Genomic DNA, 72,089 nt, shown 5'->3' on the forward strand with positions numbered 1-72,089 from the left:
CTTCAACATGAATGTATACAATTGCTTGGTAGATCCCGGTGCCTCATCCATTGTTATGCCTTACGTTGTTGCTAAAAGACTGCATGCAATACCCGAGAGAACTGGAACCCGAATTATGCAATTGGACAGAACAAATGTGAAAGTACTTGGGGAGTTAAAAGATGTGTTGATTCGGATGGCTGCTAAACCACAATACACACAAGTCATTGATATAGTGGTAGTCGACATACCTGAGGCTTATGGAATGTTGCTCAATAGGGATTGGTCATCAAATCTGAATGGATATTTCTCAACTGATTGGTCCCATCTCTTGTTGTCTCAGAGGGGAAAAGGTGATATTCTGAGAGTTGATTGAGAAAGATACATGAAGTATGTGGTAACAGAACTAAACAACCCCAATGAACCTGTAATGTTTACTAACTCCATCCTTGGGAATTATAGTTTCGACCTTTATACCACCGAAACCTGTTTCAGAGAATTCCAGGTAGAAACAGTTGAAGAAACTGTGACAAACACACAGTTGGAAGCTCTCCCCCGTGATCCAACTGATGAATCATCTTGTATTATAGTAGATGGTAGGACTATTTTCATAAGGCGCAGTTCATTGAATGTAACATTAGATTCTATTTTTTGGACGCTCTATTTTGATGGCTCTAACTGCCTTGGAGGCGCAGGCACTGGAAACATTCTCATTGACTTGCAAGGGAACCAACATCTGATGGCCAGCCGGTTGGAGTTCACGTGCACCAAAAATACGGCAGAATACGAAGCCGTGCTGCAAGGCCTCAAAAGGGCCATTGATATGAAAGTGAAAAATCTTAAAGTTTTTGGTGACTCGCAGATAATTGTGGACCAGGTAAGGAAAAGGATGCGCTACAATTTGCCACACCTGGTAAGGTACCAACATGAGATATGGAGCTTAATTGATAGTTTTGATGCTTTTAATATTTCATACATACATCGAGGGCAAAACCAAGATGTCGATCGGGTGGTTGGTATGGCTGCAAAACTTTTGCCTAATCTTACATTGAACAAGAATAAATTTTATGTTGAATTAATTTTCAGACCATCCGTACCTGATAACATCTCAAATTGGCAGGTGTTCGAAGGTGATAATCAAATCCCTGAATTCCTGCATTACAAAAAGGAATTCACAAATACATTCATTGGTGAAAAGGAGCATAAGTATATACTCACGGTAACCAACCACCTCACCAGATGGACCAAAGCCATCTCACTTCAGAAGGTTAATGAGGATGAGGTAATATCTTTTATGGAGAAATCTATTATCAACAGGTTCGGCATCCTTTACACTCTCATATTTGATAATGCTTCTTCCCTTTCATCTCTAAAATCGACTGGATTTGCTATCAATAAACCAATCCACATAAGGCATGCATCAGACTATTATCCCTAAGGAAACAGAGAGCTAGTCCTAAACTGGGGCAAGCTGAGTAAGCCGAAAGGTGAACACACGAAGTTTCAGCACTTATGGTTGGGCCCATTCCAAATTAAAGAAAAAATTGTTCAGGGAACTTATAGACTGAAAAGTTTACAGGGAGAAACTGAAAAACTCCCTGTTAATGGCCAACACCTCAAAAGATACTTCCAGTAGCCATGTAGGGTGGTTACCTCTTGAGTAGGTTAGGACTCCTTTTATTTTGTTGTTAGCTTAGTTGCATTTTCATCCTGTCCATTCCCGTTTTGTGCAAAGTTTATTTCTCTGATATTTGCAATTTTAGTCTTTTGCAGCCATCTGATTTCTGTCTTCCAGCCTTGTTTTCACCTTCTCAAACCTCTTCAGATTGCCTTCATTCACTACCTTCGGCTTTTTCATCCCTCATTAACTTGCTGATGGATCTGCTGATCCTAAATCCATCGTTACCTTGCAAATCAAACAAATTTTCAATGAGCCCATGAGAACTTAAAAAAAAATCAGTAGTGGAATTCAAAACCGAAGTCACTCAGTGGCATCTGTTGGGAACTAGGTGAGATCTGTTGATAACTTGGATATCTGGAGCATGTAGGGGCATCTTTATAAAACAAAAATGTGTAACTACAACTGGACTGGCATGGAGGAATGCTGCATTTTTAAATAAATCCCACTCAGACCTAGCCTATTCTTGTCCATAAGGTTTGCAGTCATTCTCCATTGGTTTCGTCCACTACACTAAGTTTTCCAATGCCTGCCATATACAAGTAAACCTCCTTTCATGGGCTAAGCCCACTGTCATATATCCTGTGGCATATCCAATTGTGCTCTAGTCCTTGTGCCTGAAACTGGAAGGACTTATTTAAAATAAAATGAAATGTTGAGTCCTTGTGCCAATCTGGAAGGACAAGTTAATTGGGAAGCTGGTTGGAGTAAGGACTGTTACTGGGCTCAGAGTACCGGTTGACACAGCAAGCCCCAACCTTGCTTCAATAGTTTAAAAATATGGCATGATCCATGACTATGCCCCATTCAATCATATGAAAGTATAGCACTAAAATTTCTATATAAAGTGCAGATAAACATATCTTCATCGAGTTTGATGGGAAATGAAGAGCTGAGGTACACACCTGAATAGGTATTGACAGGCTAGTGAAGGCCCCGAAAGGATCTTGAAAGTAGAAAACAGGTAAAGGAAGGTCAATAAACCCCATAATATGACCATTGGAGAATGCCTGTCAAAGCCTTATCAGTAAGTAGAAGCTATTTGTCTTTAACCCACCTAAAGCAACTAATGTTGAAGTGGAATCAATGCCTGTCCATCTATGCAGTTTGCATTTCAAGTTTATCTTTAACGCCTTGATCTTCTATTGATCTGAGGGTCATTTGGAAATAGAGATAATTGGTTCTCCCAACGGTTCGCCATTTATTCTGACCACAACCACCACCCTATTAAAATTTTATCTGATAAGCAATTTTGAATGGGTCCCCTAGAAGTTGATCTTGCACCCCTCCGAATGATCTGTTTTATCCCAGGGATTTTGACTCTTGGCCAAGTCAAATCTTCAATTTTTAAATGGTTAAGGCCCCCTTTATAAATCCCTGCTGCATGATTCATCTATAATCCTTTCTTAGCCCTTCATTCATATCCTCATCAGGACTTTTCCAACCCCTCAAAACCTCCCATCACATCTTTATTCCCATTATAACTCATTATAATGAAAATACCTCGAAACCATGCCCAATTTCCCCTTTTCGCTTATCGCATGAAAATTAAACACATAATGCTTACCATAATACACTGGACCTGACAACTTTATTGACTGGAATACATATATTTTCGGGTCCGGAGCATTTCTCATATCGCAATCGGCGGGGTCCCAAGGCTTGAACATAAAGTTTGCAGTGATATGGTGGACCTGCCGATCCCATTAAACATAACACATTCATTTCGGATTCGAAGCCCCATCGCATATCGCATATCGGCGGAGCCTGGGATCATTTGTAAAACACAATGTGATATGGCGGACCCATTGCATTATTAAATACAACATATATATATATATATATATATATATATATATATATATATATATATATATATATATATATATATATATATATATATATATATATATATATATTGGGTCTGTCCGAGTCGCATATCGCAATCAGCGGAGTCCTGGGCCTGCACACATTGTGATATGTGATTTGGTGGACTCACCAATCTTATCAAGCAGAATATATATGTTATCAAGTCCGCCTTCCCCATCGCTAAATCGCTATCGGCGGAGTCTAGTGCTTATGCCTAAGGCCCGAAGCGATGAAGCGAACTCGTTGATAACTATGCGTCCAAGCATATTAATTTTCAAATCCAGCCTTGTGGTCAAATGCAGTCTTTTTTGTGTATTCCTCTGTTTTCGGTAAGATTTCATAGTCTGGGTTTTCAAAAGAAATCCGATAGGGTCAGTGTTGCATATGATGTCCCATTGGGATGTGCGATTGTGACTCGTCACAACACAACTTCAGCTGAGCCAAGGGCTGTTTCTTTCACACTCGCTCTTTTAATTTCATTACGCCTTATCATTTTTCAATGATGGCGAGAGATGTTCTTGGGTGATTTTATCATTTGTTCATAATCATAAGGCTAATATGAATTATTTCTGCAAGTGAGTTCGAGTGCATCCAGTAGCAGATAAAGGTGTTGTATGTCTAGATGACACCTCTGCACCCCTAGTGTCGATACTACAAAAGCGAAACCTACAGAAAGGGGTATGAACCACCATAATGCATAATGAAGGCATGTTCTGTGTCAAAAGGGAAGCACAACGCTGATCCATCAAGATGTCACTCCCACTAGAAACACCTCAAAGCATGCCAGATGTGGGATGATGGGCACGACATCTTCAGTTTCCTCCAAGAAATGACAGGGAATAATAGCCACTCCACACAGGTGCAACGAAATGATACGCAACCATTCTCTTTTTCATCGACACCCGTTCATTTCCCTAGGAAGAAGGACACTCCAGCAAAGGTGGCTTCGACGTGTCAACAATCTCATCGATTGTTCTCCTCTGTATTTTTTTGATCCATGTAGTGAAAAGAGAGGAGAGTGGCAAAGTCAGGGGAGATAGGAGGGTTAGTTCCTGAAGGCATAAATATTACCTCCATAGATGAGAGCAGGGCTTTTTCGTTTGGCAGAACAACTTTTGTTTATTGTGAGCAAGGAAGATTGTTTGGGTCAGAGAAGAAGCCTTTTCTCATATTGATTTTCCTCTTCTTTATATGTTAAGAATCAAGATGTTGTTGTGAGCATAAATATGAATGTGATTTTTGTTTGTGCCCATTGATGACTTACAATTTATGATTAGCTTTGGATGTTTGAATGTGATTCTTCATCATAGTTAATTCATGAGCAGTCCCTGATTTGAAACTATGTTAAACATCAATTGCAAGCTTTAATTCCATAAAAGGAATGTGTATTCCTGTATGAGTGATTGGATTGCAATTTAGAATTGATGCAACCTTGTTCTTATGTGAACCAGTAATTGATTCATTTAGACTTGGGATTCATATATGATGTTTAACCTCTCTTTCGTCATGCTCTTGCAGGATAGATTAGGGTATCTAGAACTAGATTAGAGTAGTTAAAAGTAGTGTAGATAGGATTTAATACACAGAGGTTAGCTATTTTATTTTGTTGATTTAATTGAAGTCTTCCTCCCAGAAGCAATCTATCAACGCATTTAACAGTTTACGGGGTCCCTTAAAACCCGTTGGAACTAGCCATTCCAAACGAAAGTAGGTCTAATTGGGGCTTGCAATCTTGTTAGTTCCCCTTGTTGGTATAGCGAACATTTGCCATGTCAACACTATCAAATACTTATAATTTTAAAGTTTACATATCATTATTGATATTTACATAAATTTTAAATTCCAGCTTTATGGCTCGATTAAGCTCCTAACCTAGGGGTTACACATGATATCGATAGAGAGTTAGTTTTAATGCTTAGTCGAGCTACTTTTTAAGTGCTTGAGGAGCTAGATTGAGCCTTTAAAAAAGTTTCGATCAAGCACTTAAATGGCTCAATCAAGCCATCATTTTTTCCACCCAAACGCTCCCTCTCCTGCCAAAAGTGTAACTCATCTCCATGCTTTCACCCTCCTACCTAATTTTAAGAATGAGACATTAATGGAGACAATTACTATCAGAAGTGATCATAATGGCCTACTTAAACCACCATAGGTAAGTAGACAGGTAAGTGGTGTGTTTGTTATTTTATATTCCATTTCAAGTTATGTGTGTTGTTTTTAATGTTTTTTAGTTATCACTTAATCTATAAATGACTCGTTATTGTTCCTAATGAATGTCTAAGTCTGTTGTCCTTTGTTGTGCCCAATTTATCCAAAAAACCATAGGCAGATCAAGGCTCATCAGCGAAGACAACAATGTTTTTCAACATCACTCTAACGATTTTGGGAATGATGGAATTGGGATGGATCTAAGATGTGTATGTAGTTACTTTTCTCTATATTCATGACTTACATGCATATATTTTGATAATGCAATAACTTCATGTCTCCTCCTCTTTAAAACCTTTATTATTTAATTATTAGAATGGTAATTTATTCTTCCTCATTTCTGAAGCTTCCTTCCTCCCTCTTCCTCTTCCACAAATATTTCTCTCTCCCTCTCTCTCGCCTCCATTGTCTCCCAAAAATATCTTTATCTCTCTCCTACTTGTCCTCTCTTTTCCTACCCCATTAAACCCACCCTTTCTCTCACTCTTCTCCCCTATCTCTCTCACAACCTTTCACTCACTCACTGTCCTTATCTCCCTTTCTCACCCTTCCCCACCCATCATTGTTTCTTTGTCTCTCTCACTCATTCCCTCTATCCCTCCCTCTTCCCCCCACCCCTATCCTTGTCTTCCTCTCTCTTTATCACTCCACTCCTTCCCCCAACCTCAACCTTTCCTCCATTTCCCCTTTGCAAGACTTGCTAGGGACTTCCTAGATCTACGTAGTTGCATGCACTCCTAACTATAGGAATACACATATTCTTTTTCAAATTCAAAAATTTTCACATGGGAAGCTTACATGCATGACAAGTCATTTTCTTCATATATAGGTTTAAAATGAAAAACTTGGTTGTTTGGGCTAAAAATACATGAAACACTCATTTTTTAAGAAAACCCCTCTATATCTCTATTTTTAACGTTAGTTTTCTATATGATAGCTACATTATTTATCCATGAAATAAAGATACATATATAGGTTACTTTACAATATATATATATATATATATATATATATATATATATGGAAATATAATTCATTTTCCCACATTTCATTTTTTACACTATATTCAAATTCATTATGGAAGTATCTTCAATCATCCATCCAAGTTAACATATTTTTATTTTTCCAGGATTGCATTACCACTAACATGTCATGAGATATTGTCATTAGATTGCACACACCCTCATTGTGTTCAAGAAAAACCTTATTTTATTTTCAAAGTTCTCGAGATTCACCTTCCCTTCAAGTATCTATCTTTTCTTGGTGGGAAAACACTATAATAGAGGAGACCCTATTAACTCATCTTTGTTCCCCTTTGTTGAGAGGCTAATGGTCACTTAGGAATAGAGTTATCACCTTATTATGTGTCCTTTGGCTAATTATCATTAGGGACCACATCTATGGAATACTTTCACAACGACATGTAACCTCAAAGAAAATGCATCGATCATAGATTTTTAACTTGGGAAGCATGGAGCGGTAGTAGGTGCAAATAGGAACACTACAACTACTCTCCTAATGGCACTAAATACACTTCCATATATCCCCACTATTGATATGTGAATTGATTTTGGAAGCCTCCTCCATACAATGATGCATACATGTACTGCCCCTATGAATGCACTCTTGGTAATAGACGATGCCCCTATGAACTTGAGCTCACTGATGAGGCATGGACGACGGATCATAGAATAGGAAAGGCCACAAAAACAAATGGAAATTTGAGGAACGGTTTCAAATAATCAGGAAGAGTGTCATATATCCCTCTCTTGCATAACGAGGATGGGAAACATGGAAAAAGGGACAACCAATTAGTGCCACTGGCTATCTCAATGAGAAGGGCGAGGGGAAATTGAAGGTGTGTTCCTATAAAGGATAAACAAGAGTAACCCAAAGCAACAACCCACATCAAAAATCCCCCACTAAAGGATCATGAAATGTGATGGAGAAGATAGAAGATTGAATGTGTGGAAGCACAAAGGGAGCATAAAGAGCCCTGAGAATGGGGGAGAGGAGGGTATGGGGATTTAGATTAGACCAGAAAGAGACTGAAGAAAATATGTGAGAAGGATTATACCAAGAGAAAGGAGGGAGGTACTAAAAAATATAAGGCCCAAGCACAAGAAAATATGAAGAGTTTACCAACCTGTAATTTGATAGTGAGTGTTAAATGAGAAAAATGATGCAAAAGATACAAATATTAGAAATTTGATTTTGATGCCACAAACTAGAGAGTGAAGAAACTCCCTTGAATTTATAAGTACCCAATTGAGAATGTATTATTTTATCAGTCATGTGCATGAAAGGGAAAGGATGTGTATAGCAACATGAAAAGCTATTCCTAGTCACTTTTGGTACACTGATCAAGTTTCCTTGCTCTCCAATTTCATCAATACTGAGCTTGGAATGAGATTATAGTCTTAGATCATGATGACAATGTTGGATACCAACAACATATAGGGGGTCTCCCTGATGTAAAGTCCCAATTAGACCTCAAATTGTTTGGAGTAGGAGCCCCATATATAGTATCGTTCTAACCACCATAATTATATATTTTGCGTTGGCTGCAATGAATAAAATAAGAGATCACACACATATCCTTTGAAATCAACAAGTAATTTTAGACTATGAAACTCCAATTATAGTGTGAAAATGGATACTTTCATGAGAGGGTTGACAACTGTGAGTTTCTAGGAGGAAAGTAATAGTACTTTCCTAGGAGAGGCAAACAAGAGCAAGGAAAGATTCATTAGTTATCTAGAGAGAGAGAGAGAGAGAGAGAGAGAGAGAGAGTAGGAGGAGGGAGTGACAGGTATATAGATAGATTGGAGAAAGAGAGTGTATGTTGTAGGGATGATATAGAGATACAAAGGGAGATATAGATATATATGTAAGGTGAATAGAGGGAAGAAGAGAGAGATGGAGAGAGGGAGGGAGGGATAGAGAGATTGATAGATATGGAGAGAGAGAGTGTGTGTGTTTGGGGGGGTGAGATAGAAAGATAAATAAGGAAATATGGAGGGATATATATATATATATATATATATATATATATGGATGGGGGATGTTGAGGGAAGAATATTTCTTGCACTAGATGCATTGATTTCAGTTTAGATGTTGGTTTCTAATCCTATTTACTTGCACTAGATGCATTGATTTGAGTGTAGATGTTGATTTATAATCCTATTTGATTACTTGCATTAGATGCGTTGATTTCAGTGTAGATGTTATTTTATAATATTATTTGATTTCTGGCATTAGATGCATTTATTTAAGTGTAGATGTTGATTTCTGATTTGATGTAATTGGATGTATGATGGCACATTAATTTTAAAGTGATTGGATTAACAGTGTGCATTGATTTCAGTGTAATCACAAACATCTATTGACAATGTACATTGATTTTTGTGTTATAGTAATTCAACCTATTAATATTGGAGAGCAAGAGAGACAAGGTATGATGTTTACTACAACAACTTGAGCTAAATGTTTAAATGGTTTACAATTTCAACTGCCCTTTTCATATAATCGATATGAAAAGATGACAAAACTAATAAGGGTGACAATAATAATAGTAGAAAAGAATAGTTTGAGATTGATCACAATGAATACTATTTGTAATTGATTACATTCTTATTATTCATATTTTATATCAGTCAAAATTATTACCTTGTCACTTTGAATTCCAAGTTTTTATTTCATCATTTTTCATCATCAAAGTTATTAACAATATTTATCATCTCAACAAACTGAGGTAACTACGAAAATTTAAAATTAAAATGACTAGATCAATCTCAAACATATTTAGCATATTTAAAATGATTATATTAATATTAGATGTATTTAAATATTATTGATAAAATTAATCATATGTTCTATTGTCTCTCCCAGAGATAGGCTTGGATTGCTTACAAGACCAGTGCTTGGACACATCTAAATTCTATGTAGCTCATATGATCCTCAAGAAACCGAAGGCATCATATGCATCTTCTACACATAATAATTACAAATATACAAATACACATATAACAACATGGTTTGTTTCCTTCATCCAAGGATATAAGCCATGTATTTCTGGTATCCTTTCACATATACTACTCACAAGAATAAGGCAAAAACAAGTGGAGGCTGAGTAATCAAGGACTTACAGTTTAATCAGATTTTACAAAATAATGAAAGAAGAGAAAGAGAATAATAACTCATCACATACAACTTGAAACATCAAGAGTTCTATACTTATCTGAGCTAAAGATAGACAGGTGGATGTAAGAAGAGTGAATGCTATGATTTCAGGAAGCGCACATTTAAAGATATAATCTCAGACTTGCATATAGGAATATGTATTAACTATTTAACACCAATGAATCTGTAAGAATATAAGAGATATTTCTGGCAGCCACAATTGCTTGAAATTAGAGAGGAAGTGCAAACATAATGGAAGTTTAACAGAGACACAACATACTATAATACTCGAACATGGGAATCACCATTGTTTCATTCATATTAAGAAAGATGTGGATCTGGAATCCATACAAATTCAGAAGCATATAATGTTTTTTCCTAGAATTCATAACCTTTCTTCAATGTTTCTTCCTCCATTTTATAATGAGAGGGAGGGTAACAAAATCAGTTACAAAAATATCTTCAAGTGGAAATTTACATCTGTCTGTATGAATGGTTGTCTTAGCATAACTCCTCTAAATATTACAACAGGGAGTTTCCTTTCTTGAAAGAAAAATAGGATAACAATACAATGATCAAAACAACAAAATGAAATTAATCCATCACAACTGAAATGATGGTTTCTGGAAATATCTTCATGCCACTCTTCTTTGTTGGCCTTTAGTCTTCCTCGACTTCTTGCAACAACTTAGCTGCTGGCATTGCTAGTTGAGAGTCCCAGTTCCTTTGTTTTTGAATCGTGGTCTTCTTTAGAACTCTCACCATAATTTTATTAGAAGACACAACCAAGCCATTCCCTTAAGGGTAGTATGTAGTGGAGTGTCAACAAATGATGTTGAATTTGTGGTAGAAGTTGGTGAACTTGGCAGATTTGAAGACGGTGCATTATCAATGATGATTTTAAAAGGACACCCAAAGCGGGATCGTATGTTCTCCTCCATGAATTTAATTACCACTGAATATGTAGCATTCCTAGCTGGGATAGACTCTACCCACTTGGTGAAATAGTCAGTGGCTGTTAAAATCCATTTATGTTGGCCGCTAGAAGGTGGGTTGATTTCTCTGATGAAGTCCAATCCCCACTCTCTAAAGGGCTCCTCTACATGCACAGGAATCAGGGGAGAAGATAAAACTTTTGTCTTTCAACAAACAACTGGAATCTTTGGCATGAACTGACCTTAGAATAAACATCTCCAAATAGCATGTGCCGGTAAATATTTCCTTGAGGGTTTTGTGTGATGTTTCCTTCCAACTGTAGTGTCCTCCATAGACTCCCCCATAGAAATATTCTATCACTTCATGGGTTTTCCCCTCAACCAAACACAATAGTAATAACTCCACCGGGTCCTTCCAGTAGAGCAGTCCGTTGGATATAATGTATTTCTGTACCTGCAATCTCATACTCTAGTATTTTTATCTATCCAATCCCAACGAGCACCTTAGAAATAAGAGGTAATTAACAATGTTCTTATACCTGGGTGATCCCTCATACTTGGCATAGATCTTTTGTTCAGTCGTTTTAATTTTGCTGTGTTCATCCTCTAGACTGCCCTCCTCTGTGATCAGGCTTATCCTAGAGGTTGGCATATGGATTCAGACAAAATCTTGGCCAACCCCTAGCCTTTGATGAGCTTGGTAGGCTTGATTTCCAGCTCATATTCCTGTATTTAAGCTATCCATCTACCCCTCTTTCCTTCGTTGTCTCCCTACACCAGAATTTCTTTGACTATAGTCGTTGGGACAAACACTGTGTTTTTGGATTACAATACATACATATGGAATGCCTTCAGTGCCTTGAATAGTGCATACTATTTGTAATTTATTACATTCTTATTATTCATATTTTCTTTCAGTCAACATTATTACCTTGTCACTTTAAATTCCAAATTTTTATTTCATCATTTTTCATCATTAAAGTTATTAACAATATTTATCATCTCAACAAACTGAGGTAACTAAGAAAAATGACCAAATCAATCTCAAACATATTTAGCATATTTAAAATGATTATATTAATATTATATGTATTTACATATTATTGATAAAATTAATCAGATGTCTTGTTGTCTCTCCCAGAGACAGGCTTGGATTGCTTACAAGACTAGTGCCTGGGCACATCTAAATTTTATGTACCTCATATGATCCTCAGGAAACCGAAGGCATCATATGCATCTTCTACACATAGTAATTAGAGATATACAAGTATACGCATAACAACATGGGTTGGCTCCTTCATCCAAGGATATAAGCCATGTATTTCTGGTATCCTTTCACATATACAACTCACAAGAATAAGGAAAAAACAAGTGGAGGCCGAGTAATCAAGGACTTACGGTTTAATCAGATTTTACAGAATAATGAAAGAAGAGAAAGAGAATAATAAATCATAACATAGAGCTTGAAACATCAAGATTTTTATACTTATTTGAGCTAAAGATAGACATGTGGATGTAAGAAGAGTGAATGTTATGATTTCAGGAAGCACACATTTAAATATATAATCTCGGACTTGCATACATGCATATGTATTAACTAGTTAACACCAATAAATCTATAGGAATATAAGAGATATTTTTGGCAGCTAGAATTGCTTGAAATCAGAGAGGAAGTGCGAACATAATGGAAGTTTAATAGAGAAACAACATACTATAATACTCGAACATGGGAATCACCACTGTTTCATTAATATTAAGAAAGATGTAGATCTGGAATCCATACAACTTCAAAAGCACATACAATTTTTTCCTAGAATTCAAAGCCTTTCTTCAATATTTCTTCCTCCCTTTTATAATGAGAGGGAGGGTAACAAAATCAGTTACATAAATATCTTTAGGTGGAAATTTACAACTATCTGTATGAATGGATGTCTCAGCATAAATGCTCTAACTATTACAGCAGGGAGATTCCTTTCTTGAAAGAAAAATAGAATAACAATACAGTGATCAAAACAAAAAAACAGAATTAATCCATCGCAACTGAAATGATGGTTTCTGGAAATATCTTCATGCCACTCTTTTTTGCTGGCCTTTGGTCCTGGCATGTTCCTACTAAGTCATGGCTAATCCTCTCTCAGTAGGTTCCAGGTCACTCTCAGTCTTTAACAGCCTCTGAAATAGCTGCCAACTCATACGCCTTTTTAACTTTATGCTAGATAATATCGGTGGCCTGAAAATTTTGGTGTCGTATTTCATGGAGTACCCAGGAGCGTTTTGAACATTGGCCTTTTAACACAGGAACACCATGAAACAGGTGAGCCCGACTTACCTTTACATCGTTGGGAATACAACCCCCTTTCACTTCTTCTTTTATGTGATCGAAGGCTTGAACTGAGCGCTTAGTCCTTTGGGTGCTAAGGCTTTCAATTGTCTCGCGGGGGCCTTTTCCTTTGTTACCTAGAAAACCTTTAATAACCCCTTACACTGCATCAGCTGATATCCCAAATGCAAGAACCTTATGAAATACAGCCTATGGAAGATTGTATCTTGTCTTAAACTATTTTAGTCCTTCCCCGGAGATACAACATTATATCGCAGATCGACCCCCCTGAGTTCTTGGAGTATGCAGTGACTGCATGCCTGCGATGACAACCAATTTGTGGGATTGTGATATCGACCCTCGGCGTCAAGAACCGCTGATAATATTTAAGTGTGAGCCCCGAGAATCTGTCGATAGCCGATTGCGATTTTCCCTCCATACTTAGCCATTTTTTGGTTTGTTGGGATTTTCCAAGGTAGACCTTCAAAATGCTTTATCTTCTGCTCCAGGAGTCCATTTTTGGACTTCCATATACAGCCGGAAATCTCTTTCTGATTACTACCCAATGGGGAGGGTATGATTCAGCTCTAATATCTTTTGTGGACTGGGGAAGGGCTCCAAACTTCATTGCTCTTGGGAAACTTTGACCATTTAAAACCCGCAATGCAGTCAATGACAACATGTTACATATATTTTCCTTGACCGCACACGATTAAACCCAACCTAAATCCATCTTAACTCTGGATCTATCAAGCACTGAGAGGGATCAAATCTCTAGAGGTGCAAATCTTTCCTCAAGTTTTGCACTCAAAAACGACGTTTGCACATCAAGATATTTGGTCCCTCTCTCTCCACTTATAGAGCCTAAGGAAAGTATTATAGAGAAATAAATCCTTGTGATTAGGTGATTTCATTCAGAACAAAATTGTTTACTATCTTGGGGAGTCTACCCTAGTATTATTGACATCTCTTATTATCCTAAATATTTTTGTTTTTGTTTGCTTCCTTCATGTTCTTTGTTGTTGTGCAAGCACATTTGGGTTTGATTTACTCCCCTTGGCTTGAAACCTGGTTAGGTTTCATTTGATTTTGTGTTTCAAAGTATATTGCTAGATAGATGTTGATTCAAAGCTAATTACAGAGTGTTTGGCCTTAGGGATGCTTATTAACTATTATTAATGTACATCAAAGACTTTGTTTAGCCACTATTTAGTCAACATTTGTACCTATAATTTGATTTTTGTAGGGTTGTTCTCTTAGGACTTGTTTTGAGCTTTTATGTTTGTGTTTCCTCTATATGTTTCAGTTAAGATCTATCTCAGACCATATTGAGAACTATTTCTTTGATTAGATCAAGTTTCTTTCTTATTTAAGGGCTTCTTTTCAAGTTGTTTTGCTTTGTTTTTCGAGGGATTTTCCCTCAGATCTTGTTTTCATATTTTAGATCTGTGCTCCCTATGATTACATTAGTTCATATTTGTTTTAAATGTACATTAGAGAAGTTTTCTTGAAGTGGATCTTATTTATTCTCTAATTTTGGTGTTTCCATTGTAGGGTTTTGCTTGAGTTTGTTTGTTTTTAGTGGCATTCTTATGTTTGGTTCTATGTGGTTGTGCAAATTTGGACCTGAGAGGTCTAGTTTAGTGTTTCAGATATGTTCATCTTATTATATTCAGAGAAATCTCTTTTGTTTCCATTACTTTCTTGTCTTCACCTTGACTTAGCGTTAGGTTTTTTAGCCATTGTAGATCATTGTTTATGCTTGATTTTTCTATCCACTAAACTATAACCATAGAGTTTCTTTGCACTTCCTCTTGTTGTTTATCAATTTTCCTTGATTGCTTTTGAGTGGTCTTTTATTTGCAAAGCCAAGTTTGGGATTTTGAGTGCTTGGTGTACTTCCATTGCAGATAGCTCTAATGCTATGCCAAACTTTTGATACCTAGAAGGTGTTACGAACTTATTTAATTATTCTGATTACGTATACATGTCAAAATTAATTTATCAACTAGAATTACTCAATAAAAACATGAACAAAACCATTCATAAAATAAAACTTTTAGTGGAGTACACAAGAAACCAATCACATAAGTAACACACCTATTTTTGACAAATGACCCCAGAAAAGCCCCGATGGAGGACGTGTGGGGGGTATTCCCCAAACTAGTGCCACTAGGGGGGTCCAACGGGGGGTGGAAACAATTATTTAGAGTCCCACCTCTAGATGGTGTTCGGGGACAATGCCTTTGAAGCAAAAAATCAGATAAAAATTTCCTTGTAAAATACTATAATTTTGTAGTTAATATAGTCATTCATTAGGCAAAAGGTATGAAGGTAGAATTTATGTTAATCTAGGGTTTTTTCCCTTAGAAGGAAACCCTTGGTTTATATGAGGTTATTTTATTGTATATGACCATGATTTTGTGTGAGAAAAAGGGAGGAGACTGTTACATTGCTCTGTTATTTGATTTATAATATTGTATTGTCATGAGGACTAGTTGTCTTGTAACTGTAATGTATTGTGTCATGCCATGCATAGTTGAGTCAAGGTCTAAGCATTGAAGTGTCTATGTTTTAATCTTCCTTATGAGGACTTTACATTGAGGATTGCTACATGTGTAGGTTGATGCTGATTTTGTATCAAGAGAGTGTGGATGGGGTTTGTATTGTAAATCATTCACCAATCCTGATGGTTACACAAGATGAAGTTGTCAATAATTTTATGCCTAGAGGTTGTGTTTTAAAAGTATGGTTGAATGGTTGCACCTATTGTTAATGATGCTATGTTGTGTTTCTTTCTCTTCACAACTGAGTTGCATGTGGACGCTACATCTGAGTATGAATGAAGATGTAAGAAGGAAGGCTTCATGTAAATACTAAACGAGAAGATCAACCTCTATCATTATTACACTAATAATTGTCCTAACTATTATATGAATATTATTATTTAATACATAGTGATTACTACATTATATCCTTAGTTGTAATATACTATTGGTTTTAGTTTTGTAAAGTTACTTGTTGAAAGCCAATTCTTAATGAAAATAAATTTGAACACACAAATTTACATGGATACTTTCCCTAGGAACCAAAAATGGGAATTCTAGAAGATTTTTAATTATATTGTTCATTACAATATTCCAATATAATATGTATAGATCATCACATCCATAAATCCAAATCCATTAACCTTATATTAGAATACAAGGACAATTCCAGAACCAAAACTAAAAAACCATGAGTTGAACCAGTAGACCATTAAAAACTAAAATCATGTGTGGAAAATTGCTAAAACCAATGTGCATGATTAGCTCTAGGAACACACATGTAATTGTTACACAAGCAAGAAGTCAAAATTGGAACCCACTCATCCCCAAAGCATGTAAACATGTAATGCAAGACTAAAGAAAAAAATTTAACAAAAAAATCGCTGCTAAAAAATCTTCACTTTAATTGTTAAGAGTCTTTATTTTAACTCAAAGAAATAAACCCAAGGGCCAACTTAATATAATGTATAAATATCAATTTCTAAGACTAAAATGCATAATTAATGAGACCAAACATATATATATTACAATCAAAATATAATTAAACACTAAAGAGTAGTAATGTAACTATGATGGAGGTGGTGGTCGGCCATGTCCATAACTTCCACGATTGGACATGGGGACATCAAACATTGGTTGGTTTAGTCCATAACTTCTTCCATGAGAAAAAGTAGGTGGTATCATGTCAATTGGGTGAGATAATATAGGACGTTCAGGAGGTGGTACCATCCCCATCCCAATTGGATGATATAATATAGGAGGTTGAGGAGCTGGTACCATGCCAATTGGATGAGATAATGTATGACCTTTGGGAGCTGGTACTATACCAATTGGATGATATGATATAGGACCTTTGGGATTGCACATGGGGACATGGGTACTCGCTGTTGGTTCCATGTCAATTAGATTAGGCAACTCGAAGAAATGAGACTGTAGCTTTTCTCTTCTCTCCTCTTTTTGTTGGGAGAAATGAGATTGTAGCTTTGCTCCTCTCTTGTCTTTTTGTTGAGCCGAAGTAACATAAAGAGATAATATAGGACATTTGGGATTGCACATGGGGACATGGGCAAAAGCTGTTGGTTCCATTCCAATTGGATTAGGCAACTCGGAGAAATGAGACTGTAGCTTTTCTCTTCTCTCCTCTTTTTGTTGGGAGAAGTGAGACAGTAGCTTTGCTCTTCTCTCGTCTTTTTGTTGAGCCAAAGCAACATAAAGAGGCCTGCCCAGGACAACCTTCTTATTCATTTCTACCAAAGCTTGGGATGCATGATCAGGTGATGAAAATGAGACAAATCCGGAACCTTTACTATGTCCATGAAAATCCCTCATTATCTTGCATGAAGTGATTGTGCCATAAATAGAAAACAGTTCTCTCAACTTGTTATCATCTATACTATCATCCAAATGTTTTAAATAAAGATTTGTTCCAGATTGTTGTCTCAATTCAGATTTCTTCAGTGATTTTCCGACGTACCATTCTTTGCCATCAATTTTCTTGCCATTTAAACTCTCAACGGACTTTGCTGCATCATCGATATTCTCAAAATTGACAAATCCAAAACACTTTGACTTCCCTACTGCATCTCTCATCACTACCGCACTGATAATTGTTCCATACTCATCAAAGTATTTCCTTAAATCTTCATCATTCATGGACTTTGATAAATTGTTCACAAAAACATTTTTAAACTTGCCTTTTCCATTTTTTTGTTCCTCTGGCTCTGGCTCCTTTTTCATTTGTTCTCTATCCTTCTTTTTCACCAGCTTCATTTGTTCTCTCTCTTCCTTTTTCATAAATGGGCGAACATAAATGTGACTGTCATTTATCAAAGTACCATTCATACATTTAATTGCATCTCGCGCTGCTTCGTCTTTCTCAAAATGAACAAATCCATATCCTTTAGATTGCCTTGATGCATCTGTTGCAATTTTGGAAGAAAGAATGGGTCCGAACACAGAGAATTTGTGATAGAGGGTTTGATTGTCTACTGCTTTGTGAAGATTTTTAATAAATATGTTTGCCGACCCACACTTGCGGATACTGGGGTCACGGTGTGAGTACATTATCCGAATAGGCTTTCCATTAAGGGGTGTAAAATTCAAGCTGCGTAAAGCCTCTGTGGCATCTTCAGCAGTGTTGTAATTGACATAGCCATATCCCAGAGAAGTCTTGGTCATGGCATCTCTACAGATGCGAACACTGACCACCGGGCCAACCTGCTCGAAAAGTTCCTGAATCTGGGCGTCGCTAACATTGGGCTCCAGATCCCGCACATACAGAGATTTGGGCCGTACTGATTCATTCGCTTTCTCGCTGCCCAAAAGATCAAAAAGACAAATTCCAAGAAAGTGTCAAACAACAAATTTCGTGAAACAAAGAAGTGGATGGTCACAAAAACCCATTTTTGTCAAGCAAACAAAAAGTCACCAAAAGCAAGGTTAACACAAAGATTGAGATCAATATTCCTACCCTGATGAATCAGAGCAGCCAAGATTCCTAGCAAGACCAATACTCCTTATAGTCAGAGAGAATTCGGAACAAGATTCTCGCTGTAAAAACAAAGACTGATACTGGAAAGTGACTGTTTCAGACTGACTCAAACTACCAAACAAACCTTCAGAGACATAAAGATTTACAAATCTTGAAAATTGAAAGATATACGCGACTGTACTTATGTACAGAATGCATGTATATGCTACTGTAACTAAGGAAACCTGTGTATACGCGGGTTCATTTAAAGAAACATGCGTACATACGCCTCTGTAACTAAGAAAAATAGCGTATATGAAAAGATTCAAGAAAAATAAAAAACAAACTGAAGAAACTGGCAAAGCTTAAAGTTCAAGAACAGACCAGACAGTAATAGCAAGCAAACAAGGCAGCTGAGCCCTGATTGGCTTGAAAAACACCCAAACTAGGAACAACAAGAGTGTTGTCCCCAGTGGAGTCACCAATTCTGTTGGAGGGAATTGCTCCCCTGGGGCTTTTTGGGTTGAAACCCTAGCAGATTGAAAGTTGTCTATTCAAAGAAACATGCATTCACACAGCCATTATGCTATTATAAGCAAATTCTATGATAAGGGTATGTACCTTTGGTCCTACATTTGAGAAGGCCCTTAGGGTCCAAACCCTTCTTGGAGTTCCCTTCTTCTATTTTGTCCTGCAAAACAACAAATTCAAAGAACACAACAGTACATGGACAAAAACTTATAAAGAAACCATCTTCATGTTATAAAGAAAGGTAGTTAGTTATGAAATCCAAACAACCGTTTACATATGAATTCTAAACATGAATATAATTAACATAAAGAAGATTCATTTTGGGAACCAAGACATGTGTTTCTTTTATTATAGACAAATAAAGTACATAAAAAGGGAATATTTTCACCTGAGTCACCTTCAGCGGGCTCCAAGAAAAGCTTCCTTCTGGATCCGTTCCAGCCTCAAGCCTCTAATAAACTCCTTCCATGACTCTCTCCATGATGTCATAAATGGTGGATGAACATCAACACACAAGGAAACAAAGGTTTCCTGCACAAAATGGGGGAAGTGCAGAAGGCACAAGGGACTTCATACCTAGTCAAGGGAAAAATCTCAGCATAATAACCTTTCTCTCTCTTCTCTCCTCCTTTTGGCCTTCCCTTTGAGGTCTTTTTATACCTCTCCCAAAGTAGTTCTTTAGTTGGGAGTTGGTTGGGAACAGTTGGGCCACGGGCACTAACAGGTGATCAGCAGGTAAAACCCGCGATCTCCACCCGAAAATAAGGAATTTTATATTTTTTTAAGTGTTTTAATACATACACGCGGGTTGGGTATACACCGACCCACGTATACACGCGTTTAACTCAGGGCAACGTCGCGTATAAGGGATAAAACACTGTTTTTTAAATTTTAGGACCAGGTCTGGAAGGAGGGGTTGCCCTAGGCCATGAGTACAACATCACAAACCATAGGAGTGAGATTTGGAGCTATAACAGATACCATGACAACCAAGATCGGAAAATTTAGGATGTTAGTCGGCATCCTCATGATTCGATGAATTGCATAAAGGGGTAGATGAGAAGCAAGAATGTTCATCCTCTACGTTTCCAGAAAAGATAGATGAAAAATCAAGTGGATGTTCAAAGAATGATTGGTCCTCTCCATTATCAGATGATGGAATGACATCTGGTGTGTCTTGCGAATGATCAACAGTGGGTGCTTCTATGAACAGAGATACACATGAAAAATCTAATATGGAAGGATCACCGAGGAGGTCAGAGAAAAATGGAGGCAATACAGACACATAGGGATGGTCCTCTGTTGCCGATGGATGTTCAAGCTCCCAGTCATGCTCTTCATGATTGTCAGCGCATGTTGGTTGTGCAACACCAACTCCATTGATAGATTGATCCTCTTTCAAAATAGGTGTATGATCTGAAAATGAGATCTTAAATCAATATTAAGGTATTACAGACTCATGTGTAGGAATGCCTATATTACTTAGTGCAATGGATCAAAAAGATTGTGAATAGTATAGACAATGAGTAGTTAGAAAAAATAACAACCACACACATAAACACAACAATTAATCAAGGAGTTCACCAAACTTCCTAGCTATGTCTCCTGGTCCAGCTTTCAGTGTTGACCTCTATATTAAGCCTTTAAGAGAAGAATATTACAAGTGTGAGATCAAGCAGAGCTATAACACAACAACACAGATATTACACATGGATTTCACTCAAAAACATCGAGTTTAAAGAGTACACAGACTCTCCCTCTTAGTACCTTTGATCCACTATTCATAGCTACATTTTCTCTGACTCTATCTCTAAGCAACTACCTCCCCCTGTCTCTACCTGTTATCACCAGAAACTATAGTCCATGTATATGACAATTGTCCATAAATTTTGAAGAGTCTTGTGGTCTTGTAAATAGCTTTCTTAACTTGTGTTAATTTCAAATTTTGAAATTGCAAGAGTTATGAATGAAATTCGTGTAAAGACAAGGGCATTGGTCATCTTTCATCATAGTTAGTTATGTCATGTCTTGTCAAAAGTACTTGCGCAGTTTCGCAGCGCGGGTGTCATGTCTTAGGTACTTGCGCAGTTTCGCAGCGCGGGTATGATTGGTCAAGTCTGTTGCTCAAATCTGTTTGCGCGGTTTCGTAGCGGCTTGTTTGTTAGCGATTTCGTAGCGCATTCCCTTAAATTTGAACTGCCCGCGCTACGAAATCGGGGTTTCGGGTTTTTATGCAGCGTTTTTCCCTAACTGTCTAATCCGAGAGGGGATGAGTTACGTGTCCGGTCATGATTGTTTCCTCACACCATTTGTCTGTCATGATTCGCCATTACTTTGCCATCAGATTTGATCTCATTGAGTTATGTGTCGGTTTGGGGAACGTTATGGAAAGTGGTCGTGTCATAATATGTTTTTCATAACAAATGAATGTCTTCTGCTTGATGAAAGCTTGAGCTTCATCCTAAATAGACTTCTGCAAGCAAGCCTGATTTCTACAGCGTAAAATCTGCTATTGTGCTGCAAACCATTGTCATTCCCTCGTGAAGAATTGTGTTAAGAAGTATGGAGAAAAAAGAGCATCGTTCAGGGAGGTGTGTGAGAACAGAACCGGAGGGATTAGATGTAACCCTCAGGGATGAGGAAATAGCAAAGGCATTCAGAGCTACTGGTTGTTGGCGGTTTTGTGAAAAGCTAAAAGGTGGACATGCAGAAGTTACCAAGGCATTTGCAGTGAATTTTACGGGATTAAATTCAAAAGTGGCCATGCTGGAGTTCCCGGTTTCACCTGAAGTTATTTCTAAAGTCACAGAAATCCCAAGAGGTGGTCAAGAGTGGTTCAAGAATTTCAAGTTTGATATGGGTCCGTGTAAGGAGTTCTTAAAGGCACCGTATGTGAATGAAGATCTCTCCAGAGCTGTCCCAAGGAGTTATCTTAAGGAGAATTATGCTGCATTATTGTCATGCATTCAGAAGTATTTGACGTGTGAAGGCCGATACAACAAAGTTTACTCATATCATTTCAAGCTGTTGCTACACTTTACTGGTAAGAGCTCCATAGACATACCCTTTTACTTATTCAGGAGTATTTCTAAGATGTGTGATAAAATTCAGTTGAAGAAGGAAGCCTATGAAACTTCTCTTTTCCATCATGGTCTGGTTAAATTACTGGTGTTGGATAGCCTACATAAAATTGGTAAGGACTGGGACTCGTTTGTATTCATGGCCGGTTTCCCAAGTAAAACGAGCCTAACTCCTTTACCTGTAAGAGAAAAAGAAGATAGGAGTGACGGTACTACTTTGGCTGAGTTAAGAAAAGAAATAACAGACCATAGCAAGTCCAAAGCTAAAACAAAGAAGACTCCTAAGTCAGCAGTTGAAAAAGCTCCTGAAGCATCGACAATCAAAACTTCAAAGTCATCCAAAGTATCTGAAAAGGAAGCTTCTAAGTCATCTCTTAAAGAAACACCAGAATCATCTAAACAGAAGACTCACAAAGGAAAAGATGAATTTGAGTCCAATAAAGTGGAAAGGGTTTCAAGAGTAAGAACTAGAGGACAGCTAAATAAAGAAAAGGGAAAATTGGCTCCTGTGGAAGAAAGTCCTGTGTCTAGGGGTAGTTTAAATGATTTGTTGGAAGCTATTGAATTAGAACAAGAGCACCCAATTCAAGTTGAACCCCTTGAAATTGAACAAGATCAATTGGTATCGCCAATGCATATTGATTTAACACTGTCTTCTCCTGAAAGTTCAAAGAAGTCAAAGGCTTCTAAAAAATTAAAGTTTGAAGAACCAGGGGTAGAGTATGCTTTTAAACCCCGCAGACCAATGACTAGGAGGCAAGTGAAGGAAGCAGAAAAGGTTCAAAAAGGGAAAGTCTCTTCAGACTTGCCTAGGACAGAGGCACTGGAAATTTTCTCTGAAATGGTCCAAGCAGCTAAAAATAAGAGTAAGGACAAAAAGGTGGTTATGAGTCCAAGTGGCAATATGGTGGCCATCAAAAAACAAGCTGGAGTAAGTAAGGAGATACCTCAGGTCTCAAATGTTTTTAAAGAGAAGGCAGTCAGGTATACCAATTATAGGAAAGCTGTGTTGAAAGGTAAAGCAAGAATGATCAGTCAAGCTAGTTCGGTGTCTGATGCCTATGTATGGACAGTACCAGCTTTAAAACAAGCAAAAACTATGAAACAAGTGAACATAAGTCTGAAAGCAGAGAATAAGAAGTTGAAGAAGGAGGTCATCAGTCTGAGAGAAAAGCTAGACAGGCTAGCTAAATGATTCAAGAAGGATTGTGTATTCTCAAAATTTTGATATATTTTGGGTCATTATCTTGTCAAAAGTTTTTGAGACTTTTTGTGTTTTTTTGCTGGTATGGAATGATTGAAGAATTATAAATTTGAAGTGATACTGTTTTGAGGCTCATAAAATTGATTTTAATGACCTACAGCAGTTTCGTAGCGCGCTACGAAACTGCTGTAGATGACTGATTATGATTAAAGCTTGGAATGGAATGCTGAGGTCAGCATATATTTTAACAAATGGTCAAATATTAAGCCTGGGGAATTTAGAAGATCAATCAGATACTTTGTTAAAGAGGCCAAGGGTAAATATTAAAAAAAGGGGCGAAGTTTTGTTTTTTGCTAAAAAGTCACTTTATCTCCGAGAATTTAGGGTTTGGATAGAGCTGCTGAGGTGTAAGATAATCCACTTGTCTAGCTCTGGGATGGCTGGTTCATGAATTCTTTTTAATCAGACGAGGTTATCCGAGGTGTAAGAGGTTCAAATATGGATCATTAATATGTGGACACCGAGGGGGACAATAACCAAGAATATAGGCTTCGTTTTCTTTTCGGTTATGTGAATCATCTCTGCATCAGGAACCCGAAGCTGTATATACATTGAACATGCTTCTAGTTTGGATATGGTTGTTATGGCAATGATACAGGTGGTGAGCTTTGAAGAACATAGCAGGGTATACAAGGAAGGAGACTTAAAGGGCCAGTATGATGGAATCCCCTGTTTTCGTATCATCATAACTTTTGTAATTAATCAGTTGGTTTGTGTCATGGTTAAGGTCATTTATGTAAAAACACGAGCTCCCTTCATGCTGGTTGAGGAGCCTCGTACAATAGTTTTTGATAGGCTATATATAGGAAGACTTGATATGTAAAAAAGGTTGGATACTTAATAGAAAAAGTGTGTTGTTTTGGGCCACTGTAAGATCTTTTTTGACAGTAATAGTAAAACAGAGTTATACTCTTCTCAAGATTCTCGAAGGATTGCCATGGTCAAATGAAGTGATGATGTGTTATACCTTATGTTATTTTATGGTTTTGTTGTATGCAATCACTCAGAATTCATACTTGTATGCTCTGACTTCCTGTGTATACAGCAAGCTATGTGTGGTGGAATATGTTTGACTTGTAATGCTAAGAGCCTTGATTTCTATGAGTTCACTGTGTTTTCTTGTTTGCTTGATATTATAGACTCCATAGCCCAATGAGATATCTTTTGGTGTGTTTCCAACCAGTTATGCTTACATTAAATCTATTGTACAAGAGTTAGCCCTCTTACCAACATTCAAAATCAATAACCTTTTCTTGAGAGAGCCCTCTCAGGCTAGGGAGGCCAATCCTTAGTCAAAAGCTTGGTCTGAAATAGTTACACAGAGTCTGCCTGATCAGCAGCCCTTCAGTTGTGATTTTGTGATAACATTTTGGTGCGTCTGCCGGGAGCTAAAGATTGAATTTCTGAAGGTAGCAGGAGTTCAAATGATTTTCGAGGCTGCATTCTACCTTGGTGACTCCATTTGTTGTTTTAAAGTTTAAAGGTGGCTTCGAAAGGAAGGTATACAAGGAGTAACCCTGATCCAAATCCACCTAGTCCTGTGGAAAATCCGAATATCATCTCAAGAAGTAAACAAAGGTTCTCTGACATTCCAGGTACTTCAAGTATTTCAAAGTCATTATTTACTGAGTTTTCTAGAAGTCTTGAGAACAAACTTGTAGATGATAAGGTTCAAGAGGTCATATTAAGGTCAGAAAATGAAGAAGAAGTAATAGGCATTATCTTGGATTTACAGAGGAGAGGTATTGATACATCCTCTTTAATTTCACAAAAAGATAAAGAGGAGTTTTGGGAAATTGTTTCTTCTGAGCTTTTGTTAGAAAAAGAAGATTTAAAACAGCTCAAGGAGCTTGATCCTTTTGAGATTCTGCTTAACTCAAACCTTGGGTTACCTCTCCCAAATTGGAGCTCTTTTGTTGGAGGGTTACAAAGTCCTAATAGTCCTTTTCGTACTCATATTTTGTCCTCAGCTTCTGCAAGTCCAAACAGTCCTCAACTCACATCTCATACTAGTCCTGGTCATAGCATACCTATTGTTGCTGTTCCTCCTTTCATCATGGCTGTACCTGCAAGGTATGCGCCTTTAGCCCTCCCTGCTGTTTTGCATGACTTACCAAACAAATATGCCTCTAAGATTCCAACCTGGGGAGGGGATGAAGACATTACAGCTGAGGAGCATGTGGATAGATTCAATGACTTTATTGATAGGTATGAAGTAGATGATGAAGATGTCAAATTGAGATTATTTGCTCAGTCCTTTATTGGGGAAGTTAGGAAATGGTTCAAGGCTTTGGGAGCTGGTAGTATTCACAGTTGGATTGAGTTTGAAGATAGTTTTTTGAGAAAATGGGGAAATAGGACTAATCCAGTACAAGCCCTCACTGAGTATAATAATTTGAGAAGAGCCCCAGATGAGACTATTCAAAACTTTTCTAAGAGGTTCAATAAGATCTATAATTCCATTCCAGCTCACTTAAAACCTCCTGGAGCTCTAGCCCAACTAAGATATGCCGAGTCTTTTGAATCTGATTTTTCTCTTTTACTCAGAGAAAGAGAGTCTGCTACATTGGCTGATATGCAAAATGATGCTATCAAGGTTGAAGTAAATATACTTGCTGCTAAAAAATCTAAGATGGCTAAGACCAAAATTAAGGAAGAGGAGAGGCCCTCTACTTCAGCCCAAGATGAAAGATTTGAAACCATGATGAAGACTATGGAAAAGTTAATGGATCAATTAGCACTTGGGAATACTGCTGCTCCTCAAGTGCAACAAGAACCTCGGTTCAGAAATCCCCAGTTTAGAAGGCCACAAAATCAACAAAGGCCAAGGGAAAATAGAAATCAGCCAGCTGATCCTCCTGTAAGACCTCCATTTCAGCAAAATATGGTGGATGGTGAGGAAGAGACTGAGGAACCAGAAGAAGCTATTCATTGTCTTGGTGAAGAAGATTCAGAAATCTTTTTAACAAAAGAAGAACATGATGAGTCTAGTCAACAGAAAGTTGAAGAAGAACCTTCAGATTTCCTTAAGGGTTATCAGCATGCCATATTTGAAATTCAGAAGCAATATAACCTCAGGAACCGAGATGTCCCCATTACAGCAAATAAGGGTCAGCCTAAGAAGAATGTTCCAAAAGCAGCGGAAGACAAAAAAGAAAAGCCAAAACAGGCTGAAGGAAAAGGTGATGCTCCTATTGAAAAGAAAGAGAATCAAGCTCTTGTTCTTCCTAAGGAAGTTGAGAAGTCTACTCCAGGATTCAATATAGAAAATGAGATTTCTAAAATTAAAATATCAGTCCCATTTAATGAACTTTTGAAAGTGAACAAGTATAGAAGCAAGATTGTGGAAATGCTAAATTCTCCCCCGGGAGGAGCTGATATTTTAAATTTACAAGAAGACAATCCTATCATTTGTTTGGGTCCAAGGCTGGAAGATGAGCAGAATGATGAATTTCCTCCTTTTTATATAAGCATCAATATACATGAAATGACTCTTCATAATGCCATGTTGGACTCAGGAGCATCTCATAATCTTATGCCCAAAGTCATTATGGAAAGGTTAGGATTGGAAGTGACCAGACCTTATAAAGATTTATTTTCTTTCGATTCTAAGAGGGTGCATTGTATTGGGTTAATTAAGGATGTTGTTGTGGCTCTTACACAAATCCCAGCCAAAACCACTGTCATGGATATTGTTGTGGCTGATGTTCCACCTAAATTTGGAATATTACTTTCAAGATCATGGGCAGCTAAAATAAAGGGTACTATGCAAATGGATTTGACTTATGCTACTATTCCAGTATTTGGGGAGCAGAGAAGGTTGTATCGGGAAACAAGGATGGCATACATGGTGAGTAGTAAGGATAAACCACAGAATTTTCCTATCTATTCTTGTGATACAGGCTTGGGATCAGCCATTCTGTTTAATGAATCAGTGGGAGAGGAATCACAGAAAGGAAAAGCAGAAAATCAGTGTGAAGAGTTGCAGCAAAGTAATGAAGAAGACATTGCTGGTTGCTGGTCTTTGTATTTTGATGGAGCAGCAGGGAAAGAAGGAGCTGGCGCTGGAATTTGGATCATGAGTCCAGCTGATGAGAGTAAGTTTCTGTCTTATAAACTCAATTTTGATTGCACAAATAACATGGCCGAGTATGAGTCCTTGGTTTTAGGCCTAGAAAGTTTGATTGAGTTCAAGGCAAAAAACATTGTTGTTTATGGGGACTCTGAGCTAGTTATAAAACAAGTTCAAGGGGTTTATCAAACAAAAGATGCAAGAATGAGAGCTTATAGGAATTTGGTGTTAGAATTGTTGGAAAAGTTTCAATCATACACTTTCAATGTCATAACCAGAGAGCAGAATTCCATGGCAGATTCCCTTGCTGTAGCAGCTAGCCTTTTTGTCATTCCTAAACATGCTTCTGACAGTTATGCAGTCAAAGTTCGCCATAGGCCAGTGATCCCTGACAATATCCTAAATTGGCAAGTATTTGAAGATGATCAGCAGGTGAAAAGTTTCTTGGAATTGAAAGGAGAGTTTGAGAATTGTCAAATTGACCAGCAAAACATGCTAGTGGAAACAAAAGGAAAATCTGAGGTGTTGCAGCTGCAAAATAACCTCATTCCTAAAGGTCTGATTCCACTTGAGAAACTTTTTGATCAGAATGATGTTTTTAAGGCGCCAAGGTTGCAGGCAAATGAAGAAGAGATAGAAAGCTGCAATCTAGGTGATTTAGTAGCGCCTAAATTGATCAAAATTTCAAAATTTTTATCAGCTGATCTAAAGGTTAAGTACATTGATCTGATGAAGAAGTTTATTGATGTGTTTGCTTGGAATTATACTGATCTCAAGCAATATGACTCCTCAGTTATACAACATACAATCCCCATTAAGCCAAATGAGAAGCCTTTTAAGCAAAAATTGAGAAGAATTAATCCTCTACTGATGCCGTTAATTGAGAAAGAGGTCAAGAAGTTGTATGATGCGAAGATTATTGTTCCTATCAGATTTTCAAATTGGTTAGCCAACTTGGTTCCAGTGAGGAAAAAGAACGGAGAAATAAGGATTTGCATAGACTTTAGGAATTTGAACAAGGCTTCACTCAAGGACAATTATCCTCTTCCTAAGATGGATCTCATGTTGCAGAATATTGTAGGCTCTCAAAGAATGTCAATGCTGGATGGCTTTTCAGGATACAATCAAATCCTTGTTCATCCAGAAGATCAAGAGAAGACAGCCTTTACTACACCATGGGGCACATTTATGTATGCCAAGATGCCCTTTGGCCTCATGAATGCCGGGGCGACTTTCCAAAGGGCTATGGACATTGCTTTTGCAGATGAGAGAGATAAATCAGTTGTGGTATACCTTGATGATATCACAGTATTTTCAAAGAGAGAGGAAGATCATTTAAAGCATCTAGAAAAGATATTATCGAAGTGTAGAAGGTTCGGCATTTCTTTGAATCCAACTAAAAGTATCTTTGCTTTGACTTCCGGTAAGTTGCTTGGGCATATCATTTCTCAAGAAGGCATTAAAATAGATCCAAATAGAGTTAGTGCTATTTCAAGGCTGGATTTGCCAAGGAGTAAGAAAGAAGTTCAGTCTTTTCTTGGTAAAGTCAATTTTGTTAGGAGGTTCATTCCTAACTTTGCAGAGGTGGTTAAGCACATCACAAAAATGCTAAAGAAGGGAGCAGACTTTAGATGGACAGCTGAGGCGAGAAAGTCATTTGAAGAAATTAAGAAAGCACTCACTCAAGCACCGGTGCTTATTAGTCCTGATTTCTCCAAGGAATTTTTAATATTCACTTATGACTCTGAGGATACAATCGCTGGAGTTCTTTTGCAGAAAGGGGATCAAGGTACTGAGCAGCCTATTTCATTCTTTAGTAAAACATTGGCAAATGCTGAGTTAAAGTATAACATTTTAGAAAAGCAAGCATATGCTTTGGTTAAGGCAATCAAAGATTTTAGAATCTATGTGCTTCATTCTCATATTATTGCATTTGTGCCAAGTGCTGTTATTAAGGAAATTCTCACACAAGCAGACCCGGATGGTAAAAGAGGGAAATGGATAGCCAAATTGTTGGAATATGATATTGAAATTAGGCCAACTAAATTGGTGAAAGGCCAAGGGTTAGCAGAGTTGCTAACTCACTCAAATCTAGACTGCAGTGATAGTAATTTTAATGCAGAAATATCAGAGATTTTTGAAGAAGAGGAAGAGTTGGTTCAAATTAATGAAAAATTTCTAATATCTGAATGGTATAAGGATGTCTCATTTGTATTACAGCACAACAGAGCCCCTGACAATCTTCCCAAGTCTAGAGCCCGTTTCATCAAGCTGAAATCTCTTAAATATTTCGTTTATGAACAGAGTTTGTTTTGGAAGGATGCTGGAGGAATTCTGCTAAATTGCTTAATTGAAGAGGAGGCTGATAAAGTGATTGAAGAATTTCACAAAGGAGACTGTGGAGGTCACCATTATTGGAAGGCTACAGCTAACAAAATATTGAGAGCTGGGTATTTTTGGCCCACCATGTTCAGAGATATTTATAAAAAGGTTGCAGCCTGTCATGAATGTCAGTTGTTTGAAGGTAAAAGAAAACTCATGCCTATGCCTCTAGTTCCAATTTATGTAGAGGCGCCTTTTCAGCAGTGGGGGCTAGATTTTATAGGTGAGATACATCCCTCCTCATCAGGCCAACATCGGTGGATACTTACAGCCACAGATTATTTCACAAAGTGGATAGAGGCAGTGCCAACTAGACAAGCTAATGATGCAGTCATTATTTCTTTCTTAGAGAACAATATTTTATCAAGGTTTGGATGTCCACTCAAGCTTATCACAGATAATGCTCAAGCATTTAAGTCTAAGAGAATGATAAACTTTTGCCACCAATATCATATTACTCTTGGTCACTCAACAGCTTATTATCCACAAGGCAATGGTCTAGCTGAAAGTTCAAATAAGAGTCTTGTGAGGATTATCAAGAAGTTACTGGAGGAAAACAAGAAAACTTGGCATTTGAAACTGAAGTATGCATTATGGGCTGATCGCATATGCACTAAAAGATCTATTGGAACCTCTCCTTATGAACTTGTGTATGGAGCAGAAGCCATTTTTCCAACCTCTCTTGGTGTCCCAGTTATGAAATTAATTCAAGGACTGGAGGAAGAGCCAAATGCCATTCAAAGGAGAATCAATCAATTGATTGCATTACAGGAAAAAAGGAGTGAAGTGGTCGAAAATTATCAGCAAAATCAGAATAGAGTCAAGAGGGCTTTTGATAAGAAGGTTAAAGATGTGACTTTTCAAATTAATGACAAGGTTTTGAAATGGGAAGCCAGGATTGAAGAAAAGGGCAAACATGGTAAATTTGAGAGTTTATGGAAGGGACCATATGTAATCTCTGCTTTCCATGGAAACAATACTTATATTTTGCAAGAAGTTGATGGATCACAGTATGCTGGTGGGCCTGTCAATGGCAGGTTCTTAAAGCATTATTATCAGTGAAAAGTTTGCCAAGAAATTCATGATCATTGTAAATAATCATGGTTTTCAAAGTGTTTTGTGTTAGTAATAAATGACAAGTTGAACTAGCAGATTTTAGCCCGAGGAGAAGGCCCACAAAGTTTGAGAGGAATGCTTGTCAGCCAGATGTGAGTGTAATAAATGGATAAAGCACTGGTACTACGTGTTCTTAGTGTACCACAGGGGCACACTATCCCTAGTGGAGCCGCTGTTATCACCAGAAACTATAGTCCATGTATATGACAATTGTCCATAAATTTTGAAGAGTCTTGTGGTCTTGTAAATAGCTTTGTTAACTTGTGTTAATTTCAAATTTTGAAATTGCAAGAGTTATGAATGAAATTCGTGTAAAGACAAGGGCATTGGTCATCTTTCATCATAGTTAGTTATGTCATGTCTTGTCAAAAGTACTTGCGCAGTTTCGCAGCGCGGGTGTCATGTCTTAGGTACTTGCGCAGTTTCGCAGCGCGGGTATGATTGGTCAAGTCTGTTGCTCAAATCTGTTTGCGCGGTTTCGTAGCGGCTTGTTTGTTAGCGATTTCGTAGTGCATTCCCTTAAATTTGAACTGCCCGCGCTACGAAATCGGGGTTTCGGGTTTTTATGCAGCGTTTTTCCCTAACTGTCTAATCCGAGAGGGGATGAGTTACGTGTCCGGTCATGATTGTTTCCTCACACCATTTGTCTGTCATGATTCGCCATTACTTTGCCATCAGATTTGATCTCATTGAGTTATGTGTCGGTTTGGGGAACGTTATGGAAAGTGGTCGTGTCATAATATGTTTTTCATAACAAATGAATGTCTTCTGCTTGATGAAAGCTTGAGCTTCATCCTAAATAGACTTCTGCAAGCAAGCCTGATTTCTACAGCGTAAAATCTGCTATTGTGCTGCAAACCATTGTCATTCCCTCGTGAAGAATTGTGTTAAGAAGTATGGAGAAAAAAGAGCATCGTTCAGGGAGGTGTGTGAGAACAGAACCGGAGGGATTAGATGTAACCCTCAGGGATGAGGAAATAGCAAAGGCATTCAGAGCTACTGGTTGTTGGCGGTTTTGTGAAAAGCTAAAAGGTGGACATGCAGAAGTTACCAAGGCATTTGCAGTGAATTTTACGGGATTAAATTCAAAAGTGGCCATGCTGGAGTTCCCGGTTTCACCTGAAGTTATTTCTAAAGTCACAGAAATCCCAAGAGGTGGTCAAGAGTGGTTCAAGAATTTCAAGTTTGATATGGGTCCGTGTAAGGAGTTCTTAAAGGCACCGTATGTGAATGAAGATCTCTCCAGAGCTGTCCCAAGGAGTTATCTTAAGGAGAATTATGCTGCATTATTGTCATGCATTCAGAAGTATTTGACGTGTGAAGGCCGATACAACAAAGTTTACTCATATCATTTCAAGCTGTTGCTACACTTTACTGGTAAGAGCTCCATAGACATACCCTTTTACTTATTCAGGAGTATTTCTAAGATGTGTGATAAAATTCAGTTGAAGAAGGAAGCCTATGAAACTTCTCTTTTCCATCATGGTCTGGTTAAATTACTGGTGTTGGATAGCCTACATAAAATTGGTAAGGACTGGGACTCGTTTGTATTCATGGCCGGTTTCCCAAGTAAAACGAGCCTAACTCCTTTACCTGTAAGAGAAAAAGAAGATAGGAGTGATGGTACTACTTTGGCTGAGTTAAGAAAAGAAATAACAGACCATAGCAAGTCCAAAGCTAAAACAAAGAAGACTCCTAAGTCAGCAGTTGAAAAAGCTCCTGAAGCATCGACAATCAAAACTTCAAAGTCATCCAAAGTATCTGAAAAGGAAGCTTCTAAGTCATCTCTTAAAGAAACACCAGAATCATCTAAACAGAAGACTCACAAAGGAAAAGATGAATTTGAGTCCAATAAAGTGGAAAGGGTTTCAAGAGTAAGAACTAGAGGACAGCTAAATAAAGAAAAGGGAAAATTGGCTCCTGTGGAAGAAAGTCCTGTGTCTAGGGGTAGTTTAAATGATTTGTTGGAAGCTATTGAATTAGAACAAGAGCACCCAATTCAAGTTGAACCCCTTGAAATTGAACAAGATCAATTGGTATCGCCAATGCATATTGATTTAACACTGTCTTCTCCTGAAAGTTCAAAGAAGTCAAAGGCTTCTAAAAAATTAAAGTTTGAAGAACCAGGGGTAGAGTATGCTTTAAAACCCCGCAGACCAATGACTAGGAGGCAAGTGAAGGAAGCAGAAAAGGTTCAAAAAGGGAAAGTCTCTTCAGACTTGCCTAGGACAGAGGCACTGGAAATTTTCTCTGAAATGGTCCAAGCAGCTAAAAATAAGAGTAAGGACAAAAAGGTGGTTATGAGTCCAAGTGGCAATATGGTGGCCATCAAAAAACAAGCTGGAGTAAGTAAGGAGATACCTCAGGTCTCAAATGTTTTTAAAGAGAAGGCAGTCAGGTATACCAATTATAGGAAAGCTGTGTTGAAAGGTAAAGCAAGAATGATCAGTCAAGCTAGTTCGGTGTCTGATGCCTATGTATGGACAGTACCAGCTTTAAAACAAGCAAAAACTATGAAACAAGTGAACATAAGTCTGAAAGCAGAGAATAAGAAGTTGAAGAAGGAGGTCATCAGTCTGAGAGAAAAGCTAGACAGGCTAGCTAAATGATTCAAGAAGGATTGTGTATTCTCAAAATTTTGATATATTTTGGGTCATTATCTTGTCAAAAGTTTTTGAGACTTTTTGTGTTTTTTTGCTGGTATGGAATGATTGAAGAATTATAAATTTGAAGTGATACTGTTTTGAGGCTCATAAAATTGATTTTAATGACCTACAGCAGTTTCGTAGCGCGCTACGAAACTGCTGTAGATGACTGATTATGATTAAAGCTTGGAATGGAATGCTGAGGTCAGCATATATTTTAACAAATGGTCAAATATTAAGCCTGGGGAATTTAGAAGATCAATCAGATACTTTGTTAAAGAGGCCAAGGGTAAATATTAAAAAAAGGGGCGAAGTTTTGTTTTTTGCTAAAAAGTCACTTTATCTCCGAGAATTTAGGGTTTGGATAGAGCTGCTGAGGTGTAAGATAATCCACTTGTCTAGCTCTGGGATGGCTGGTTCATGAATTCTTTTTAATCAGACGAGGTTATCCGAGGTGTAAGAGGTTCAAATATGGATCATTAATATGTGGACACCGAGGGGGACAATAACCAAGAATATAGGCTTCGTTTTCTTTTCGGTTATGTGAATCATCTCTGCATCAGGAACCCGAAGCTGTATATACATTGAACATGCTTCTAGTTTGGATATGGTTGTTATGGCAATGATACAGGTGGTGAGCTTTGAAGAACATAGCAGGGTATACAAGGAAGGAGACTTAAAGGGCCAGTATGATGGAATCCCCTGTTTTCGTATCATCATAACTTTTGTAATTAATCAGTTGGTTTGTGTCATGGTTAAGGTCATTTATGTAAAAACACGAGCTCCCTTCATGCTGGTTGAGGAGCCTCGTACAGTAGTTTTTGATAGGCTATATATAGGAAGACTTGATATGTAAAAAAGGTTGGATACTTAATAGAAAAAGTGTGTTGTTTTGGGCCACTGTAAGATCTTTTTTGACAGTAATAGTAAAACAGAGTTATACTCTTCTCAAGATTCTCGAAGGATTGCCATGGTCAAATGAAGTGATGATGTGTTATACCTTATGTTATTTTATGGTTTTGTTGTATGCAATCACTCAGAATTCATACTTGTATGCTCTGACTTCCTGTGTATACAGCAAGCTATGTGTGGTGGAATATGTTTGACTTGTAATGCTAAGAGCCTTGATTTCTATGAGTTCACTGTGTTTTCTTGTTTGCTTGATATTATAGACTCCATAGCCCAATGAGATATCTTTTGGTGTGTTTCCAACCAGTTATGCTTACATTAAATCTATTGTACAAGAGTTAGCCCTCTTACCAACATTCAAAATCAATAACCTTTTCTTGAGAGAGCCCTCTCAGGCTAGGGAGGCCAATCCTTAGTCAAAAGCTTGGTCTGAAATAGTTACACAGAGTCTGCCTGATCAGCAGCCCTTCAGTTGTGATTTTGTGATAACACTACCATTGAATGGCTTTCAAGCCTATCGGCGCTATCGATTTGCATTCCTTTCTCGGGATTTGTGACTCTCGACCCCTATCCCTTCTTCTCCCTTTTGAGCGTTAAAAAATCATTGCAAAACGCTTAAGGTATGGTGGCCACTTTTTTGTAACGGAAAGGACCACTGGCACAGGTGAAATCCCCAAGAATACGTTTCTCATTCAAAACCAAAAATACACTAAAAACAATGGAAAATATGACCAACAAGCCAAAGAAAGAACTCAAAAGATATTGAATCCAACTATAATCCTATCGAGTCCATGTTATATCACTCTCGCAAGCCCACCATTGATCTGCCTTCAATCAGGCGGTTCGTATCCATCCCGATCATCCAACCTACTCATTCATTTTGCACTGTTGATCTACGACCTTCCAATCCAATAGCTGACAGCCATTTCGGGCAGCCCACTTGCACGGAGATTACCTGTCCAGAAAGGCAGTTTTCTCTCTCCTGCGGTGGGCTACGTGTCGGTAAGTGTATGAAATTGGGTGGAGCCCAACCAATACCACTTACCACCTGAAGCCTGCCCGAAATCCCACTTACCACAGAACTAAAATAACATAAAACTGCATCTGTAAATCTTTAGGGTCTAGATTTAACGCTTCGTGTCATTTCCTTTTGTATTTTAGTTTTATAACGAAAATGCACTAATACAAAGAAGAAGCTCGACAAACACTTTTATGTCAGAACTCAAGATTTATAGAGCCGCATTTATAAACCCCGTTGGGTCCACTTTGATTGCAATTGCAAGTCACAGCGGCTATGGGTCTTCGCCCCTTTGTATTGTTGTGATGCAATATTGCAATGCGATATATCGCAATCGCATATCACATTGTCTTAGGGCCTTCGGTAAGCCCTCCCTTTGGAATTCTCATGATGCTATAATGTAATCTCGGTCGTTGATCTGCGCGCTTGATAAATGGTCCATGTTGTGTCGCTATATCACAATTACAAATTCCATAGGGCTGCCTCCGATACACTCCACCGACTTCGATATCACTGAACCCTCCGATGCGATCCATTGATTTGATCTGGACTGTTGATATGACCGATCCGACTGTTCTGATTCAATGATACTTCAACCTTCGCTTTACTCTGTTTCCGCCAATTATTTAGTGTTTTCCTCTTCGATAGGGTTTTCTGATATTTGAAGACTTAGAGGTTTAGAGAATTTAAGATCCATTTTGGATCACGCCTTCCCACTCAAAAGCTTTTGGACCACCAAAAGTTGGTATTTAGGCATCGATCAAGTGAGGATACAACTCCCTCACTTGTTTAACTTCTATCCATCATGCTTTGCCTAGATTTGAACCTTTGAGTCCCACTCTCAGGTACTCAACATCCCCTTGACGCGTAGTTCTTAACTTCATATCCAGAACTATGTCTTCCTATAACTCATTGAGATACTTAGGCAACAAATCCCCAATAGAAGGCAACTGACTTTGCTCTTCAAGATCTTCAATCAATGAAGGTTCATACAGTCTCAAGTTTTCTACATTAACGACTGAATAGATCTGCATATAAGCTGGTAAATCAAGGCGAAAATAATTTTCACCAATTTTATCAAGTATCTTGAAAGGTCCATACCTTATTGGTTTTAGCTTCTTACCTTCACCTTGCATTCTATCTTTGCTAATGTACAACCAGACTTGATCACCAACTTGGAAACTATGCTCAACTCGATGCTTATCATGGCTTGCCTTGTACCTGGCTTGACTTCTTTCCAGCTATTCTTGTACTTCCTGGTGAATTTCCTGGATTTGTTCAATGGACTTGGTTGCTTTGTCCACATTATTGTGTCCATCAACTACTATGTCTTTACCAAAGACAAAATTCAAGGGAGACTTGGTATAAAACCAAAACAAGTCTCAAAAGGAGATCTCTGAGTAGAAGAGTGCTTGGCACGGTTGTAAGCATGCTACACATAACACAAATGCTAATCCCAAATCTTCGGATGCTTGCTTCAATAGCCTCTGAGAAACTGGATCACTGTCTTGTTGACCACCTCTATTTTACCATCTGTTTGTGGATGAAATTCTATGATCTTCTACAACCTGGTGTCCATCAACTCCCATAAACTTGACCAAAACTTCCCAACAAATCGAGAATCTCAATCAGATACAATAGAAGTGGGTAAACGAAAATGAACCCATACATTCTGAAAGAACAACTATTATGTTTGTTCAACTTTAACCTGCTTGTTACAAGGTACCAAAATGCACATTTTACTGAAACTATCCACACCAACATACAAATAATCATGACCTTTTCTAGATTTTGGAAATCCCCCAACAAAGTCCATGGAAACACTTTCCCAAGGTTAAGAAGGAATTGGAAGTGGAGTGTACAAGCCTAATTTTCTACTACTGGGCTTGCTGGTAGCACACATAGTACACCCTTTGATATATCTAGAAACTGTACCATGCATTCTTGGCCAATAAAAAAACCTTTGCAATTGTGCAACTGTTTTACTTACACCAAAATGACCTGAAATTAGAGATGTGCTTCTCGACTTATGTTAACTCTTTCAGTTTGTGGAATGCATAACTTCCCAAATGATATAAGATTTGGTCCTTTACATAGTAATCCAATTCTTCTACTTCCTTGTCATGACTTAAAGTTACATATAGATCTTTAAAATCTATGTCTTGAGCATATTGTTCAATGTAACTTTCATGCATTACTGAGTTATGCTTAAGTATAGTAGATGCATTTATGATTGGTCTTGACAACATATGTGCAACCTTATGGTGTATGCCCTTCTTATATCTGATGACAAGATGAAATTGTTGTAGAAAACCCATCCACCTGTAATGTCTTGATTGTTGCAATTTAGTTTGTGAGTGCAAATATTGAAGTGGTTGATTATCAGTATGTATGATTGTTTCCTTACCCATTAGGCAATGTTTCCACTTTTTCACACTTTTTACTAATGCATACAATTCTTTATCATATGTGGGATAATTAACTACTGCAGAAGTAAATGTCTCAGAATGATAGCATATGGGTTTTCTGTGTTGCATCAACATTGCTCCCATGGCATAGTCATTGGCATATGTCTCAATCTCAAATGGATGTTGAAGATCTGGCAGTGCTAGTACTAGTGTTGTACCGATTTTCTCTTTTAAGGTTTCGAAGGCTTTCTACTGTTTGCCTCCCCACTAAAACACCTGTTTCAATCCTGTTAAAGCATGTAATGGAGCTACAATCAAAGAAAAGTTAGCAATAAAATTTCTCCAGTATTGTATTGGGTTTAGGCCAATTCACAATGACTTCAACCTTAGAGGGATCTACCTTCAATTCACCACCTCCTATAATATAACCCAAATAATTTAAAGATGTTCTGCCAAATTCACATTTTGACAGTTTTACATAGATATTTTCTCTTTTTAAAACATCTAAAGTCTGCTTTACATGCTTCACATGGTCTTCCCATGTCTTACTAAAAACAAGAATGTCATCTAAATAAACAATTACAAAATCATCAATAAAAGGTCTGAGTAGATCATTCATAACTCTCATAAATATAGCAAGCGCATTAGTTAAGCCAAAGTCATAACCAACCATTCATACAATCCTTGCTTTGTCTTGAAAGTAGTCTTCCATGCATCCTGTTCTACAACTCTGACCTGATGATAACCACTTCATAAGTCTAACTTAGAAAAGTAAACTGCTTCTTTCAATTGATCTAATGGATCATCAATATGAGGAAGAGGATAACGATTCTTGATCGTTATTTTATTTAGTGCTCTATAATCAATGCACATTCTCCACGATCCATCTTTCTTTCTCACCAGCACGATTGGATATCCACATGGTGATGTGCTTGGTCATATAAACCCTTTATTGAGCAACTCCTATACCTGCTTCTTTATCTCTGCATTCTCTAAAGCTGACAACATGTACATTCCAATGTTAGGTAATGGAGCATCTTGCTACAAACAAATATCATGTAATATTTCTCGCTTGGGCGGCAGACCTTTTGGTTCTTGAAATAGAACATCATACTCTGAAACAACTTTAACTAAATCAACTTTCTGTTTAGAATCACAACCTTCAAATGCATTGGATTTTTCAGGATCCTTTGCCTTTACAAACATGAGTAAAAACTACGTACTTGAATTCACAATTCTTTTTATCTGTCCTGAGTTTATGAGAGAATAGTTACCTTTGAGTTTATGAGCTCTTACAATATATTCCATTCCATCTTTAGTGAGTTGATACTTATTTTTAGCTCTATAGGAAATAACTTTCCTATCATACAAGTATGGACTTCCCAAAACAATACCACGTATATCCAATGGAACTATATCTAACCCAACCTCATCTACAAATGTTGATCCAATAGCAAACCTAAGTTTGTGTTTTCTCGTTACTTGTAGATTTGTTTTATCACACACCCAACCTAATGGATATCGCTTCTCATGAGGTTTTGTTTGTAATCCCAATTTCTTTACAATTGTTTTAGAAATCAAATTTACTTGTGATCCAATATCAAACAAAGTATCAATCTTATTTTTCTTGGAAATTACTCTAATATGAAAAAGCTCATTTCTTTCCCTCTCATTACTTTCATTATCAATAGATTGTGCAGAATTACTTGTGGACGCTTTAGAACCCTTACCTTTAATACATGTCATTGTAATTGTTGTTTCATCACTTGAATCTGATCCCAAGTCCTGCTAAATAGCTGAAACATTATTTTTCTTCCTTCCACCAAACTTCTTAGGTCTCCATTATAGATGCAAAAGCCAGAAGTGTGCCTCATCGCGTCCTTATTTCTTGCAATGAGTGCATGAAGGTTTATCCTTCTGTACAGTGTTTGCTTTCCTTCCTTCCATTTCAGTTTCTTCTTTTCCTTACTCTTGCTTACAAAATACTTAGATGATCCCCCAACCTCTAGGTTTACATTCTTACCTCTAGCTTCTATATGTGTGGCTTGAACTGATACATCATCTAAGCTAGTGGGATTAAACATGAGAATAGTATGATTTAAATAGCTATGAAGACCACCTATATACTTCAATAAAGTCTCATGTGAGTCTAATGATATTCCTAGAGTTAGATCTCTCTTTCTGAATTCTTGAGTATAACTCTGTACACTCTGACCCTTCAACTAGCGAAGAGTTTGCCAACTCATCATTGCCTAATGCATGTAAACTAAAGGATAGAATTGCTTTTTGATAGCAGAAACAAATTCATTCCAGGTAGAAATGATTTTGCCATGTTTTTGCAGATCAACTTGTGTATTGCCTTCCCAGCATACTAGTGTAGTTCCTACAAGTCGAAGGCTAGCCAGCTGAATCTTCTTCTTTTCTGAATCAATTTTTTGTACCTTGCAATATACATCAATTTTTCTTATCCAATTATCTAGCTTTTCCGCATTGAGTTCTACATCATAGATTGGCAAATAAAGCTTCACATCTAATTTAATCAAAGAAGTTTACTTCTTTTTCTTATCAAGGCTAGTTTTATGCGAAGAAGATGATGAGGATGATGAAGGCAATGATGGAGGAGTTGGTGGAGAAGGCATTTCTCCTTTTCCTTTGCCTTCTAGATGGGCAACTAGAAAAGGTTCCTCTGCTCCTTTGTCTGGTTTAGGTGTTGAGGGGATTTCACCTCGACCCTTCTTAAATTCCAGATACATCTCTTCCACAATGGCTTGGAGTGCCTTAAAACCTTCAATAAATTTAGATTCTAATCCCAATGTTTTCTTCTGCCATTCTCCTTTGAGAATAGACTCTTCCAATATCTAGGTTCGCCTCAACAAGTTCTCCTTCTCCTTATCTGAGCTTTAATCTGGTTAGCATTCAAAATCCAACACAAGCTTGTCTAACCTTAAAAAACCAAATGCTCTGATACCACTTGATCTGAAAATGAGATCTTAAATCAATATTAAGGTATTACAGACTCATGTGCAGGAATTCCTATATTACTTAGTGCAACGGATTGAAAAGATTATGAATAATATAGACAATGAGCAATTAGAAAACATAATAGTCATAGACATCAACACAACAATTAATCAAGGAGTTCACTAGACTTCCTAGCTATGTCTCTTGGTCCAACTTTCACTATTGACCTTTATATTAAGTATTTAAGAGTAGAATATTACAAGTGTGAGCTCAAGCAGAGCTATAAAACAACAATAGGGATTTCACTCGAAAACCTCAAGTTTAAAGAGTACACAGACTCTCCCTCTTAGTGCCTCTGATCCATTTTTCATAGTTGTGTTTTCTCTAACTGTCTATCTTTGAGAAACTACCTCCCCCTGTCTCTACCATTGAATGGCTTTCAAGCCTATCGACGCTGTCAGTTTGCATTCATTTCTCGAGCTTTTTGACTCCCGGTCGCTGTCTGTTCATCTCCCTGTTGAGTGTTAAACAATCATTGTAAACCGCTTAAGGAATGGTGGCCACCTGTTTGTAATGGAAAGGACCACTGGTGTGGGTGAAATCCATGAGAATATGTTTCTCGTTAAAAAAAGGAAATACACTAAAAGCAATGGAAAATCTAACCAACAGACCAAAGCTAGAACTCAAAATATATTGAATCCAACCTATAATCCTATCAGGTATGTGTTATATCGCTCTCACAAGCCCACCGTTGATCTGCTTTCAAGTGGACGGTTTGTATCCATCCCGATCATCCAACCTGCTCGTGCATTCTGTACCGTTGATCTGCGACCTTCCAATCCAATGGTTGACAACCATTTTGGGCAGCCCACTTGCACAAAGATTACCCTCCTGAAAAGGCGGTTTTCTCTCTCCTATAGTGGGCTATGTATCGACCAGTGTATGGAATCAGGTAGAGCCCATCCAATACCACTTACCGCCTAAAGCCCACTCAAAATCCCACTTACCACGAAACTCAAATAACATAAAGTCACATCTATAAATCTTTTGGGTCCAGCTTTATCGCTTCGTGCAATTTCCTTTTGTATTTCGGTTTTATAACGAAATTGCACTAATACACAGAAAAATCCTCATAAACACTTTTATATCAGAACTTAAGATTTATAGAGCTGCATTTATAAACCTCTTTGGGTCCACCTTGATCGCAATCGCAAGTCGCATTGGCTATGGGTATTCTCCCCTTTATATTGTTGCGATGCGATATTGTGATGTGATATATCGCAATCGCATATCACATGGTCTTCAGGCCTTTGGTAAGTCCTCCCTTTGGAAATCTCACGATGCGATAATGTAATCTCGGCCATTGATTTGCACGCTCGATCAATAGTCCACGTTGTGTTGCTAGATCAGGATCTCAACTTCCACAGGGCTACCTCCAATACACTCCGCTGATTGCGATATTGCCAGACCCTCCAATGCGTTCCACCGATTTGATTTGGACCATTGATCTGTCTGATCCATCAACTCTGATTCAACGATACTTCAACCCTCACTTTACCATGTTTTCGCCAATTCTTTAGTGTTTTCTTCTTGGACAGGTTTTTCCGATATTTGAAGACTTAGAGGTTTAGAGGGTTTAAGATCCATTTTGGATAAGTGTAGAGTCTAGAATGAAAGAACACAAGATAGTGTCATCCAGAGGATTATCGCAGTTTGAAGATGAAGGTTGAGGTACAAAATATGTGTGACATGGTATGGGATTCACAACCAAGTCTACGTAAAAATCAGAAGGAGCGATGTCGGGAGGATGTGAAGGTTGAATAGATGTGTGTGCATGCTCTAGCACATCACTTTGCAATAGTGGAGTTGTTTGATGAGGGGACAGTTGACAGTCACTTGTGACAGCGACCATGTCCATCTATGATTGTGCAGCTCCATCACTGAAGTATGCTGAGCGGGATTTAAGCTTGAAATTCTTCTTGGGATTGACAGATTTGGTAAAGAAGTATTCGAATATGTGCATGAGATGCTGAAATTTCATCTGACCTTTCGGGGTTTCAAACATGAATAGACGAAAATGCTCTGAAAACTCCATAGATGATTTGTGCAGGGCCTTCCATTGTTTTAGCAATTTTTATCAAGCACTTCAGGATCAAAATGGTGGAAAACATATTCGATTATATCGATGAACTTCTTGATTGAGTGCACAGGGTTATGAGGTAGTGTGCCACACCATTGTGATGGGTGCTTGTGAAGTGTGTGTGCAAGCAGTGTACAGACCTCTGTTTCATTAAAATCTTCCATGCCATGCATGAGCGCATGGAAGTCATCTAAGTGCTCAGGCTAGGCCACTTCGCCTTGACTATCATGCATGAGTTGTGACAAGTGATCCCATAACTCCCTCTCGATGTGAAAGATATGTCCGTTGGATAGAAATTTCTGAGGGCGAACTATAACAAACTCCATGATAGATGTGCGAAGATTCAAAAATAGATGATGAGGGCTCAGCTTGTCATCTGGCCCTTCTTCTAGCACTAGAATTGTTGACAGTGCTGGACCCACCAACATGTCAGAGGATCTCTGTGGTACGAAGTCCCAATTAGACCTCAGACTGTTTGGTGTAGGAGTCCTAGGAGTGGGTCATATGGTAATGCCTCAACCATAGTTTCGCATAGAGGCAAGTAAGATGTCCCTATTGGTAGCAAGGGTGTGACAGCTGCAGTAAGTCAAGGAAGGTGCATGAGAGGTTCTAACAAACTGAGGGTGAGGTGAGTGTGCCCCTTGGAAACCTGTAATAGTACTTGGCTTGGAAGGGAACACACGAGCAAAGATGCATCACCAGCTAGAAAGAAAGATAGCAAGCAATCCAAAGTGATGTTTAAACCAACAACACATCGACAACAAGATTCATACAATTGCATACAAAATAGTTCATACACAAATGTGTAAGTTAAATAATATACATTGCTACAGCAACCAAAATAGTCCAACTACAATAACAACATATGCATGAAAACGTGTTGGCTTTGTTATATTAAGAAGTGTAAGTTCCAGTCATACAATACATCCATGTACATCTACTAGTTCCAATAGTGGAACATTACAGCCACAACCGTCTACTCCTCCAAAGAGATATACTAGCTCTGTGTAGTGGAGAAGCCAAGGTACAATACTGTCCAAGCTTTCTCTAAGATATTCCTATCAAATCTTGGCTGACCAAAAGACTATACAATGAGTTATGTGGTGCTATTTATAGCAAAGGGTGGGGTGACCCTTGACATTCCCCTTTGAGACCGTTCATCTACCCTCATGACCCTTCAAATACTCTATGACTATTACATTCAACTATTGACAGTTGAACTTCCACTTGACAAGATGTTACATTACAATGCACATGTGCCCATGTGAGGCAAAATGGCTTGAGCAAGCCATGAAAGATATCCTTGACACTCAGAACGTTGTGGTGAGACCAACTCTTTGACATGCTTATGATGGTCGAAGGTGATGAGTTGATGCCAAGCTTGGTTGTCCGTGATGGTGTTCGTGCGCTCAATGGTGACATCTTGCTAGAGTGAACTCTTGCCTTCATTTCATCTAAGTGCACTGATATGGATCCTTTGTCTAAATCTTTTGATAGCATGCGCATGGTCATCCTAGTGCCATCAGACTAGAAACATGTTGATGCATAGGGTCTACACTTCTCTCCAAGGATGTGTTGATGGTCGTGCTCATCAACTTGTTGAGGTACACGTTGAGCTCCAGTTATACTTGCTTCTTGTCTTTGCCTTGGTGAGCGTGTTGAATGGGTGGGATTGCATGTTTGCGCACAATGACATGGGGATGCCTTTGTTGCTGAGGGGTTTTGCTCGGGCCTGTAGTAGACCCTGTTTAGTCAGAGATCTGCGAGATCGATTTTGGTGGTGAAAGAAGATGGCGATCGGGTTAGTTCCCCTTGTTGGTATAGCGAAAATTTGCCATGTCAACAAATTGGCGCTAGAAGGAGGGCTTGAACCGCACCGTCCACAGCTTTTCAAGATTTCATCTATAAGTGCCACGCATGGATTCAAGAAGATTAATACATGGATTTTGAAGGTCGAAAAGACCCCTCCTCTCATTCGGAAAAGCCTCATTTCGAAGAAGAGACACTGTGGGAGTATCCTGTCACTCAGGAACAACCAGTCAAAAGACTTACTTGGGCTTATTCTCATTCCCTATCACATATCCTTATCTTTCAGTCATTACCTCTGATAGCAAAAAGAAAGCCAAGGGTCTATCACATAAATGAAGAAACTTTTGCAGCCCCTTCTCTTGAAGATATTGTGCTTGATTCTTTGCAGAGTATCAACTCTCCTTGGGAAGAATTCCTGAGGATTCCTCGTCTAAAGGAAATCCCTGGCCTGATTTGGAAAATGCTAATGAAGAAGGCCTCAACCAGAACATCCCTATCCTCGATATGGCTAATATTCCTCCACCGGGTGGAAACAAACTCCCACCTCCTCTGGGAGCACTGCCACCTTGGCTCGCTCAGGATGCTGTGGCGATACGTGGGTAGCAACATCCCTTACCCAAGAATGCAGAAAAGGTACTGCCTAAATTCAACCCTGAGCGGGGAGACACCACTAAAAACCATATTAATTCATTCTTCCTGGTCGTGCACATGTTGGGGGTAGCTGATGAAGATATAGTCTATCACCTATTTCCTTTTACCCTGACTGGTGCAGCTTCCACGTGGTACTTTAACTATCCCTGATGCCTTAGTCCTAGAACCGTCCTGTTTGAAAATGGAAACCAAAGAAAAGGTTAAGGATTTTAATATCCGGTTCAACACCTTGTTCAACATAATCGCGACCATCGCCAGACCTACAGAAGAGGTGCTTATGGAATTCTACATTGCTGCTCTCCCTGTCCCTACTGCAATGTGGGTCAAAAGGAGTAACGCACAGACCTTACAAGGTGCTATCAGTGAAGCAATAAAAGTTGAGAATGAAATGCTTAGTCTCATAGCATGCCACCCTACAATCGGAGAAAAGAAAGCCTCTCAAGTATCCAAGAAGAGTAATGGGAGTGATAACAAAGGGGCTGAAACCAAGGAAAAGGATACCACAGATGTAGAAGGTTTGGATTGGATCATTAAGAAGCTGACAAATGCAGTTGTCGATATGAAAAGGAATCCTGGAGAGAGTACGAGTAGGAGTGGAGGAGAGAATAACAACAGAAGACCCTTCAAACTTTTCTATCGTAAGAAGACAGAGGGTATTCATGGTCCACTTGCACTGCCTGCTCCACCCAATGAAGGGACTTTAAACACGGAAGAGCTGGCTCTTATTGGATCACTCCTTAACAAAGAAGAACCTATAGTGGAGCTCGAACTAGAACAAGAATATGAGGAAGAGTACTAGGTAGAAGAACCCTCGGATGAAGAATCTCAAATCAATGTACTGTGGGATTTCTACACTAATGAGAATGATGACGATGAAGGAGGTAGCACGACAGAAATAAACACTAATGAAATCCACACATGAAGCAAAGGGCCAATTGCAGGCACCATGAAGCCTATAGACCAGACAAAGAAAGATACTCGCCCTTTGAAAGCATCCACTCCCAAGGTCCTTATTGAGAAGGGTAAATCTAGTGGCGATTCCAAGAGTACACCAGTCGCAAACTATCCAAAGAAAGAGAGTCCCCCGTGATCCAACTGATGAATCATCTTGTATTATAGTAGATGGTAGGACTATTTTCATAAGGTGCAGTTCATTGAATATAACATTAGATTCTATTTTTTGGACGCTCTATTTTGATGGCTCTAACTGCCTTGGAGGCAGGCACTGGAAAAATTCTCATTGACTTGCAAGGGAACCAACATTTGATGGCCAGCCGGTTGGAGTTCACGTGCACCAAAAACACGACAGAATAAGAAGCTGTGCTGCAAGGCCTCAAAAGGGCCATTGATATGAAAGTAAAAAATCTTAAAGTTTTTGGTGACTCATGGATAATTGTGGACCAGGTAAGGAAAAGGATGCGCTACAATTTTCCACACATGTAAGGTACCAACATGAGATATGGAGCTTAATTGATAGTTTTGATGCTTTTAATATTTCATACATACATCGAGGGCAAAACCAAGATGTCAATCGGGTGGTTGGTATGGCTGCAAAAATTTTGCCTAATCTTACATTGAACAAGAATATATTTTATGTTGAATTAATTTTCAGACCATCCGTACCTGATAACATCTCAAATTGGTAGGTGTTCGAAGGTGATAATCAAATCCACGAATTCCTGCATTATAAAAAGGCATTCACAAATACATTCATTGGTGAAAAGGAGCGCAAGTATATACTCACAGTAACCGACCACCTCACCAGATGGACCAAAGCCATCTCACTTCAGAAGGTTAATGAGGACGAGGTAATATCTTTTATGGAGAAATCTATTATCAACAGGTTCGACATCCTTTACGCTCTCCTATTTGATAATGCTTCTTCCCTTTCATCTCTAAAATCGACTGGATTTGCTATCAATAAACTAATCCACATAAGGCATGCATTAGACTATTATCCCTAAGGAAACAGAGAGCTAATCCTAAACTGGGGCAAGCTGAGTAAGCCGAAAGGTGAACACACGAAGTTTCAACACTTATGGTTGGGCCCTTTCCAAATTAAAGAAAAAATTGTTCAGGGAACTTATAGACTGAAAATTTTATAGGGAGAAACTGAAAAACTCCCTGTTAATTGCGAACACCTGAAAATATACTTCTAGTAGCCATGTAGGGTGGTTACCTCTTGAGTAGGTTAGGACTCCTTTTATTTTGTTATTAGCTTAGTTGCATTTTCATCCTGTCCATTCCCATTTTGTGCAAAGTTTATTTCTCTGATATTTGCAATTTTAGTCTTTTGCAACCATCTGATTTCTGTCTTCCAGCCTTGTTTTCACCTTCTCAAACCTCTTCAGATTGCCTTCATTCACTACCTTCGGCTTTTTCATCCCTCATTAACTTGCTGATGGATCTACTGATCCTAAATCCATCGTTACCTTGCAAATCAAACAAATTTTCAATGAGCCCATGAAAACTTAAAAAAAAATCAGCAATGGAATTCAAAACCGAAGTCACTCAGTGGCATCCTTTGGGAACTAGGTGAGATCTGTTGATAACTTGGATATCTGGAGCATGTAGGGGCATCTTTATAAAACAAAAATGTGTAACTACAACTGGACTGGCATGGAGGAACGCTGCATTTTTAAATAAATCCCACTCAGACCTAGCCTATTCTTTTCCATAAGGTTTGCAATCATTCTCCATTGGTTTCGTCCACTACACTAAGTTTTCCAATGCCTGCCATATACAAGTAAACCTCCTTTCATGGGATAAGCCCACTATCATATATCCTGTGGCATATCCAATTGTGCTATAGTCCTTGTGCCTGAAACTGGAAGGACTTATTTAAAATAAAATGAAATTTTGAGTCCTTGTGCCAATCTGGAAGGACAAGTTAATTGGGAAGCTGGTTGGAGTAAGGATTGTTACTGGGCTTAGAGTACCGGTTGACACAGCAAGCCCCAACCTTGCTTCAGCAATTTAAAAATATGGCATGATCCATGACTATGCCCCATTCAATCATATGAAAGTATAGCACTAAAATTTCTATATAAATTGCAGATAAACATATCTTCATCGAGTTTGATGGGCAATGAAGAGCTGAGGTACACACCTGAATAGGTATTGACAGGCTAGTGAAAGCCTCGAAAGGATCTTGAAAGTAGAAAACAGTTAAAGGAAGGTTAATAAACCCCATAATATGACCATTGGAGAATGCCTGTCAAAGCCTTATTAGTAAGTAGAAGCTATTTGTCTTTAACCCACCTAAAGCAACTAATGTTGAAGTGGAATCAATGCCTGTCCATCTATGCAGTTTGCATTTCAAGTTTATCTTTAATGCCTTGATGTTCTATTAATCTAAGGTTCATTTGGAAATAGAGATAATTGGTTCTCCCAGCGGTTCGCCATTTATTGTGACCACAACCACCACCCTATTAAAATTTTATCTGATAAGCAATTTTGAATGGGTCCCCTAGAAGTTGATCTTGCACCCCTTCGAATGTTCTGTTTTATCCTAGGGATTTTGACTCTTGGCCAAGTCAAATATTCAATTTTTAAATGGTTAAGGCCCCCTTTATAAATCCCTGCTGCATGATTCATCTATAATCCTTTCTTAGCCCTTCATTCATATCCTCATCAGGACTTTTCCAACCCTCAAAACCTCCCATCACATCTTTATTCCCATTATAACTCGTTATAATGAAAATACCTCGAAACCATGCCCAATTTCCCCTTTTCGCTTATCGCATGCAAATTAAACACATAATGCTTACCATAATACACTGGACCTGACGGCTTTATTGACCGGAATACATATATTTTCGGGTCCGGAGCATTTCTCATATCGCAATCGGCGGGGTCCCAAGGCTTGAACATAAAGTGTGCGGTGATATGGTGGACCTGCCGATCCCATTAAACATAACACATTCATTTCGGGTTCGAAGCCCCATCACATATCGCATATCGGCGGAGCCCGGGATCATTTATAAAACACAATGTGATATGGCGGACCCATCGCGTTATTAAATACAACAGATATATATATATATATATATATATATATATATATATATATATATATATATATATATAGATATATAGATATATTGGGTCTGGCCGAGTCGCATATCGCAATCAGCGGAGTCCTGGGCCTGCACACATTGCGATATGTGATTTGGTGGACTCACCGATCTTATCAAGCAGAATATATATGTTATCAAGTCTGCCTTCCCCATCACTAAACCGCTATCGGTGGAGTCTAGTGCTTATGCCTAAGGCCCGAAGCGATGAATCAAGCTCGTCGATAACTATGCGTCCAAGCGTATTAATTTTCAAATCCAGCCTTGTTATCAAATGCAGTCTTTTATGTGTATTCCTATGTTTTCGGTAAGATTTCATAGTCTGGGTTTTCAAAAGAAATCCGATAGGGGCAGTGTTGCATATGATGTCCCGTTGGGATGTGCAATTATGACTCGTCTCAACACAACTTCAGCTGAGCCAAGGGCTGTTTCTTTCACACTCGCTCTTTTAATTTCATTACGCCTTATCATTTTTCAATGATGGCGAGAGATGTTCTTGGGTGCTTTTATCATTTGTTCATAATCATAAGGCTAATATGAATTATTTCTGCAAGTGAGTTCGAGTGCATCCAGTAGCAGATAAAGGTGTTGTATGTCTAGATGACACCTCTGCACCCCTAGTGTCGATACTACAAAAACGAAACCTACAGAAAGGGGTATGAACCACCATAATGCATAATGAAGGCATGTTTTGTGTCAAAAGGGAAGCACAACGCTGATCCATCAAGATGTCACTCCCACTAGAAACACCTCAAAGCATGCCAGATGTGGGATGATGGGCACGACATCTTTAGTTTCCTCCAAGAAATGACAGGGAATAATAGCCACTCCACACAAGTGCAACGAAATGATACGCAGTCATTCTCTTTTTCATCGACACCCGTTCATTTCCCTAGGAAGGACACTCCAGCAAAGGTGGCTTCGACGTGTCAACAATCTCATCAATTGTTCTCCTTTGTATTTTTTTGATCCATGTAGTGAAAAGAGAGGAGAGTGGAAAAGTCAGGGGAGATAGGGGGGTTAGTTCCTGTAGGCATAAATATTACCTCCGTAGATGAGAGAAGGGCTTTTTCGTTTGGCAGAACAACTTTTTTTTTATTGTGAGCAAGGAAGATTGTTTGGGTCAGAGAAGAAGCCTTTTATCATATTGATTTTCCTCTTCTTTATATGTTAAGAATCAAGATGTTGTTGTGAGCATAAATATGAATGTGATTTTTGTTTGTGCCCATTGATGACTTACAATTTATGATTAGCTTTGGATGTTTGAATGTGATTCTTCATCATAGTTAATTCATGAGCAGTCCTATATGAGTGATTGGATTGCAATTTAGAATTGATGCAACCTTGTTCTTATGTGAACCAGTAATTGATTCATTTAGACTTGGGATTCATATATGATGTTTAACCTCTCTTTCATCATGCTCCTGCAGGATAGATTAGGGTAGCTAGAACTAGATTAGAGTAGTTAAAAGTAGTGTAGATAGGATTTAATACACAGAGGTTAGCTATTTTATTTTGTTGATTTAATTGAAGTCTTCCTCCCAGAAGCAATCTATCTACGTATTTAACAGTTTACGGGGTCCCTTAAAACCCGTTGGAACTAGCCATTCCAAACGAAAGTAGGTCTAATTGGGGCTTGCGATCTTGTTAGTTCCCCTTGTTGGTATAGCGAACATTTTCCATGTCAACACTATCAAATACTTATAATTTTAAAGTTTACATATCATTATTGATATTTACATAAATTTTAAATTCCAGCTTTATGGCTCGATTAAGCTCCTAACCTAGGGGTTACACATGAGATCGATAGAGAGTTAGTTTTAATGCTTAGTCGAGATACTTTTTAAGCGCTTGAGGAGCTCGATTGAGCCTTTAAAAAAGTCTCGATCAAGCACTTAAATGGCTCAATCGAGCCATCATTTTTTCCACCCAAACGCTCCCTCTCCTGCCAAAAGTGTAACTCATCTCCACGCTTTCACCCTCCTACCTAATTTTAAGAATGAGAAATTAATGGAGACAATTACTATCAAAAGTGATCATAATGGCCTACGTAAACCACCATAGGTAAGTAGATAGGTAAGTGGTGTGTTTGTTATTTTATATTCCATTTCAAGTTATGTGTGTTGTTTTTAATGTTTTTTAGTTATCACTTAATCTATAAATGACTCGTTATTGTTCCTAATGAATGTTTAAGTCTGTTGTCCTTTGTTGTGCCCAATTTATCCAAAAAACCATAGACAGATCATGGCTCATCAGCGAAGACAACAATGTTTTTCAACATCGCTCTAACGATTTTGGGAATGATGGAATTTGGATGGATCTAAGATGTGTATGTAGTTACTTTTCTCTATATTCATGACTTACATGCATATATTGTGATAATGCAATAACTTCATGTCTCCTCCTCCTTAAAACCTTTATTATTTAATTATTATAATGGTAATTTATTCTTCCTCATTTCTGAAGCTTCCTTCCTCCCTCTTCCTCTTCCACAAATATTTCTCTCTCCCTCTCTCTCGCCTCCATTGTCTCCCAAAAATCTCTTTATCTCTCTCCTACTTGTCCTCTCTTTTTCTACCCCATTAAAGCCACCCTTTCTCTCACTCTTCTCGCCTATCTCTCTCACAACTTTTCACTCACTCACTCTCCTTATCTCCCTCTCTCACCCTTCCCCACCCATCATTGTTTCTTTGTCTCTCTCACTCATTCCCTCTATCCCTCCCTCTTCCCCCCACCCCTATCCTCGTCTTCCTCTCTCTTTATCACTCCACTCCTTCCCCCAACCTCAACCCTTCCTCCATTTCCCCTTTGCAAGACTTCCTAGGGACTTCCTAGATCTACATAGTTGCATGCACTCCTAACTATAGGAATACACATATTCTTTTTCAAATTCAAAAATTTTCACATGGGAAGCTTACATGCATGACAAGTCATTTTCTTCATATATAGGTTTAAAATGAAAAACTTGGTTGTTTGGGCTAAAAATACATGAAACACTCATTTTTTAAGAAAACCCATCTATATCTCTATTTTTAACGTTAGTTTTCTATATGATAGCTACATTATTTATCCATGAAATAAAGATACATATATAGGTTACTTTACAATATATATATAATTCATTTTCCCACATTTCATTTTTTGCACTATATTCAAATTCATTATGGAAGTATCTTCAATCATCCATCCAAGTTAACATATTTTTATTTTTCCAGGATTGCATTACCACTAACATGTCATGAGATATTGTCATTAGATTGCACACACCCTCATTGTGTTCAAGAAAAATCTTATTTTATTTTCAAAGGTCTCGAGATTCACCTTCCCTTCAAGTATCTAGCTTTTCTTGGTGGGAAAACACTATAATATAGGAGACCCTATTAACTCATCTTTGTTCCCCTTTGTTGAGAGGCTAATGCTCACTTAGGAATAGAGTTATCACCTTATTATGTGTCCTTTGGGTAATTATCATGAGGGAACACATCTATGGAATACTTTCACAACGACATGTAACCTCAAAGAAAATGCGTCGATCATAGATTTTTAACTTGGGAAGCATGGAGCGGTAGTAGGTGCAAATAGGAACACTACAACTACTCTCCTAATGGCACTAAATACACTTCGATATATCCCCAGTATTGATATGTGAATTGATTTTGGAAGCCTCCTCCATACAATGATGCATACATGTACTTTCCCTATGAATGCACTCTTGGTAATAGACGATGCCCCTATGAACTTGAGCTCACTGATGAGGCATGGACGACGGATCATAGAATAGGAAAGGCCACAAAAACAAATGGAAATTTGAGGAACGGTTTCAAATAATCAGGAAGAGTGTCATGTATCTCTCTCTTGCATAACGAGGAGGGGAAACATGGAAAAAGGGACAACCAATTAGTGCCACTCGCTATCTCAATGAGAAGGGCGAGGGGAAATTGAAGGTGTGTTCCTATAAAGGATAAATTAACCCAAAGAATCAACCCACATCAAAAATCCCCCACTAAAGGATCATGAAATGTGATGGAGAAGATAGAAGATTGAATGTGTGGAAGCACAAAGGGAGCATAAAGAGCCCTAAGAATGGGGGAGAGGAGGGTATGGTGATTTAGATTAGACCAGAAAGAGATTGAAGAAAATATGTGGGAAGGATTATACCAAGAGAAAGGAGGGAGGTACTAAAAAATATAAGGCCCAAGCACAAGAAAATATGAAGAGTTTACCAACCTGCAATAAGATAGTGAGTGTTAAATGAGAAAAATGATGCAAAAGATACAAATATTAGCAATTTGATTTTGATGCCACAAACTAGAGAGTGAAGAAACTCCCTTGAATTTATAAGTACCCAATTGAGAATGTATTATTTTATCAGTCATGTGCATGAAAGGGAAAGGATGTGTATAGCAACATGAAAAACTATTCCTAGTCACTTTTGGTACACTGATCAAGTTTCCTTGCTCTCCAATTTCATCAATACTGAGCTTGGAATGAGATTATAGTCTTAGATCATGATGACAATGTTGGATACCAACAACATATAGGGGGTCTCCCCGATGTAAAGTCCCAATTAGACCTCAAATTGTTTGGAGTAGGAGCCCCATATATAGTATCGTTCTAACCACCATAATTATATATTTTGCGTTGGCTGCAATGAATAAAATAAGAGATCACACACATATCCTTTGAAATCAACAAGTAAGTTTAGACTATGAAACACCAATTATAGTGTGAAAATGGGTACTTTCATTAGAGGGTTGACAAGTGTGATTTTCTAGGAGGAAAGTAATAGTACTATCCTAGGAGAGGCAAACAAGAGCAAGGAAAGATTCGTTAGTTATCTAAAGAGAGAGAGAGAGAGAGAGAGAGAGAGAGAGAGAGAGAGTAGGAGGAGGGAGTGACAGGTATATAGATAGATTGGAGAAAGAGAGTGTATGTTGTAGGGGTGATATAGAGATACAAAGGGAGATATAGATATATATGGAAGGTGAAGAGAGGGAAGAAGAGAGAGATGGAGAGAGGGAGGGAGGGATAGAGAGATTGATAGATAAGCAGAGAGAGAGTGTGTGTTTGGGGGGGTGAGATAGAAAGATAAATAAGGAAATATGGAGGGATATATATATATATATATATATATATATATATATATATATATATGGATGGGGGATGGAGAGGGAAGAATATTTCTCGCACTAGATGCATTGATTTTAGTGTAGATGTCAATTTCTAATGATATTTGACTGCTTTCACTAGATGCATTGATTTCAATGTTGATAATTTCTAATGCCATTTGATTTATTGCACTAAATGTATTTGTTTCAGTGTATATGGTGATTTATAATCCTATTTGATTGCTTGCACTAGATACATCAATTTCAATTTAGATGTTGATTTCTAATTATATTTGATTTGTTCCACTAGATGCATTTATTTCAATGTAGATGATTTCTAATCCTATTTGATTGCTTGCACTAAATGCATTGATTTCAATGTAGATGGTGATTTCTAAAGCTATTTGATTGCATGCACTAGATGCATTGATTTCAGTTTAAATGTTGGTTTCTAATCCTATTTACTTGCACTAGAGGCATTGATTTGAGTGTAGATGTTGATTTATAATCCTATTTGATTACTTGCATTAGATGCATTGATTTCCGTGTAGATGTTATTTTATAATATTATTTGATTTCTGGCATTAGATGCATTTATTTAAGTGTAGATGTTGATTTCTGATTTGATGTAATTGGATGTATGATGGCACATTAATTTTAAAGTGATTGGATTAACAGTGTGCATTGATTTCATGCTCCAGGAGTCCATTTTTGGACCTCCATATACAACCGGAAATCTCTTTCCGATTACTACCCAATGGGGAGGGTATGATTCAGCTCTAATATCTTTTGTGGACTGGGGAAGGGCTCCAAACTTCATTGCTCTTGGGAAACTTTGACCATTTAAAACCCGCAATGCAGTCAATGACAACATGTTCAATATATTTTCCTTGATCGCACATGATTAAACCCAACCTAAATCCATCTTAACTCTGGATCTATCAAGCACCGAGAGGGATCAAATCTCTAGAGGTGCAAATCTTTCCTCAAGTTTTGCACTCAAAAACGACGTTTGCACATCGAGATATTTGGTCCCTCTCTCTCCACTTATAGAGCCTGAGGAAAGTATTATAGAGCAATAAATCCTTGTGATTAGGCGATTTCATTCAGAAAAAAATTGTTTACTATCTTGGGGAGTCTACCCTAGTATTATTGACATCTCTTATTATCCTAAATATATATTTTTTTTGTTTGCTTCCTTCATGTTCTTTTTTGTTGTGCAAGCACATTTGGGTTTGATTTACTCCCCTTTGCTTGAAACCTGGTTAGGTTTCATTTGATTTTGTGTTTCAAAGTCATATTGCTAGATAGATGTTGATTCAAAGCTAATTACAGAGTGTTTGGCCTTAGGGATGCTTATTAACTATTATTAATATACATCTAAGACTTTGTTTAGCCACTATTTAGTCAACATTCGTACCTATAATTTGATTTTTGTAGGGTTGTTCTCTTAGGACTTGTTTTGAGTTTTTATGTTTGTGTTGCCTCTATGTTTTTCAGTTAAGATCTATCTCAGATCTTATTGAGAACTATTTCTTTGATTTAGATCAAGTTTCTTTCTTATTTAAGGGCTTCTTTTCAAGTTGTTTTGCTTTGTTTTTCGAGGGATTTTCCCTCAGATCTTGTTGTCATCTTTTAGATCTGTGCTCCCTATGATTACATTTGTTCATATTTGTTTTAAATGTACATCTTATTTATTCTGGATCTTATTTATTCTCTAATTTTGGTGTTTCCATTGTAGGGTTTTGCTTGAGTTTGTTTGTTTTTAGTGGCATTCTTATATTTGGTTCTATGCGGTTGTGAAAATTTGGACCTGAGAGGTCTAGTTTAGTGTTTCGGATATGTTCATCTTATTATATTCAGAGAAATCTCTTTTGTTTCCATTACTTTCTTGTCTTCACCTTGACTTAGGGTTAGGTTTTTTAGCCATTGTAGATCATTGTTTATGCTTGATTTTTCTATCCACTAAATTATAGCCATAGAGTTTCTTTGCACTTCCTCTTGTTGTTTATCAATTTTCCTTGATTGCTTTTGAGTGGTCTTTTATTTGCAAAGCCAAGTTTGGGATTTTGAGTGCTTGGTGTACTTCCATTGCAGATAGCTCTAATTCTATGCCAAACTTTTGATACCTAGAAGGTGTTACGAACTTATTTAATTATTCTGATTACGTATACATGTCAAAATTAATTTATCAACTAGAATTACTCAATAAAAACATGAACAAAACCATTCATAAAATAAAACTTTTAGTGGAGTACACAAGAAACCAATCACATAAGTAACACACCTGTTTTTGACAAATGACCCCAGAAAAGCCCCAATGTTGGGAAAACCAATCTTTGGTTGGGCGTGGAGCTTGCTTACCTTCTTGATTCAAATGTATTGTTTTAGTTTCGTTTGGTTCTCATCCCCGATGGGGGGCATGTGGGGGGGTATTCCCCAAACTAGTGCCACTAGGGGGGTCCAACGGGGGGTGGAAACAATTATTTAGAGCCCCACCTCTAGATGGTGTTCAGGGACAATTCCTTTGAAGCAAAAAATTCGATAAAAATTTCCTTGTAAAATACTATAATTTTGTAGTCAATATAGTCATTCATCAAGCAAAAGGTATGAAGGTAGAATTTATGTTAATCTAGGGTTTTTTTCCCTTAGGAGGAAACCCTTGGTTTATATGAGGTTATTTTATTGTATATGACCATGATTTTGTGTGAGAAAAAGGGAGGAGACTGTTACATTGCTCTGTTATTTGATTTATAATATTGTATTGTCATGAGGACTAGTGTCTTGTAACTGTAACGTATTGTGTCATGCCATGCATAGTTGAGTCAAGGTCTAAGCATTGAAGTGTCTATGTTTTAATCTTCCTTATGAGGACTTTACATTGAGGATTGCTACATATGTAGGTTGATGCCGATTTTGTATCAAGAGAATGTGGATGGGATTTGTATTGTAAATCATTCACCAATCCTGATGGTTACACAAGATGAAGTTGTCAATAATTTTATGCCTAGAGGTTGTGCTTTAAAAGTATGGTTGAATGGTTGCTACTGTTGATTTTGGTTGCACCTATTGTTAATGATGCTATGTTGTGTTTCTTTCTCTTCACAACTGAGTTGCATGTGGACGCTACATCCGAGTATGAATGAAGATGTAAGAAGGAAGGCTTCATGTAAATACTAAACGAGAAGATCAACCTATATCATTATTACACTAATAATTGTCCTAACTATTATATGAATATTATTATTTAATACATAGTGATTACTACATTATATCCTTAGTTGTAATATACTATTGGTTTTAATTTTGCAAAGTTACTTGTTGAAAGCCAATTCTTAATGAAAATAAATTTGAACACACAAATTTACATGGATACTTTCCCTAGGAACCAAAAATGGGAATTCTAGAAGATTTTTAATTATATTGTTCATTCCAATATTCCAATATAATATGTATAGATCATCACATTCATAAATCCAAATCCATTAACCTTATATTAGAATACAAGGACAATTCCAGAACCAAAACTAAAAAACCATGAGTTGAACTAGTAGACCATTAAAAACTAAAATCATGTGTGGAAAATTGCTAAAACCAATGTGCATGATTAGCTCTAGGAACACACATGTAATTGTTACACAAGCAAGAAGTCAAAATTGGAACCCACTCATCCCCAAAGCATGTAAACATGTAATGCAAGACTAAAGAAAAAAATTTAACAAAAAAATCACTGCTAAAAAATCTTCACTTTAATTGTTAAGAGTCTTTATTTTAACTCAAAGAAATAAACCCAAGGGCCAACTTAATATAATGTATAAATATCAATTTCTAAGACTAAAATGCATAATTAATGAGACCAAACATATATATATTACAATCAAAATATAATTAAACACTAAAGAGTAGTAATGTAACTATGATGGAGGTGGTGGTCGGCCATGTCCATAACTTCCACGATTGGACATGGGGACATCAAACATTGGTTGGTTTAGTCCATAACTTCTTCCATGAGAAAAAGTAGGTGGTATCATGTCAATTGGGTGAGATAATATAGGGTGTTTAGGAGGTGGTACCATCCCCATCCTAATTGGATGATATAATATAGGAGGTTGAGGAGCTGGTACCATGCCAATTCGATGAGATAATGTATGACCTTTGGGAGCTGGTACTATACCAATTGGATGATATGATATAGGACCTTTGGGATTGCACATGGGGACATGGGTACTCGCTGTTGGTTCCATGTCAATTGGATTAGGCAACTCGGAGAAATGAGACTGTAGCTTTTCTCTTCTCTCCTCTTTTTGTTGGGAGAAATGAGATTGTAGCTTTGCTCCTCTCTCGTCTTTTTGTTGAGCCGAAGCAACATAAAGAGATAATAGAGGACATTCGGGATTGCACATGGGGACATGGGCAAAAGCTGTTGGTTCCATGCCAATTGGATTAGGCAACTCGGAGAAATGAGACTGTAGCTTTTCTCTTCTCTCCTCTTTTTGTTGGGAGAAGTGAGACTGTAGCTTTGCTCTTCTCTCGTCTTTTTGTTGAGCCAAAGCAACATAAAGAGGCTTGCCCATGACAACTTTCTTATTCATTTCTACCAAAGCTCGGGATGCATGATGAGGTGATGAAAATGAGACAAACCCGGAAACTTTACTATGTCCATGAAAATCCCTCATTATCTTGCATGAAGTGATTGTGCCATAAATAGAAAACAGTTCTCTCAACTTGTTATCATCTATACTATCATCCAAATGTTTTAAATAAAGATTTGTTCCAGATTGTTGTCTCAATTCAGATTTCTTCAGTGCTTTTCCGACGTACCATTCTTTGCCATCAATTTTCTTGCCATTTAAACTCTCAACGGACTTTGCTGCATCATCGACATTCTCAAAATTGACAAATCCAAAACACTTTGACTTCCCTACTGCATCTCTCATCACGACCGCACTGATAATTGTTCCATACTCATCAAAGTATTTCCTTAAATCTTCATCATTCATGGACTCTGATAAATTGTTCACAAAAACATTTTTAAACTTGCCTTTTCCATTTGTTTGTTCCTCTGGCTCTGGTTCCTTTTTCATTTGTTCTCTATCCTTCTTTTTCGCCAGCTTCGTTTGTTCTCTCTCTTCCTTTTTCATAAATGGACCAACATAAATGTGACTGTCATTTATCAAAGTACCATTCATACATTTAATTGCATCTCGCGCTGCTTCGTCTTGCTCAAAATGAACAAATCCATATCCTTTAGATTGCCCTGATGCATCTGTTGCAATTTTGGAAGAAAGAATGGGTCCGAACACAGAGAATTTGTGATAGAGGGTTTGATTGTCTACTGCTTTGTGAAGATTTTTAATAAATATGTTTGCCGACCCACACTTGCGGATACTGGGGTCACGGTGTGAGTACATTATCCGAATAGGCTTTCCATTAAGGGGTGTAAAATTCAGGCAGCGTAAAGCCTCTGTGGCATCTTCAGCAGTGCTGTAATTGACATAGCCATATCCCAGAGAAGTCTTGGTTATGGCATCTCTACAGATGCGAACACTGACCACCGGGCCAACCTGCTGGAAAAGTTCCTGAATCTGGGCGTCGCTAACATTGGGCTCCAGATCCCCCACATACAGAGATTTGGGCCGTACTGATTCATTCGCTTTCTCGCTGCCCCCATTAGTAATAACTTCCTTACTGTTACTGCCATTATTAATAACTTGATGATTCTCTCGCCCATTATTAATAACTTCACTGCCATTAACAACTGCGTGTTGTTCTACGGGTTGGACTTTAACAACTGCCATTTCTGCGAGTCTCACGGCAGAAAATCGATTCAATCGAAATAAAAATATTCAGAACCCACCACTGATGTTTTGATCTTTTGGTTCTGTTTCAACGTAATCAAGTCCTCCCTTGGCACAACCTGTTTCAACGTAATCAACTCCTTCCTTGGCACAACCTGTAGTGGTGATATACAACTCAATCGTGAGAGTGCGGCACCAATTCAATCGTAGTGGTGATATGTACATATTTAAATGGGGTGGACGGAGCTTTATTTCCAACTCTTGGGTTTTTCTTCATGAGTCGGCCGTGTAACTCTTGGGTTTTTCTTCAAGAGTCGGCTAGCTGGCATTTGAATTGTATTTCCAGCTATATTATTTTCCCAATATAGTTGGAAAACTGAATAAAAATGGTATTTTCGCCCTATCGCTGGAAAATTGAATAAAAATTATATTTTCCCAAATTTAATAAAAAAACGCCATTATGAAAGTAAAAATTTGAACAACTTAATTTTAAGTTAAATTAATTAATATAGTCTTTAATTGAAGTACAGGGTAGATTTTATTTTACATGTTCTCTGTAATTTGTCCCTCATTTGTTTCTGATCATTCTAAATAAGAAGAGTTGTAACATCTTACAAAAGAGAGGTCATTGTTGGAGATAAGTAAACATGACTATTCCGCTTAAAAAAGATTTAATAATGTTTCTTTAAGGATTTGAATATAATGATGGTTATTTTCAATTTTTAAAATTTTGAAAAAATAAGTGTCTATATGATGCATACTCTTGAATTTTTTCTTCAGATCGATTTTTTCCGTATCCAATTCGAATTCAAACTAGAATTCTAATTTGCTCCGTGAAATAACATAGATTAAAGAGTTTCTTACTTTATATCATTTAATAAAAGATATAGATTAAAGAGTTTGTTACTTTATATTATTTAACAAAAAGATATAATTTAATAGGTTACAGAGTTTGTTACTTTATATCAGGTCCGTTTTCAACTCATTGCAATTCACGTCTCACATTTGTGAAATTGCAAGTTTATTTTAGTATTTTTCCCTTTACACGTGCGTAACCTACATGTTTGTGGTGGAATAGAATTATTGATAAAATCCATGCATCTGAGTGACGAGTATGAGTTTGAGTATAAATTGGGGAGAAATGAGACTTTTTCCCTTTACCCGTGGGTAACCTACATGATTGAGGTGGAATGGAATTGGAATTGGAATTGGAATTATTGAGAAACTTCATGCATGTGAGTGAGGAGTATGAATTAGGGAGAAAGCAGGTTGAAGTGTAAAGCTTCTAATATGTCATTTAGGATATGAAATGGAAAGACATAAAAGAAAAATGGTATTGATGGTAATTCTTTGTATTAGTAATAAGTAAATAAGTTGTAAAGTAGATTTGGCTTTTATTAATATTTTATATAAATTATTTTTTTCTTATTAGTATGATGCAATTTGAACATGGCTATATGGTGTATAAATTTGCAGACATAACATTAATAAAAGTTTAACTATTATGTGATTTGAAATATGTATGGTACTTTAAAGGAGTTTGGTGAGTTATATCAACGCGTATTTTTAATCTAAAACCACTAAAAAACCAATAAAATAATTAAATTGATCATTGAAACCTTGGATTAAAGGCATTCTATATAAGAATGTGACTAAATTTATAATTGAGTTCAATAAAAAGATGATTATTTATTGCATATATAATATTCAAGATGTAAGCTCTAAGGTGAAAAACAAGCTTGACTTTATAAGTGATACACTATAGCTACATACAATTGTAGGTTCATGGTCGAGTACATTTCTAAAGTCTGAGATGAAATTAGAGCTCGACATAGAAACCAATATTTCCTTTTGAAAGTCATTTACCTCATGCCTTAGATCATGGTCCAAAACTCACATTAGTCTCTTATCGATCATATTTTATGATGCATTGGACCATGCTTATGTAACTTCAGTTGAAAGGTTATTTGATATATTACAATCATATTCCCACATTTGCAAGACTATGTAGTTTGAAGTCAACAGTTAGCCTTACTAATAATTTTATTATTATTTAAGATTAGTTGTTCAGTGTATCCTATGGTGTGGTGTGTTGACATAAGCTTCGCGTTGAAGACAAGCTATGAATTTATTTGATTTTGTTTGCAATTATTCACATAGATGGTCATATATTTGATTTTCCTTTTATATAAAACTTGCTTTCAAAATATTATCTTTAATAAAAGAAAAAATACAATTTCCTGCAGTAAAGCATAGTCCATTGTTGACCCCTTTCTACTAGAGGTGAACTCTCCTCTTTTCTTTTTATCTACTATGCTTTCAATATGCAAAGAAAGCAACTATAGTGATCCATTGATTGTAGCATAAACATTGGAGACACTATCATCTAGTTTATTTGCAGATGCAACAAAATTAAGTTCTATCCCCTGCCACATAGACTGTTGGGATAGGGTCCCCTAGGGTCGGTTTTGGGGCAAAAAGCCCAAGTTTTGATGTACAAAATTTAAAGTCTCCGCAAGTTGTGGTCGCGGAGCGCGTAGATAGTTAAAGTGTCATAAAGGGTTTTACCCTTCTGTTATGTAAGTTGAGTCAGCTTTTGAAGATCTATCCATGGCCCGCGCACCATGGGATTGTATAAATAAGTGTGTCTTAGGATGTCTAAGAAAAGTAATGAAGTTTGTCTATGGGAAAAGTCTAAGGAGTTAGGGAAGAAGGGTAGGGGAAAGGCTTTGCAGCGGAGTGCGTAGAGGCTTAGAGTAGAGTCCGCAGTTGAGTGCGCAAGGAAGACTTGAGTCTGTAAGCAGAACTGATGTATTAATAAAGAGATTATTCCATAAATTCTTGTGTTTTGTCTAACTTAAAAAAAAAAATTAATAGGAATTAATTAAGGAAAGTCAAGATTTCTATAGAGAGTCACATAGATCGGGTCTAAGACAATATTAGCCATCAACGTGGATCTAATCATGGTAACTGAAGCTATATATATGATTGATGTTCTAAATTGTGAATTGAATTCTGCGGATCATTAGAGTAGGGATATGTCTTGTGATTTAGATTATAATTTCATGAGAAGTTAGAATTCTACACCATAATTTCTACATGGTATCAGAGCCAGGCTTCACATTAGAATAAGTATTCAACCTATGTAATATGTCTTGGATTCATGTTAGTGGTTGTCTAGTTTCGCTAAGTGTTTTGTACAAGTGACAAACTTGTCACAACAAGTGGGTTGTATTTTGATACCCTAAGGATTGACTTTTCAAGTAGTGAAGATCAGTCAAGTGGGATGGTTTTGTTGCCCTAGTTCACTATTTTGGTGTTTGACAAATTAGAGATAATAGGGCTCCTTGTAGAAGTCGTAGATCAGTGAAGGAGTGACTCTATGTGGGCAGATCTGAAAGCCCTACGAAGAGTGACAATAGCAGTTGATATGTCATAGAGATAGGGTAGATCTAGACCACTGATTACGTTTGTATGCAGTATGCAACAAATTGAAGACCTCAAGTATAGTGCACATGAAAGTAGTCGTGGAGCTTTAGGAGGCATAGTTATGTATCCCTAGTTCAAGGCAGATCTAGAAGACCCTATGTGCATACTTCTTAATGGAGCTAGAAGGGTTCTAGTGGGCAGTTCAATGAGCCAATGTTTAGTGACACAAAAAGTAGTTGTGATCATTGATATTGGTATATTGAGGAGCAATTATATTTCCCACAGGGAGATCGATACTCAAAGGGAGTCTAGTTTCAGAGGGAGTAGCCCTATAGAAGCTAGTACTTCAGGATCTGGGGAGATCAGACTAATTATTGCAGTAGTTGCAGCAGAGTGTGGAAGCAACAATATAGTAGTAGAAGTAGTATGAGTAGATCATATTTTTCCATGCATGCAACTGTACCTCCAGGTGTGAGGTGGGGCGATGTGAATCCCTATTCCCAGAATTGCAGAAATTTGGGCAGGGTCCATTGAGGAATTCTCCTCATGGATCATTACCTTGCTACAAAGGTCCAAAGAATTTAGTAGTAGGTGGATCAGTGTCATTCAGAAATTGAGGAGTTCGTAGGAGTGTTGAAAATAGAGCTGGAGGCTATGTAGGAGATTAAACAATGACATTTTTTTCCTAGTAGACAGTTACAGATTGATACAATGTTTTTTAATGCTTCTCAGTTGCAGATGTTGTAGTAGTAGCAGTAAGAGTGAGAGGCGTTGCATGAATTACATTCCACATGTGCATGATAGGGGTGGTTAATAATCCCTTTCTTGTTGTGTGTGAGTGTTTAAAAATGCAGCAAGAAATTCATAATTTGATTTTTCCTTAGTCAAATTGAGGAAATTTGAAAATCCACATCAGTAGACAGCTTGGAGTAGCTAACTGAAGTGACATGGCACTTTTCACTCAATTAAGTCATTTAATTCAAGTTAGATGCATGAAGTTCAATTGTATGTAGTGATTCCTATATTTTAGGATCCTAGGTTGAGTTAATTTCAGTTGTAATCAGTTAAACTAGTTCTAATTGTTAGTAGAGTTAGTTGGTGGTCAATTAACTAGTGGGACATCATTCCAACTAAGAGATCATCTAGTTAATTGATCAATAAACTAATAATTAGCTCATGCATGCAAAGAATATGAGTTTCCCATCTATGGTGGAGTTCGCAAGGAAGTGTACAATTAATTATATACTAGATTGAGTGTATAATTATTGTATTGTTCAGGTGATTAACACATAGGAATTGCACAAGAAAATAGGGGGAAATTGCTAAATAATAGAAGCCTATTTCCTAAGGAATTACACACGGAAATAGGGGCTCAAGCAGGGACAAAATTTGACTAATTTCGGGTTAGAGATTCTTAGTGAGTAGAGAGATAGGTTAATATTGTTACTGTTGTTACTCCAGGATTTTCATTATGTGTAGAGCCCTCTTTTTATTCATAATCATTTTTAACTTCAATATGGGAGGGAGGCTCATCCTTTACTTGTTTTGTGATTAATGGTGGGTTTTGTGGGTGAAGTATCTTCCTAAACCTATGTTGTACATCATTCAATGTAAGAGGACTGGTACAAATTCATTGAGGTACAACTAAAATTTCATATAGTAATGAGTTTAAGAGTTCACAAGATATTTAAAAAAAAATTATGATTAAATAATCAATGGAGATTATACTTATGATTCAACTCATGCATAATGAATGAAATTTGTTATTACCTCATGACATAATAATATGTTAGTCATAGAATGCACTAACATGGTCAAGTGTGATTATTATATTTTACCAAGCATAACATATGCAGTGGTGAGATTTATCCATCTCATTTATGTTCAATTCCCTCTATGACTCCCTATGGGCGACATTTATCATTGGAATTTAGGTTTGATATGCAATATGGCTCCCTATGGTTCAACAACAACTCACAACAAAACTTTGTTCTCTCTACATCTTATAATAGTTGCGTGTGGGCACTACCTCTAAGTATGAATGAAGACATAAGAAGGAAGGCCACACGTAAATACTAAAGGACATGAAAAGAAAGAGTATAAAGCTCCTATTTGATAAAAACTATAAATAAAGGTAGTTTCTAGAATGCATGGAAAATAGTTTGTGCCTTTGGCAAAGGGGGCATGTCTTATTATTCTTACACATTAATAATTGTCCTAACTATTATATGAATATTATTATTTAATGCATAGTGATTAATACATATAACCCTAGTTGTAATATACTATCGCTTTTAATCTTGTAAAGTTAATTGTTGAAAACAAATTCTTAATAAAAACAAAATTGAGCACACAAATTTACATGAATACTTTCCCCAAGAACCCAAAAATGGGAATTCTAGAATATTTTAAATATTGTTTTTAATTATACTTTACAATATAATATGTATAAATCATATCACCCATAAAGCCAAATCCATTAACTTTATATTAGGATACAACTTCAATTCCTGAACCAATATTACAAAACCATGGGTTGAACCATCATGAGCCACGAAACCATTAAAAGCTAAAATCATGTTTGGAAAATTGCCAAAACCAAACAAAAAAAAGCACCGAAAAATTACAAGCATTCCTAGAGCGAGGAATGTGCATAGTTAGCTCTAGGAACACATATGTGATTTTTTGAATTCGTCCATTTTATCATGTAGAATTAAAAATAAATTAATTTAGCAATAGGTAATTTAAATATAATCAAATAATTAAAAGATTTTATATAATCAAATAATTAAAAGATTTTTTCTTTAGAAAAGAGAACCAAAAAAAAAAGAAAAAAAAAACTTTCCTAATACAAAATATTCCTAGAAACATAAACATTTTAGAAATAATGTTCTCTAGTAAACAATAAATTTCCCTAAACATAAATTTCCAACAAAACAAACAACTTTTGGATTGAAATTTCAAATATAAAATAGTCATGTCTAAACACACACACACACACACACTCACAAGGTTAATATTCACAACTAATCCATAGTGGATTTTCTAGTCTCCTATGGTGGAAGCTGGGTTATGTAACTCAAATAAAAAATATTTCATACTAATGGATTGTTACATAATCAAGAAGTCAAAATTAGAATCTACTTAATGGCAAAAGTGTCCTGAGACACGTAATTTTATTAATCAGTAAAAATAATTACATAATTTGATTTTGCAAGAGTTTACACCCGAACAACCAAACACTCTTGCAATGAACGATTTATAAGCTCCATGTCCTAACTACCTCTAATTATGGATCACTTATTAAATAACAAGTGTCCATTTACAATGAATGCTATTCAAACCAACTAGCTAACAAATATTCTAAAATAGAGCCTAAGATACGACACATTTGGAGAGTCATATCTAGTTACAACAATATGCTAATTTTAAAAGTCTCCATTAAATAATTAAACATTCTAGAATAATAATTATTAATTTAATATCTTAAATTAATAATTATTTTATTCTAATTTTATAACCTATGACAAAATTGTATTTTTGGATCATCTAACATTCCCCCCTATGATCCAAAGATACATTACAACAGATACCAAGTTCATCCCTGAACTTAGTAAATTTTATTCTGCCAAGCCGTTTCATGAAAATGTCGGAGATCTGATCTTCGGAAGGACAATAAACTGGCTTGAGGTCATCTTTGGCAATGAGAGATCTGATATGATGATACTTGGTATCCACATGCTTTGTCTTTGAATGAAAAATTGTGTTCTTATCAAGTTTGACGGCTGACTGGCTGTCAATGAATAATGATGTAGCTTCTGCCTGAGAAATGCCCAAGTCCTGCAAAATTCGGCACAACTAAACAATTTCACATGCTACTTCCCATGCTGAAATGTACTCTGCTTCTACGGAAGAAGTGGCCACTGTAGCTTGTTTCTTACAACTCCAAGATACTGCTGCTGACCCCATATTCATTAAATAACCTGATGTTGATGCTCGATCATCAATACTCCCAGCAAAGTCGGCATCGGAATATCCACCAAGTACAAAATTTTTAGTCTTTGTGTAACGAAGACCAAAATATTTTGTTCCTTGGATATATCGAAGAACTCTTTTGGCTGCATTCCAGTGGCTGTCTTGTGGTTCCTGCATAAAACGTGAAAGAATACTGACTGCATAAGATAGATCAGGACGAGTATTTGTCAAATAAATCGAGCTGCCAATCAACTGTTTGTAAGTTGTACTGTCCACATTTCCCCCCCTTCAAATTTTGAAAGTTTCAAGTTTTGCTCCATGGGGGTGAGAACGGGCTTGCAATCCTGCATGCCAAATTGCTGAAGAACCTCTGCTGCATACTTACTCTGAGAAATGAAAATATGATGTGGACTTTGGAAGACTTCAACTCGAAGATAGTAGTGAAGTAATCCCAAGTCTGTCATCTTAAAACCTGCATGAAACTCCTTTTTCACCTGTGCAATATGATCATCATGGTTGCCAGTAATGATCAAATCATCTACATACATAACAAGAATTACCAGATATTTTCCCTGTTGTCACACATACAAAGTATCATCAGATTCACTTCGTTGAAAACCAACTTTCTTAAGGTATTCATCCATCTTTGCATACCAAGCTCGGGGAGCTTGTTTTAATCCATATAAAGCCTTGATCAATTTGCAGACTTTATGTTCTTGTCCTTCAATTTCAAAACCTGGTGGTTGGGTCATATACACTTCCTCCTGTAAATCCCCATTGAGAAAAGCACTTTTCACATCCATTTGATGAACTTTCCATCCTTTCTGAGTGGCCAATGCAAGTGTTAATCAGATTGTGTTCCATTTAGCTGTAGGAGCAAACGTTTCCTCATAATCAATTCCTTCCTACTGCACAAAACCTTTTGTGACAAGTCGCGCTTTATACTTTTCAAGTTCTCCCTTTTGATTATACTTAATTCTGTAAACCCATTTGTATCCTATGGGTTTAACATTTGATGGACAATCAACAAGTTTCCAAGTGTTGTTATCAATTACTGCTTGATATTCTTCAACCATAGCCTGTTGCCATTCTTTATGTTTTACTGCTTCTTTGTATGTGGAAGGTTCAGTAAAATCATGTGCTATCAAGGAAAAATTGCCTTCACTTCTATGTGCCCTTCTGGTGCCTGTTTTATTCTGTTCATCAGGCTTTACATCTTTCAAAAGTTGAACTGCCCATTTCGGAAGTTGGTACTCACTTGTTTGCGCTTCTGTAAAGTCTCCATCATTGTAAAGAGGATTATTATAAACTGATGTTCGTCGTTCTGGTGAAGAGTCTGGAGAATCACTGTCAGAAGAACTGCTGCTGCTTGGAGATGCGGATGAACTGCTAAAAGTCCAAAATTACATTATTGATGTAGATGGACTGGATGACTCATCTTCAGAGGATGGAAAATCAAGTTCATACCAATTTGGTGAAGTTGGTTGACTTTGCATTTTTCCATTTCATTTACTTCCCTTAGTTTCTAACTTGTGAAGAATATTTTCAATTTCTTCAGCACTCTTACTCTCTGTTTCATAAAAAATGACATCCCTGCTCACAATGAATTTTCCATTGGTCAAAAGATGATACCCTTTCTTCTCATCAGAATAGCCAATCATTGTGCATTTTAAACTTCTTGAGTCAAGCTTAGTTCGTTTTTCTTTCGGAACTAAGGCATAACATACTGATCCAAAAACTCTAAGATGTTTAACTCGAGGTTTCAAACCAAACCAAGCTTCATAAGGTGTGATTCCATATAAAGAAGCAGTTGGAGATCTGTTTCTTAAGTAGACAGCTGTATGAATTGCTTCTACCCAATATGTTGGACTTAACCTCTTGAAAGTTAACATGGATCTTGCCATTCCTAACAAAGTGCGATTCATTCTTTCGACTACTCCATTTTGATGTGGAGTGTAAACATTAGTAAGATGTCGTCTTATGCCATTTTCACTGCAATAAGTTTTGAATTCATTTGAAGTGAATTCTCCCCCATTATCTATCCTAAGAGTACCTATCTTTTCTTTGACTTGATTTTCAACAAGTTGGCGAAAATTTTTAAACTTATCAAATGCTTCTGATTTGTTCTTCAAGAAGTAAACCCAAGTCATTCTGCTGAAATCATCAATGAATAGTAAGAATATTTGCAACCACCAAATGAAGTTTGTAGTGGACCACAAACATCACTGTGAACTAGTTGGAGCTGCCTGTTTACACGCCATGAAATTGTTGGAAAACTTTCTCGACTTTGTTTGCCATAAATGCAAGCTTCACATTTTGCATTTTCCCTTTTGAAAGTGGGAAGTCCTTTAACCATTCCTTGTTTCTGTAATTGAGAAAGACTCTCAAAATTTAAATTTCCATATCTTACATGCCATAGTCTTATAGGTGAAATGCCTGTACTCATTTCCCCTGCAAAATCAGAATGCCTTGGAATAATTATCCCTTTCATCCGTAACAGTTTTCCATCTTCATAACCTGTCATGACTGTTTTCAGGTTCTGTTTGACTGAATTAATCTTGACTAAACCATCTTCCATAATCACCTGATGTCCTGCTTGTCGAATCGTGACTAAAGAGAGAAAATTTTTCTTAAAACTTGGTACATACCATACATTGGAAATCATTTTTTCTCCAATGCCAGGGAGAAAAACTTTAACTTCTCCTTTTCCATAAGGAGTATGTTTTGTATCATTAGCAAGAAAAATGGAATTAAGTTGGCAATCTTGAAAAATCCAAAAAAAATCATGTCGACAAGTCATGTGCTAAGTTGGCCCTGAATCCAAGATCCAGGCATCTTCATAGTCACTTCTAAGATGGTATGAAAGTTGTGATGCTGGTGAGGAAGTAAAAACATATTCTGAGTTATCATCATCTTGATCATTTGCAAATTGTGCTGGGTGCTGCTGAAACTTGGGAATTTTATTAAGAGATGTTCGACAATCTTCAACATAATGGCCAACTTTGTTACATCTTCGACACACAATTTGACTTAAGTCTCTTCCTCTTCCTGAAGATTGTCCTCTACCTCTGCTTTGACTTCTATGTTGAGATTGTCCTCTGCCTTGATTATTATTTCCTTGAAAATTTCCTCTTCCTTGGTTGTTTCCTCTACCTTGAAAATTACTTCTTCCAAAACTGTTGCCTCTGTTAAAGGTGTTTCCTCTGCTTTGGATTCGACTTCTAATTTTTACATTATATGTTGCTTGATTCTGATTCCCTCTGCCTCTGCCTCGATAATTGTCTACTGATGATTTACTAGTGCTGGCCTCTGTGAGAAAAACATATTCACCAACTTTGTTCTTCCCAAAAGTTTTATCATGTTGAGTCAACATTTCACAGAGTTCATCAAACTTTAGTTTCTCTAATTTCCCAGTTAATTGTAGAGTTTCCAAAAAATGCATGTAGGAAGAAGGAAGTCCAACAATTACAATTGTGACCATAAAGCTATCATCAATTGCAGGAAAACCAACATTAATGATTTCCTGCCTAATATTCTTAAGTCTTGAGATATATTCAAGAACATCACCTCCTTCAGTTAATTTTTGTTGCAACAATTTTAATTGTAGATCAACTTTCTTTGATTCAGGCTGAGTATCAAAGAGGTATTTAAAATTTTTCAAAGCAGACCATGCATCTGTAGCATTTTCTATATGGACATACATTTCATCATTCACAGAAGATTTAATAAGAGCTAAGGCTTTAGCATTCTTGACTTCCCATTTTGCTAGTGCAGCTACATCTGTGGGTTTATTTGACTTAATATCTCCATCACATATACCCTGCCATAATTCGTTGTAAATGAGAGTGCTTTTGATGAGACGATGCCAAGTTTTATAAGATTTTGTGCCTTCAAGTTTGTCGGAATCAGAAAACAAATTAATCAACTTAGGCATTGTAGTGTTAAGACTTCACACCACGAATCAAGCTCCAAAAAAAAACAAGATGCGCAACACAACAGCAACACACGACACAAAAAACGAACTATCGG

General features: G+C 37.3%; 2 pseudogenes; both read right to left on the reverse strand.

Annotated features, from left to right (window-relative positions):
• Positions 1-16,785: 16,785 nt before the first annotated feature.
• On the reverse strand, positions 16,786-49,602 carry LOC149246912 (polyadenylate-binding protein 8 pseudogene; annotated as a pseudogene).
• A 9,170-nt stretch (positions 49,603-58,772) lies between these two features.
• LOC149246913 (polyadenylate-binding protein 2 pseudogene) lies at positions 58,773-60,656 on the reverse strand (annotated as a pseudogene).
• Between the last annotated feature and the right edge of the window lie 11,433 nt (positions 60,657-72,089).

This window comes from Pinus tabuliformis, chromosome 7 (genome assembly GCF_031772625.1).
Source record: "Pinus tabuliformis cultivar Carrire ecotype Pingquan chromosome 7, CPIR1, whole genome shotgun sequence".
In the NCBI taxonomy this organism is placed as follows: Eukaryota; Viridiplantae; Streptophyta; class Pinopsida; order Pinales; family Pinaceae; genus Pinus; species Pinus tabuliformis.